At 35.3% G+C, this 66,496-nt stretch overlaps 2 protein-coding genes across 2 annotated transcripts; both read left to right on the top strand.

Moving 5' to 3' along the window:
* The first annotated feature begins 14,431 nt into the window (after positions 1–14,431).
* Positions 14,432–39,839, top strand: LOC147070739 (uncharacterized). The gene is made up of 16 exons (XM_085948779.1): positions 14,432–14,499; positions 17,756–17,925; positions 19,573–19,733; positions 20,547–20,950; positions 21,478–21,701; positions 24,084–24,186; positions 25,504–25,631; positions 26,830–27,120; positions 27,867–28,151; positions 29,389–29,879; positions 30,472–30,655; positions 30,894–31,089; positions 31,668–32,434; positions 33,943–34,135; positions 34,493–34,606; positions 39,705–39,839. The coding sequence occupies exons 1-16, from the start codon at positions 14,457–14,459 to the stop codon at positions 39,755–39,757; spliced, it is 3,807 nt and encodes a 1,268-aa protein (XP_085804905.1). The 5' UTR covers positions 14,432–14,456; the 3' UTR covers positions 39,758–39,839.
* Positions 39,840–44,002: 4,163 nt separating this feature from the next.
* Positions 44,003–64,491, top strand: LOC147070738 (uncharacterized). The gene is made up of 16 exons (XM_085948930.1): positions 44,003–44,219; positions 44,592–44,689; positions 45,053–45,231; positions 46,608–46,766; positions 48,502–48,635; positions 49,703–49,875; positions 50,491–50,678; positions 51,523–51,634; positions 52,975–53,226; positions 54,028–54,087; positions 55,275–55,475; positions 56,573–56,648; positions 59,792–59,870; positions 60,553–60,658; positions 60,782–60,868; positions 62,516–64,491. The coding sequence occupies exons 1-16, from the start codon at positions 44,121–44,123 to the stop codon at positions 63,288–63,290; spliced, it is 2,778 nt and encodes a 925-aa protein (XP_085805056.1). The 5' UTR covers positions 44,003–44,120; the 3' UTR covers positions 63,291–64,491.
* The last annotated feature ends 2,005 nt before the right edge of the window (positions 64,492–66,496 follow it).

The raw sequence follows: 66,496 nt of genomic DNA, 5'->3' as shown, positions 1-66,496 counted from the left end.
ATTTTACAAAAATTAATGTGTTAGATTTTTTGTTATATGACCTATCTAGCTCACACGGTCAAATTATTTTTTCCACGAGACGGAGCGATAATTTTACCGATTTCACGAACCGGAACGGCGCTCCGGTGCATTCCGATCCATTTCGAGCCCTGTATTAGAGTCATGAAAGGATGATTAAAAAATGGAGAGGCATTTTGACGCTGCCTAGGGGTGGCATTTTGTCAAGGGATGCCACTGCGATTATCACATTGAACGCCTTGATCAAATACACCCATCTGCTATGCGATCATCGTTTAAGCGAAATCACTACTGAATGCCTTATATGTACACAGAATGGTTCTGTAACATTTCGGAGTTATCTCAGACCAAGATAAATAACGATAAGATGTTAAGGAGCTAACTCGTTGGAATAGAACTATAGAAATCGCCTTGAAGTATCTTTTTTATAAAACAAATATTTAATACGAAACTCCTTAAGTATAATCAAACTCTTTGATTACATCATGTTATCAAATTGTTAAAAAAATATTATAATTGTGATTTAATCTAATGTTTAATTTTGGTCAAGGGGTTAGTATAACATTTTAACAACACCTACCTAGTTATTTAGTAAGTTTTATTTAGTATCAGTAATTTGACGCCTACTTGACGGCTTATAATGTCGTGGGTCCCAGGTTCGAATCCTGGGTCTGGAAAATACATATCTACATTGTTTTTTCAATTTGGTATGTTTCAATTGAGTCAGAGTATGGACCTAATATGTTAAGCAAGTGGCTAACATCCATTTCTCGTACGTTAATACAAGTAATAGAAAGTATTCAACAGTGTACAATAATGTTTATAAAACTGTTAGGTGCTAATATTATAAGACCCTTATTGCTTTATTTGTAATATATTTTTTTTAGAAATATAAATATATTATAATTGTAAACCAAGACACCATGCTTAACACTTTTATTTCAATGATAATAAAATCCCAATTATTGATAAAAACAGTTAATTATTGTAAGATTTATGTCATAGTGACAATAATATTTCTAAGAGCAATAAACCATTTGCAAAAAAATGATTCTTTTATTTTTCTGAAATCTATGGCATCCACGTCCTGAACCAGGAAGTTTTTTAGGCCCCCTACCTATCGTTGAGGTTAAGGGCAGTGTGATGTTCTACAGTAGTATTCGAAGCATTCCCCAAATCGATATCCAATCTATAGGAAAACAACTCAAAATTTCAAAATTTTGAGTTAATAATGCCATCCGATGTAGGAAGAAAGGTAATTCAACAAAAAAATAATCAAAAATTTCTTCAACGGGTCATACATCTACATTTCTTCATAACATAACACAGATCGTCAGATGTTCCATGGTTTGTACGCAATACCACTCTTCAAAGAGACTTGAACGTGGAAACCATTTACGACCACGTCTTGAATCTTTCTAAAAAATTCTACAGTTCTATGACAGCAGACTTCCCAAACCAGTCGGTCAAAGATCTAAACAATTGCGATCCTGCCATCCCCACAAAATTTTCGAGACCACGAGCAATACTGCTCTTAAAGTATTCTTAGTCTATATTTTATCCCTACAGTAGGAGACAAAAAAGAGACAATTTGGTTCCCTCTCCATCTACATAGATATAAAAAAAAATATTCCGCAGTGCCGACTCCGTCAATTTGATTCGAAGGACAAACAACTGTACATCCCCTATTTTTCCCAGTTATGTCTCATTGTTTTCCTTCAGACCCACGACGACCCACGTTCTTCGTTAATAAGTATACCTACTACAGATGTCGAGGATAAAAGGCCATTTGACCTTGGTGCCTCATAGGTATTATACCTATATATAATTGAATTGAAATCATAATGTAAATCATAATCTCTTGATAATGGCCTCTGCAACACGCCCGAAACGTCGAGGAAAGAAGGAAGAAGTACACGCGGTGGAAACCCAAGGATCTATTACGATAAAAAAACAATCGTGAAAGTCTCAAACATTATGTAGAAAATATTATTTTGTCTATGCCTACCAATTCACTTATAGTATAGTAGTTAAATTTATTTGGTGCGACCCGACAATCAGAAGCTTAACGATTTAATTCCTGCCTAGAGTGCTGACTGAAGTAGGTACCTAACACTATCTATAAATCAATACATTGTTTTTTATCTATTCAAATACAATTAATTACATACATGGTGTACGCATAAATACTAATTACACGTTCTAGATCCATGATAAAAATTGATAATGATAACATTGACAACCTACAGCTTTTCTTTATGTAAAACATTTATATATATGTTTTACATAAACAAAATCATGTATTTTCAATTGTACAATTAAATCTATAAATAAGATAAGGTGAAATAACAGAAGCCTTATCATTGGCGGCGATGCTTTTGAAAATGTAGATACATTAATTCGATACCTTAGTTCTATAGGGAAACAACTCATGTCAAGGTTTTGAGTTAATAATGACAATCAATGTAGAAAAGTCTTTTCTTTATAATTCAACAAAAAAAAATCTTTAGAGGGTCATAAAATCTGCATAAAGCATAATATTTATAAAATATCGGTAATGAATGCAAAGATAAACTGATGCAATGATACATATCGAAAAAAATCGGTACGCGCGTTAGAAGTTATACTTACTTCTTTGGCGTAACAAAACTTGTGATAAACTAGATTCTTTGACTAGCTCTTAATTATCTTGTTGAATTACACACTCAAGAAAAAGGACCGCTTATTGGAACGCCGTTGGTTTATTTCTATACACTTTAACTTATATTACTAAATTATATAATGGTTTCTCGTTGTTTTTATTTGTAAAGTACCAACTTTCAATCTGACGTTCAATCGTTTGCTTAGTACGTAAGGAATTGGAAATGGCCGACAAAAATAAATTCGCTGCCTAGGCAACGGAACAATTCTAAACTATAATATTGTACTGTATAATAGTCACGATTGCAGTATCATACTGTGGCGTAAAGGTAGTGCGTTCGGCTGATAACCGAACAATCGGTGGTTCGAATCCAATCGAGTTCGTTTTTTTCGTGTGAAAAAATAAATTATGTGTTACATGTCACACGCCAAAAATACACTCTGATCTGATTTCCCAAACGCGCCAAAAGAAGTATAACTTCAAAAATATTCTGTAAAGAATACTAATAAAAAGAATAGAAAAGTAGGTAGTTAAAACGGATATTGTGTGGTTGATAACTTCATTGTTATTGGGTTTGGTATTAAATTCTAGAATCTAGATTATAGTGTAAATAATTTTATTATGAACGAATAAATTTACATGATAATAATATATAGAGGGATTTTAAAACTAATATATGTAATATGAAAAATTAAGATTCTAGAATCTAGAATCTAGATGTTCATAAAGTACCCGCCCTGGTCTGTTATGATCACAGAACAGATAATAAATAGTATACCGATAGGCCATATTCAATACAGTGAAGCAGGATTTTGAATGTGTGAGTGTCCTACGAAAATGAAGCACGCATTATGCACGTGCAATAGTATGTGTAATACACCAACATTAAATGAGCGTAAATGCATAAACCGAGAGCAGTTTTCAGTATTAGACGTACAACGTATTCTTGACACGTGTGTAAGTTTAACCCGGATTCTTCCTTACCCGAGACGGTTACCGGCTATCGCCTTACCCGTTGGGTATTTCAGTTCCCATTATTTCTGAGTTCCCTGGTTATGATGATAATAGGCAATAGATAAACCTACCGTCTGTAAAGCTTGTGATTTCTCGAGGTTTGAAAATTCTCGTCTCGAATTCAAAAATATTTATTTTCTCATTTTAATTCGATATTCGTTCAACGATTTCGTGAGAACCTTCCAGCCAAAACCAAACTTCCAATTAAAATCGATTTCAAACATTAAACGATTAAAAACAATTTCTCGAATTCTCGTGAGCCTCATTGACGTTTTCTAGACATTCAACCATTTCTGATTATTTATCGATCATAAACCATGACCATGCGGTCCTTCATTCGAAAAAAACTATGATTCGGGTCACTAATGCAATAGTTATACAGGTACTACATTTTTAATTAGGTACCTACCTACCTACTGTACCTCAAAATAAATTTACGAAGTGCCTTCAAATGCCTTGACTGAATCCTGTTCATACCTGGATTATTAACACAAATTGCTAGTAGTTATATAATCCTTTTATTGCAGTAATCAAATTGTGATTGCGCGCGAAATATGTTTGTGTTAGTGATTGGCTCCAGCGGCGTACGAATTTTAAAAATGTATATCCCGTATATCCGCCTTTTCAATTCAATAAATAATGAACTTGCATAGTGAAAATGTGTCATCGATTGTCTAGATGTCTCGCGCACTAAATATTTAAATTCTTTCCCAGTACCGAACAGATAATAAATAGAATTCCGATAGGCTATATTCAATACGCTACATTTTGATGCAGGGTGTTGAATGTGTTATGCACGTGCAATAGTAGTGTGTGTAACAAACAAATATTAAATGAGCGTCAATGCATAAACTGAGAGCAGTTGTCAGTATTCGACGTAAGACGTATTCTTGACACGTGTTTAAGTTTATCCCGAATTCTTCCTTACTTGAGACTAGGTACCTACAATACGACCCAAAGAGGTCCGACCATGTCCGGTCCTAATAGGATCATATGGGCCTCCATAGAGTAGAGGTTTGTATTAACAGATTTTGTTTTTTACGAGAAATAGATGTCAGCCACTTGCTCAACCTATTAGGTCCATACCCTGACTCACACACAAATTGAAAAACAATATGTGTACTTGCCAGACCCAGGATTCGAACCTGAGACCCACGGCGTGATAGTCCAACGCTCAAGCCGCGTGACCACCGTCGGATGGTCTTTAATATACGACCAAATATTTCCGATACAGCATTTCACGGTGAAGCGTGATACGGTGAACTGCATACTTAGAAAATTCCGGACACGGGGTTTACCTTAGGGTTTAATGGATTGATAATTATTAATCCATTGCAGACAGAATTAATTTTTCAGGATCACTTAAAAAGGCACACTGGTTACTAAAATTGATATAACTCATAAATAAATCTTTTAAATATTTATAGGTTTTGAATTTTTCTATAAAGTATTTACATTTTAAGTAAACTTTGTGTATGAGTGTACAAAATGACATGGATAAAAAGTCCATGATAGAAGTAAATAATAAAAGGAAGATATATGTACTAAAACTGGAGCTAAATATAATACTCTTCAAGATATTTAGAAGATGGAGGGCCATGTTATGTTTATTACTGTCTCAAACACCTCATACCTAGCGAACTGATCATTATTTGACAAATTTAAATAAAAACAGATTTTATAAATCAAATATTTCTTAAAAAATATATTGGACTGTATATAACTAACATCATAAAATGCTACATATTATATTATTAAGTAATTTCAACTTTTAAAAAAAATCAAAATATGATTATTATTTTTTTTTTGATTTTCATCATGTCCTGCATCCTGTAATACCGGCGCCAAATTAAACGGGTTTGAAACTTGGCAAGAACCTTTAAAAAATAATTTATTGATATGGTGAAAAATCTTTCTCCTGATTACCATGACTTAAAAATCATTTATGGATATATGTAGGATCATTCATTGAACACGGCAAGCAAAATCACGCTTCTGGAAGTGTCGTCGATAGACGGGCGAGTAGGCATTATTTAATAACAGTGAACTCATTGCTTAGTTGCTGCGTGTCCGATATTTCGCTGGTAGAATGATGTCATCGTGAATATTAATTACAAGAACCGAGAAATTTAATAATATTTTTATTGCTTTGTTATGAGAGACGCTGATAATAATAATTATTTTGTGCTTCTTGTGCCCCTTATTACATAGGTGAAGGGTAATGCGCGGGTGAGAGGGGACCTACTTCGTAGTGAGCGCACAGAGCGCCGCTTTGGTGGGCTTTATGCCTTTGGTGGGCTTTATGCCTTTGGTGGGCTTTATGCCTTTGGTATGAATAATTCTCACGTGCGTAGGAGTGAGTAGATATGTTAGACATACCTACATAATTTTATACAAATTAGTCAAATATTAATAAACAACTCATTTGCTTGCATATTAATAATTTATTTATTTTTCTTAATAAAGCAAACTATTGTGAGAAGTAATGGTCGTCTTAAGTCTAAGTGATAACCAGGCCCGCCCCAAAGGATCTCAGGCGCCCCCGGGCGAAATCCCAAGAAGTCTCCCTTGAATCATTAAATACATTTTAGAAAGAAAATAGGTAGGTACTTAAAACAAATACAATATAATATTAAAACTATGTTCTCAAAAATTGTATGGATGGTATCGAGAAACTCATTGGCGTAATTAGAAAAATTGGGCCCTTATGTAAAAGATACGCGCAAAGATCTCCGATCTAATTGGAATTTCTGTCTATTTTTTTCTGTTCAAGATCAAAATTGAAAGCACAGAACAGATTATAAATAGAATTCCGATAAGCTATATTATAGTATATACTATATACCAAGGATGGCCACCCTTTTTTTTCTAGAATTGACTAGTTGAAAAAAATATTCAACATTTACAATAAGTGCTAATATGTATTTCGATACAAAACTACCGATAGCAGTCTTGTGTACTTGTATAATAGAATAGACGCGCTGGGGTACCTATGCAATGCACGTGTGCCATTTTGCGTGGGGGGTCGTGGTATGTCTGTTTTAATAATAATAATATTATCTCATTGTAAACTTAGAGCGGCATGCACAATCTAAGATTTCGATCCTAAGGATAAGTCGCCGAAAAGCATGACTTACCTATAGACAATCCTGAGTATAGAATTAAGGAATCCTTAACCATAGACTACTTTTGTTATGAACACGCCCCCTTCTGTATTACCATTTACCACTGACAGCTGCTGTCAAAATAAATTCGCATGTCTATAAAACAGTCCATACACTCAAATTCATTTAACAATGTCTCTCAATATGGATATTGATAGTGTTAATTCGTTTGGCATGTACTTGCAGAATATTATTTTACTTTTATACGCCAGCCCGCAGAAATACAAGATGCCAGGTGATAGAATGACACTTGACGCTAGTGTTACCATGTTAAATAAATATCTTGCGGTGCCTGTGGAATCACGTATAATGACTTATAACGGAAACATAAGAGTATTATAATTAAATATTAATATGTATTTATAGTTATTGCATTTATAAAATGCAGTTGTCATATTTTTGTCATCGTTTAACAATTATAAAATAATTTACCTAAACTATAGAAAGAGAATTTTTAAATATGGTATTATTTTCAATAGAAAAAACGAACATGATCTTAACTAAGGACAATGTTCCTGCATAGTGTTTTCTGCTAAGGAAATTTTAGTTATGACAAATGTTTCTGCATTCCGCTCTTAACAAATGAACTGTATGTATGTATCTACATACCAATACTACCAACATTTATAATAATAATATGTACCTACTGTGATTCACCGATATTACACCATTTATTATGCAACAGTAGCGGAACGTAAAATCTCTTTCCATAAAGATATTAACAGGGAACTCAAGGGAACTGAAATACCTAACAGGTAAGGAGAGGCAACCAACCGATCTAGAGTAAGGAAGAATGCGGGATAAATTTAAACACGTGACAAGAATACGTCATACGTAGAATACTGACAACTGCTCTGGGTTTATGCATTGACGCCCATTTAATATTGGTGTATTACACACACTACTGCACGTCTATAATGCGTGGTTCATTTTCGTATGTCACTTACACATTCAAAACCCTGCGTTAAAATTTACTATATTGGTATATATAGAATTATATTTATTACCAATCTGTTCTGTGGATCTAAATTGATCTAGCCGGAATAGTTTTACTTTGTGTAAAAAAACCATATTACTTATAACTCTTAAACCATTTAATTAATGTGCACATTTTCGAAGTTATACTTCTTTAGGCGCGTTTGGAAAATCAGATCAGAGTGTATTTTTGGCGTGTGGAATGTAACACATAATTTATTTCTTCACACAAAAATAAACGCACTCGATTGGATTTGAACCACCGATTGTTCGGTTATCAGCCGAACGCACTGCCTTTACGCCACAGTATGATACTACAATCTTGAAGATTAGGTATACAGTATAGTATTATAGTTTAGCATTGTTCCGTTGCCTAGGCCGCGAATTTATTATTGTCGGCCATTTGTAATTCCTTACGTAAACAAACATTAAACGTCATAGTGGCAGTTGTTACTTTAAATAAATACAAGATAAAAAGAACTTTTTATAGACAACGTTTTTAAATTTTCTGTTCAATTATTATGCTCAATATGCTCAAACTTATACTTGATATGAAGTAAATAAAAAACAAACAAAGAAACAAATATAGAATACTGAAATGTCATTTTGATTTCCATAGTAACGCACGTATATAATATTAATAATTTAGTTGCTAGGACCACCTCCTTAGCAACCAATAATAGTTTATTGGATTACGGATTTCTTCCGAAATAACTTTTCATACAAAACAGAATTAACTGAAAATGAATTCAATTGTACTTAAAGATGGCTAAAAGTATTAATAGAATGCATTGGCATCGTGTTATATATTTTAAAAGTTTCAAATGTCTAGCTAGTCGGGAAGTTAGTTAAAAATCGATTGCAAGATTTTTACTGGATTAACAACCACCGGACAAATAAGAATACGAGCTAATAAAAACGTTGTAAAATAAGAACAACGATAAATAATTAAGTACTTATATAATTTAGTTTAGTAATATGTATAAGTTAACGTGTATAGAAATAAACCAACGGCGTTCTAATAAGCGGTCCTTTTTCTTGAGTATGTAATTTAACAAGATAATTAAGAACTAGTCGAAGAATCTAGGTTATCACAAGTTTTGTTACGCCAAAGAAGTATAACTTCTAACGCGCGTACATAAGTACACACGCCGATTTTTTTTTATAAACAAACAAATTCAAGGAGAAAGATTCTTTAATAAATAAGTATTCGTTCTCCAAAATAATATACCTATATCCAAGTACGCCTTTGACAACAGTGAGTCCGCATTTTTATGATATTATTATTCAATTCAGACAAGATACCATAATCTAAATCACATGGATTCATCAACAAACAAAGCCACACACATTGTGGCAATCTTTTTTCCTTATCGTTCATCAACCAGCAATTGGAGTGATCAGCGCTTCTCAAAACTTCATGTATATTTGCAATCTCTTCTTCCACCCTCTCACGACCCAACATTGGGGCATAGGGCAAGCACAAGTTCGCGCCACTTCCCTCGGTCCATCGCCAACTCTTGCGCCTCCCACCATGTCAGACCCGCAGCACGTAGGTCGCTCTGACGACTGTCACTGACTGACGGTCGCTGTCGACGGAACCCTTGAGACTTTGCCACAAGGGTACGAAGTGTCGCACTCTTTGGCGGCATCCAGAATACGTGTGCCAGCCATGTAAAGTGTCTCTTCGCGATAACCTCAATCACTGAAGGCTACTGTGTCTGCTTACGAATTCGGATATTTGTAACGCGGTCGTACCAATATACCCCTAAGATTCGGCGGAGACATCGATTCTCAAAGCTCAAAAGCCGAGACTCTTGAAGCTTAGTAAGATGCCATGTCTCACAGCCATACAGGAGCACAGGTAGCACGCACACGTTAAACAAACGAGATTTGGTCCTCACAGAATACAGCCTTGACCTCCATGCGACTCCAAGTTGGTTGAATGCAGCCCGCCATACCCATGCGGATTCCAAGCTCACTAGAAATACCACCATCGTCGGCAACCGTGGCACCAAATTATTTGAACATGGTCACCAGCTCGACGGGCAGACCGGAAACCCGCAGAGGAGTGTCGGCGTCGATGCATGCAGCACTGCACATGGACTTGGTCTTGCAATAATACTTGCACTTGCAACAGTACATTATTAATTTATTGTCTAATCGAGTAACCGATGCCCTTGATTCGGTACTTATTAACTGAACACAGCCGTCTGTTAATCCATGGGACGTGGGTATAAATCACGAGTTTGTTAAATAACTAAAAATACCTAAATTTACATTTTTTTTTGTATTTGTGTGTCAAACAATATCTTGGTCCAAAGTCACACATAAACTCGAGTTGGATACCTACCAAATAAATATGTACCAACTGCATAATTGTAAGTAGGTACAATATGTTATTTACATTACCTTTTTAATAAAAAAAATAGGTAAGTAGGTACGCATAATATAATAATTATTCAGCTTTGTGTAGGCGTCTTGTTCAAAAAGAAAATATCCATTAAATACTGGTAGATTGGTACATATTAGTACCGAAATAACAGTAGCGAAGGGTGAAGGTAGGCTGTTAAGATCCGCCATAAATAGTGCACATTAAACTTTGTTTGTCATACGTATTTGTTTTTATTGAACTAAGACTACAATTATTTACAAATGGTGTTGGTCAGTTTTTAAAAATCAATTAAACCCTGCCTAAACCAAACCATAATAGTTTTGGTATACTCAGGGCGATACGACAACATTGTGCACACTTGTTCATTCATACTTATTTGTTTTCGTTGGATTAAGAATACAATATATTACAAATATTGTTGGTTCATTTTTTTAAAGCACTAAAGGACGATTTGGCACCGGACAACTGGACGCCACGGAATTCAAAAATAAATAGACATTAGGTACTTATAGGTACTTTAAAAAAAATATTCAATATTATTATTTATACTGTTATGATTTAATAGTTGGTAAGAATGTAAATATGCAGACGTAAACAATGATTTAATCGTACATGTGTTTAAGTTCCAACGAAAAAAGAGTTTTTTATTTAATATAAAGCCTTAGGCATGGTAATTCTCAATCCGCGATAATGAATACATTATGTTAAGAGTAAAATGAATTCAAACTACTAAGTAGTAGTAGATAGAAACTGATTAAAATACCTCGTCTATACGTGTCTACGACAGTGCGGCGTCCAATTGTCCGGAGGCCAGTCGTCCCATTCCCCTAAGGCCCTGCCTTACTAAACTATAGTAGATACAAAATATTATTCTATCTATAGAATATCTAAAGTTATGTATAATTTAATTGCATAATTTTAGGTGTTTTATAGATAGACGAGTATTTTTTGACCATTATCTATGTTGGCTTGGTTTTCGCAGCGTTTAATTGTATTTTAAAAACTAACCAACACAATCTGTAAATTCTAGTCTTATTTCAGTGAAAACAAATACGTATCGCTGACAAAGTTTAGTGTGCACTATTCATGGAGAATCTTAACAGCCTACCTCCATCCTTCGCCACTGCTAGATAATAGGTAGGTATGTAAGTGAATTATTATAAGTAATATTTAAAAATGTAGATACCTTCCTATGCAGGTTTTCATAAAATACTTATTCCAGATAATCTGAATTCAATTCGGCAATGTATTCCCACAATTTATTATTATACTGTGGTTGTTTTCGTCGGGCACTAACAAAATTTAAACTGCCCTTCCTTTATCGTAGATATTACCGATCAACACCTTTCAGAAAAGAAAATCATAAGATATATGTACAATTAATTGGCAGCTCAGAAAAGCTCAAAGAAAAAAGCTCGCACGTTATCATTGATTCATATAGATTTGATGCATACATATTTTCTGATAGTTATAAAACATACAGAGCCATTCATTGGTCGGCGTTTTGGTATATGGTATGCAGCAAATGAGGTATCGACCGATTAGCATGGAGTAGGGATTCCAATCCCGGGTTCCCGAACTATTTTCGATACCTATGAATCCCGGAATTGGTAAACATAATCCAGAAACATTCGGGATTGATTTTTTTTATCAATTTTTATGAAAATACAGTAAAAACGAAAATATAACAGAAAATATACTTTTAATAACAAATAAATACATTATAAATAAACTGATTTTGAATAAAGTTTGATTTATACACATGTGTAAGTTGCCGAATCATTTTATTTTTTCACATAAATTAATAAAAATGAGAAAGATTGGAAAAAAACAATGCTTCGCACTATTAAAAAAGTAATTCCACCATGATCTCATACGTTTTACGGCAGTTTCATATTTGGCTGACTAATTAGATTTATGAAGCGGAAAGGCCATAAGTACACCATGATTTGCTTTACTATTTTAAATCTCGCTAACCCATTCATTAAGTCTTTACTATCAGAAACAGCAATCTCATATTAAATTCACATTATTATGTATATTACAATATTATTTACTCCATTAAACTTGTGTATTTCCAAAATTGAACGTATACGATATTAACAATAAATGTCTTAAATAGTATAAATTATACTAGATTTATTTTGACCGATTTTATCAATGTTATTTGTAAATATAAAAATGTTATATTTGCAATGGAAAAAATGCCAATCCCGGGATTGTCAAATTGTAATCCCGAAATCCCGGTATCAGAATTTTGGCTCGGGACTGGATTCCCTAGTATGGAGTGCTTTTCAGCCAATGAGATTTTACACCGAGCTTGCCCAAACTGAAGGTGGACAATTTTAGTTTGAATGATGTATGAACATCTCTAAGAGCGCTGCGAAGAAATCAATCCCTCTTCAGACGGGGTTGATCCACTGCTGTATAAAGCCCTCCCCTAGCTCCCCTCCACACTTCTCAGCCCCTTGTTCTTTGCTGCCATGTACATCCACTGAACTTTATGAGTTCGTCTATCCAGCGGATTTTAGGGCATCCCTGTGGGCGTTTAGTGCCCCTTGGGTACCACTGTATGATGGCATTTTTTTAGCGGTTGACCACTCGCCGAGCGATAACGACCTCTACCACATTGAATACTATTACCTGCTTCCTTATCCATTTGTGTATTTTGTGATCGTCCACCGCAAGGTAGACCTAGAGGCCGCTAGATCGACGAAATGATAAAGTTATGCGGAAATACGTGGCAACGCAACGCACATGACCGAGAAAAGTGGAATCAGCTTGAAGAGGCCTTCATCTAGCAGTGGATAGATTCATGCTGATGATGATGATGACGTGTTATGCCCAACGTGCACCCTTCCATGCCACGTCACGCTACTCGTATTTTTTTGATATCTCTTGGGCACATTAAGAGCACATGTTCCACATGTATACGTGAACGTTAGTAGAACACATTGGTTGAACACTTTATGCTTAAGTCACAATGGGAGGTCACTTTTGAAGATACTATTCAGGCACCCACATGCACTCCATGTCAGTTATTTATTATGCATGGAAAATGATTGATTGGCAGCTCTATTCTGTACACAAGGCAAATAAATAAGTTAGCCGTCTAAACTTTCAAAACTGTCTATCTCGCTCTAAGGTTAACACAGCCAAGAGACGTGCTTTTAAAACATAGCACTTTTTGACAGTTCAGACGGTTAACTTATTATAACAATTAACCTTCTCAATACATAAATATACTACCCTCGATAGCAGCCTTGTGTATCGAATAGATGCTCTGGAGATAAAAAAATGACATTTTTTTTATTTGGCCACCTTTTTATCCGACCATGCTCGATCCTACGATCATAAATATTATGGGCCTCCACAGAGTGGAGGTTTGTATTAACAGATTTTGTCTTTACGAGAAATGGATGTCAGCCACTTGGTCAACCTAATCAGTTCATACTCTGACTCATGCACAAATTGGAAAACAATAGGTGTACTTGCGAGACACAGGATTCGAACCTGGGTCCCACGATGTCGGAACACATGGCGTCCGTGAAAAAAAATCTTTATACACAAAGGTGCCATGAAATAAAAAAGTTTCACAATAACTCCGCTCGTGTTTTTGTTTTTTTTTTTTTTTTATCGAAACTGACAATTTTCAACTTGCATCATATGCCTCAGGCCATCAACAGCTGTATGTATTGTACATTACTTCTAGTATAATATTGTATCATTTGTAAAACTTCGAGTAGGTAGTTCTGTGTCTTCTAAATAAATAACTACTGTGACCTCGACAAACCTCGATTACAAACTTACGCGTCGTCCGACGCCAGCGAGTGTTTATATTTTTTATTTTTCTACAATTATTATTTACCCACCTACCTACAACGGTAATGCAGTTATGACAACTTTGCACTCAATGCGAAAAGTGAACATCATTTTTAACTGACAGAAACAAATTCGATTTTCAAATTTTTATTCTAGGTACGTAGATATACAATAAATAAGTTGACATATTGAATTACATTTTATTTTACAATTGTGTTTATGTTTTGATTAGGCATTTCTTTAACGTATTATTAAATAATATTATTATAAAACTATTGGCTAAACTAAATGTTAAGTGCCTAGTGCTATTGTATAGTGAAGTGTTTAATGTTACCTACCTATCTAATTAAATATTTACATTTTCTCAATCGGAGGTTTGCTGTTTGTTGGATTTAAAATACATTTGCTATTTTGCAGTCCAACAAAGATGTCGTGCGTAAAGTTTAGCATAAATGGAAAGGAACACAATGGTAAGTTTGTTATATTATTTTTAATAACAATACCTATCAAATGAATTTAATAAATTAGAAATAATACTGATCGGATTCTTACAGGACTCATATTGTAAAATTTGACAGATCAGAATTTGTTTGTTGTTATTTTTCCTTATCGTAAGTTTTATCATCAGCTGTAGAATAACGAAACTGGAATTTTGTTATTCCTTTATTTATAATATAGACAGGAGCGTGGAGGCCCGACACACCGGCTAATTTTGAACCATGATAAAAAAAACAATAAATCACATCCTTTAAATAAAAATAATTATTATCGAGTAGGTGTGACAGTGACTGATGACTGGTGATAACACAATAATTATTATGTCATGAATCATGATGATATTGGTTTATAATTTTGTGTAGGTACAAGTAGGTAGGTACGTAGGCATCTGTTTGAGTAGGTAGTTATATTAGTATAGACGCATTTTTTCAAAACTATTTTGATATACCTACCTAGGTACTTAACTTATTTATTAATGTATGACCGGTTTGAACTGTTTCGAGACCCCTTTTATAGAAGTATTCTAATGTATCGATTGCGTCATATGCGAGCTTCAATATTGTGACAATACTAAAATTTCATTTGATATAAATATAAAAGATTTCAAGTTAACTAGGTATATCTACACATTTTCATTTTTTTTTTATAAAAATCAATAAAAACATCATTTTAACTATGAATTAAGTAAGTACATAGTCCTTTGACTTTAAATAAACAAATATTTTTCGCTTTAATGTTTGAGATACCTACGTACTTATTCATTAATTAAAATACTTTAAAATTTTAATTAATTAGGTATCGAAAAAATGTCTCAAATTCCAAGCTTCGTATATTTCTGCTAGATGCCTCTGGTAGGTGGAGTATTCAACTTAAACCAGCATTTTAAAGATAGAATTTATTATTTCGCAATTAATAATAAAATTGTACAATTAAAAAATAATGTAGGTACCTACTTAGGTACACCCCGACAAACTTATCTGAAGAACGGTCAAAAATGGAACTACGAACATCCATATGGACGCCATATTGAAAACGTCATTTGAATGTCAGATTCTGTCCAGTTGCGAGTCTTGATTGGGTAGTTTACGACTGTGGCTCCCCCATCGATTCTTCAGATAAGTTTGAAGGTCTGTAGAGAACTCAATTTATTTTTAGGTAAGATGTATAGTAAAAAAGCCCAGCATGTAGATTTCCATGCAAATCTGTTGTAATATTCTAGCTCATGTTTTAAGCATCTTTCAGTGACTAAAAATGCTAGAATAGTTAAAGCCATAAGCATAAAGTTAAAGCCATAAGATGTCAGATCATAGACTATAGATATACCTAGACGCCACCCGTTGCATTGCTAAATGTAGCTACGTGCCGTGCGTTTGGTTTGTGGGCGAGCGAAAGCATTCGTCTACAAATGTTCGAGACCATAGACCATTTCGCTAGTGCTCGCCCAAAGTGCTCGCACTAGACACTCAGAATTAAAATATAATTTTCTATTTTTTTACGTTATATAGTATTTTTAAGCGGTCAAAATGCATCCATTAGGTAAAGATATCCATAATTTAAGTTATTTTAAAGAAACACTAGGTCACTGATATTAAAATATATAATAATATACAAATAAATTATCACGAACATGTATCAACTTACCTATGAAACGTAATACCATCTTCTTGCTTATTCAGTACGGCTACCATATTTTAATACAACACACAGAACCATCTTGCCTACTTAATTAACTAAAAATATTTACCACTGACTTTATGTTTAACACAAAAAATAGCAATTTTAGCAACACGAGCTCGCATGTTATCGACGCTACGTGAAGAGATTCGCCAAGATTTGCCGGCGATACTTTTGGAAACTAACTCACACATATGTAGACCTTTTATCTTACTCTAGCGCGTGTCGCAGAGATTATAAGGGTGCCGAATACTTTCTCACTCGCACTCATGCATCGTTTTTGTTCAGGCCTTGTGTCAGATTCATATTTTACAAGTTTTTAAAAACATGTTAGATCTGGCAAGAAAAACGCTAAATTGGAAAGGCTGTATCGGAATGAGATTTAAGGCCTTTTGTCCGGCTGGGCCCCAATGCATTTTATACTATTGTAATGAGATAGCTACACCACTGGGTCTAACTAAGCAGTGAATTAGGACAGTATTGTTACTTTTTCGACATCCTTAAGCCTAGTTTTCATTGGTAGAGTAAACGGAAGAGTACTTACTTGACTAGATTGAATGGTGGAGAGTCGAGTCACCGAAGATCAAATTTCACTTTCTCTCTCTCTCAAGTGTAGGGGTGATGGGTATGAGTGAGATGATAATTGGCATACAATTATGTTTTGTTCGCATCCATCAACCCTACACTTGAGCGAGTCAGGAAAAGAAAATCAACTATTGTGACAGAGTGCTGGTAGGGCAAAGATCGATATTTTGTCTTATCTGATATTTTAGTCTAAAGATGAAGACAAAAATACTTATCTTAGTGGGGACGCCACATGCTAACATTTGTTACCTATATCATTCAGTATTTCTTATACTGATGAACTTAGTTCCAAATTCGAACACCAGACAATTATGTTGGTAAACGATGGCCGCGCGGCTTAAGTGTCAGCCTATAACTCCGTGGGTCCCAAGTACGAATTCTGGGTCTGGCACACACACATATTGTTTTTCAATTTGTGTTTGAGTCAGAGTATGAACCTAATAGGTTGAGAAAGTGGTTAACATCTATTTCTCGTAAAAACAGAAATCTGTTATAAATATATAAAAATACAAACCACCACTCTGTGGATGCATATCCAGAAACTTGTAAGTATGCAGTTCGCCGTATCACACTTCACCGTGAAATGTTGTATGGGAAATATATGGCTGTATATTAAAGACCGTCCAACCTCTTTGGGTCGTATAGTACCTACCGACATAAAATTCATGTCTAAATAAAACATGGTTCTTGTCAGTTTACACTTGACAGGAAGCCAGCAGCAAACAAATTTTGAAAATAGCCGATTTACTGTATTATTTGTTAGGTTAGGTTTTCATTCTTGAATTCATGAATTTTGTCAAAATCAGCCATGAAAATCGAATTAATGTTCATATTGACTCTAATAAAATTGGAGACCGTATAGTATAGGTACGGTCATCTCTTTCTGATAAGAAAGCTCTATTAGAATCGGACATGGTCAGTAAATCTACTATATAAATAATGTAAGATTGTTTACCTCCATTATTTCAGTTTCCGATACCGTCACTGTGAACACGTCGCTGAACGAATATTTGAGGTACCATGCAAACCTACGAGGAACCAAGGCCATGTGCCACGAAGGGGGGTGCGGGGCGTGCATCGTTTCAGTCTCCGCTCTGCATCCCGTTTCCAAAAAACCTGAATCTTTCTCAGTCAACTCGGTGAGCATTCTTCGTTAATATAATAATTTGAAGACGTGAGCAGAAAGCAACTATGCTGGTATTCTAATTTTTAAATACACTATTTATACTAAAAACAAAAGACAGATAAGCTTCTCTACCATAAGAAGGGTATGCATAGATCAGTAGGTATGCAAGAAAACGCCTAATAAAGGGTTTATTAGATGCAAATGATTTTGCATTGCGGATTCTTTTGTAACTATCTTCACAACTATTGTTATTGTAATAAATCATTTCTTTTATTCAACGAATAATTCACAAGATTTTGAGAATGTAACATTCCATATATTGAACATGCATAACATAAAAACATCTCAGATATATATACCCACTAGAATTGTTAGCAAGTTCAAGTAGACGTTATAACTAAAATATTTGGCGAGAGCCGGGCGTTGATTAGTAATTAAAGTAATTAATATTCCTTGATTTAATATACAAACTCTGATAGCCAACAATAACGCAATTTTATAAGCATTTCATGTATGACCTACTAGTTTAAATTGTCGCGATTAGATAAGAGGCTCATAGCATAATTGGTTAATGCACAGTTGGCGCGATACCAGTGGTTATACGGGTTGAAATCCTGTCGAGCATCGTATTTTTTTCAAATATGATTTTTTCTAGTGGGTATATATATATCTGACGTGTTTTAAAGATATGTATGTTTATTATTATTGTTTTTACTTAGTACATCAGATTTCTCAAAAATCGCAACCATTTCAATTCGTTATCTCAAATAGTCAATTCCATAGATAATTAAATATGCACCTATTGTCAACCTTGAAACGCATTTTGTTGTATAGATGGCATTGTTTAAAATATAATTAGGTACTACATACATTGACCATGATGATTGACACAGGAAACATGGTTGACTTATGTGTCGAAACCAAAATATTAACATTATATTCGAAATTTAGCTAGAACTGCCTATGAATGGGCAGAAACCATATCAATTATTATACATTGACAGACAGCTAAATACACCGAATCATCATTATTTAGAATATTTATATGATCAATCACAAACATCGGAAATATTGTGATACATACATACATAATACTGAAACATCAACACAGCTCAAAATATGACAGCGATAAAGAATAGTGTATAGTCTATATAATTTGCATCAATGGTGGTTTAGTTGGTAGGTCAGTTGTCTCTGAAGGCGTAGCTTGTTCGTTGGTTGCCGCAGCTGGTCAAAAAATGCATGCTGTTTTTTTCAATTTGTGTTTATCCAGTCCAAGGGTTGGGCAAATGGCTGACAACCTTTCCTCAAAAAAGTCTGTTATTATAAGTATCACCCTTTGGAGATCCGTATGCTAAGTGTAAGGCCTCAGTGGCAGTCGTTTTTGGGAACGAGGCGTGCGCCGTGCATGTTAAACGAGTGTACACAATATACATGCAGCACACTCCGCACTGCAAAACACTGCCACTGGGGCCTTACGCTTAGAGCCAACATGGTTTTAAAAATGTTGCAATGCACCAACGTACAGAATTCGAAACACACTAAAGTGTTGTAGTTTCGTCATTAGCTATTGTCATATAGGACTTCCTCTAGTTATAGAGCAAAATCTTTGGTTGCCTTGCTTTCTTATCGCAAAGTATTAATTTTTCCAATTCTCCAGTGTCTGGTGTCGCTGCTAAGCTGTCATGGCTGGGCGATAACCACCATAGAAGGCCTCGGCAACAAGATGGATGGATACCATCCCATCCAGACCCGGCTCGCCGCTTTTAACGGTACCCAATGCGGATACTGCTCGCCTGGATGGGTCATGAACATGCACAGGTAGGTGGTTCTGATGATAACTTATTTGATTGGTTGAATTGAATTGCAAGTGAACGCAGTATCTGAAAAATATTAATACACATTACAATAATTGTGCAACAAAGAACCAAACCACAAAAATCTGCTTCTGAGATAAATGCCATTAAGTTTTATGTGTTGGTAAACAATGTAGTATTCATGAATCAACATTTCTTCTTCTTCTTTGGCCATATCTGCCCCTTAATTGGAGCATATGGACACCACGTGGCGCCTCCAAGAATCCCTGTCGCTCGCCAGTCTTCTTGCTTCGTTCCAAGTCAAACCAGCATCACGTAGTTCCACCGTATACACTCTGTAGATAGTATTTAGCGGCCTTCCAGGACTAATGAATATTATGGGAGTTCAAAAATATTGAAAGTAATTATTTAATTATATTGACTACCTACTTAACTTTTGCTGTATCTAATGAAAATAATAGATATAGAACATAACTAAAAATAAGAATAGAACAACGATAGATGGCAGTAACATTCACTTACATGCGTGGCATTTTTTTCCTAACAAATTTACTCTTATGGGAACCACATTATAGCACTAACTCATATTTTAACACGTTGATGGTTGGTTCCTTGTTGCATAATACTGGCGGTCATCACTGGCCTATTGTACTTATGTGGTTAAAAAATTGTAATAATGGTGCATATTGAAAATTGACATCTTTGACTTATTCAGCTAATTATTCCACCTCAATATAGATATTTTGTGTTCCTGTGTGAACACATTTCGGTACATTCTTATACTTTTGTAATAATCTGATTCGGTTTTATTTGACAGCCTCTCCGAAGGCCACAAAGGCGACCTGACGATGGCAGAAGTGGAGAACGGGTTCGCCGGCAACATCTGCCGATGCACCGGATACCGGCCCATCATCGACGCCTTCAAAACGCTCGCAAAAGACTGCGAACCGAAACTGCTGCAGAAGATAAAAGACATTGAAGAATTGTCCGACGTTAACATGTGCGCCAAGACGGGTCTGATTTGCACAAAGAGCTGCGATGATTATTCCGCTCAGAATGGGTCCTGCAATATTGACATGATGATGCCGTGTAGTGAAAGGATTGAATTGAATGTTGGCGGTTCCAAATGGTTCAAGGTTTACGAGGTTAAAGAGATCTTCGATATACTAGATAAAGAAGGGAGTGACTCGTATATGCTGGTCGCAGGAAACACTGCTCAGGGTATGTACTTATGGTAATATTGAAATTTCTATTATGCATATTATTATGTATCTCAAAGCTGTGAAGCAAACATTCTCTAGAAGATGGAGTCTAATTATATGAAAGCGAAGAGAAAATGAAACTACTATGTATGACAAGCTTTTTAATTAACTATAAGTCGTTTCGCATTGCAGATTAATTCGCATAATTCATGCATAGTCATATTGTTTTTTACAATGTGTATTTGATCCAGTGCACCCATTGGATTGGGCAAATAGCTAACAACTGTTCCTCGTAAAAAGTCTGTTAATAAAACCTACACTCTGTGAACGGCCATATTGTTCTTTTTTAGATTGTAATATATGGTAAATTTCTTTATTACTTTTAAAAAAATTGGGGAATCAATACCCATCTAGTTTCGTAATGCTAAATACATATAAGACTACCCCTAGTCATAGTTTAATCTCTTTGATACTTCTTCAAGCCTTTGATGCTTTGAGAACGAGATGTCTTTCTACTTCTATATAACATTTTCCTTTTATTTCCAGGAGTTTATCACATGAAGGACTTTCCGAAGGTGATGATCGACATAAGCAACGTAGCGGATCTGAGAAAGCGTGACATAGCTACGAATCTGATTCTCGGAGCCAACATGACGCTGAACGAAGTGATGGACGTTTTCCAGGAAATGTCCAAGAGCCACAAACAATTCAGCTATACGGCGCAGATGCGTCATCATATGGATTTGATTGCACACATCCCTGTTAGAAACGTGAGTTAGTTTCACAATACAAAAAATTTTAAAAACATTTTTTCACCTAGCAAACATTTTCATCCAGGAGAAAAAAAAGTCCATTTGATTGAAATATCCAAAATTACATAAAACCATTATAAAACCTAATAATATTTTTGTATCTAAGGACGAAACTGTTACATTTTTTGATTTTTGACTTATAAATTAGATCGCTGAGACGTAGATCGTGAGATTGCAATCTGATGGGACTATTTCCTTTCCGAGGAGCAATGCTTGTAGTTTTACGGAGAATTTGTCAATCGGGCTTCATCGAACGTAGAGGCAGGTTCATACCTACGCATTGCATTTCTTTCACTGTGTGTCGGTCAGTGACGAAGGGTGGAGGTAGGCTGTTAAAATTCGACATAAATAGTGCACACTAAACTTTGTCAGTCATACGTTTTTATTTTCGTTGAATTCAGAATATTATAAACTAACATGTTGTTGGTTAATTTTTTAAAATTCATTAAGCCCTACCTAACCAAACCATAATAGATAAAAAATATTCTTCTATGATTTAATGGCATAATTTTAGATATTTATAGAGAGACAAATATTTTTTGACTATTATCTTTTAATTATGCAGGGTTTAATTGAATTTTAAAAACTAACCAACACTATCTGCAATTTGTAGTCTTAGTTAAATGAAAACAAATATATATGACCAACAAAGTTTAGTGTGCACTATTTTTATATTGGATCTTAACAGCCTACCTCCACCCTTCGCTACTCGTATAACGTTTCATAGGTAAGTTAATAATAATAAAATTGAGGTTCTACAATTCCATCTTTCTTTAGTAGTATTGCTTTGAGATGTATGCTGTCTGTCTTAATCTATAAAATATAAACTGTTCTCTATCCAACTTGTTATTTATTGGATTCACCACTCCCCAGCACTGACAAGTCTTAGTGGTATCCAAACGGCATAAAATTACCACCTAAAACACGCTGGAATGTTGAAATCACCGAGTTCGACGGACCTAGGTACGTGACAGCAAAAACTAAGCACTGAAAACAGTGGATAAAGCATGATAAGTCCTTCATCCAGCAGTGGATTGAATCCGGCTGATATAATGATGATTTTTTATTACCTTGTCGCTAGATATAATTTTATCTTTACGAAGACACGTTTCAAAGTGCAAAATAAACATTGTACAAACTCGTATATAATAATAATACGTTCCCATTCTCGAGTGTGTATTACGTGAAAAATAATTAAACCGACCTCGAGTGTTGCAAATAGAATACAATCATGCCAATTATGTCACTATGATTCGCATGAGAATATTAATAATATACATCAAGTATGTAGCGTAGTTATCTACAGAGTTGTCAATAATAAATACATAATTGGTTACCTACTCTATAAATTCCAATGCCAGTGTCATTTTTAATTGAGGCTATTGGTTTTAAAAACAGTTATCTCCATTAAATGGATTAATCTACAAACCAGCTAACTCCACTATTGACCAAAAATGAGATTTTGATGTTTTTTTGTTATAAAGCATGTTTTCTATGGTTACATGTAAATTGTACATAAAACATTTCACCGTGAGCTTTCTTATCAGAAAGAGATAGGTACACTATACACTGTAGAGATAAGTCTCCAATTTTATTAGATTCAATATGAACATTAATTCAAGTTTTATAGCTGATTTTGGCAAAATTCATGAATTCATGAATGAAGACTTAACCTAATCTAAAAAATAGTCCAGTATATCGGCTATTTTCAAAATTTGTTTGCAGCTGGCTTCCTGTAAATTGTAAACCGTCAAGAACCGTGTTCTATTTATACATGAATTTTATGTCAGTACTATACGACCCAATGAGGTTGGACAGTTTTTAATATACGGCCATATATTTCCGATAAAACATTTCACGGTGAAGTGTGATACAGCAAACTGCATATGTACAAGTTTCCGGACACGGTTTTTTATACTCACACAAAACTCACGAACCTATATCAAACAATATTAAAATAGTTGCAAGTCATTTCGCATTGCAGATTCATGTGTAGCAAACTTTATGTACCTAACTATATCAACCACAAAAATTGCATAATATATTGTAATACATTGTATTACTGAAACATCTATTACTATGAACAATACTTATAAAATATTATTTTTTTGTGGCTACCAATTCTACCACACTAAAAACATTCCAGCGCATCTATTCTATACACAAGACTACTTTCGACCACTACGGTAGCTATCTAGGGTAGGTTTGTATCGAAGTATTAACACTTATTATAACAAATACAATAAGTTGGCCGTCTGAACTGTCAAAACTGTCTATCTCACTCTAAAATTTATCACAGCCATGAGAGGTGTTGTTAAAATATAGCACTTATTGTTGCAGATTGGCACCATCGCTGGAAATCTCTCGATGAAGCATCACCATCCCGAATTCCAGTCGGACGTCTTCGTAATCTTCGAAACTGTCGGCGCCACACTGGCCATCGGTAAATATTACTCCAATATCCTCCTTCTCGTACCGCATTCAACAATAGTCGTCAGAAATTTCACTGCTTCCTCGGTCTTATCAGCGTCTATAGCTACACTGAACATTTCTAAATCTGGCTTTCCATAATACTCAAATCACATGAGCAGACGCCATTAATGTCTGTCCCGATCAAGAAATTTCATTTTGAATCTTCCTTTCATGAGCAAATTATAAACATTTATATTTTAGTACGATATAAATTTGTGATTGGAGTGACAAAATGTGTTTAAATGCTTGCAGCTTTTGACAGAACGATTGCGGGCGATGACAGTGATAAGTAGGTATAATGAATCTGCAATATTAAATAACTTGCAGCTAATTTAATAGTAGAAGTAATTTTTACAGCTTCACTTTGTGCTTGGTGACGGTACAAGTATATTAATATATTGTCATAGTTAATTAGGTGCGATGACTTATCAGAAAGCCTTAATGTATAGAGATGTAGCCTAAACACATGAAAGTGAATGCAAAACATGACCACTGAAAACACTAATCGTCCTTAATTTTCCACAAATACGTATCTCAATTTTTATCAATTTTGAGTTATTTGATGTAATGAATTCAGAATTTGAATACACACATATTCCACTAACAAGTATCTCAAAATATACTTAATAACATAATAGATTTAAGAAATGACAAAAAATCGTATCACAATAAAAGACTTTTATAAATATTATAAACTCGTTTCTTGAGATACGTGTTTGTAAGTAGGTACATAGAATACTGAACTCCGACCAATGATTATACTGAAGTTTTTTCTCGCAAGTCAAGATACGTGTTTATTGCAGTAATATTGTGGAATGATTCACAGTGAAGTGGCAACGCATACTCGTATCTTCGACAATATGACTGATCGGTCAAAAGTGTAGTGCGATAGATTGAAAAAATATAACATTTTTTTCATGAAAATATCTGTAACTCACTAAATGGATATTTCATAGGAGAAAATTTATTTCTGAATTAAAAACTGAGTGAATAAAGCTGTTTTTTGCCTCTCGTGAAAAGTTGTGTTTTTTAAGATACGTGGTTGTAGAAAAGGCACGACGTAATTTTCTTGCACACTCTGAAAAGAATGGGTATGCATAATTATTTGCGTACAAAAGTTGCACTAAAGTCAAACTGAAATTGCCTTCAGTAATTTGTATAAGATATTGATATAGATATATCATAGAAATACATTTGAAAAAAATTTCAACATCTTTGGCTCTTTCATAAAACATATATCATTTTCAAAATCTTTATCCTACTCCAATTTGTACTCTTCTTCTTCCAGCTGAAAAGGGTGGTAAAATGACAAATGTCAGCCTCACGAAGTACCTATCGATGGATATGAAAGGCAAAGTCATTTTTTCCATCAGTATTCCACCACTGACTGATGACTACATCTTCCACAGCTATAAGGTAAACAGCGTTGACAACAATATTTGGTTTCTTATATTTTGTATAATTGTCATTCATTCATCCACTCGTATGGCGGCAGGGTGTTGACGACGGTATAAAGGTTTCAAACATCATTTCAAAGTGGCACATGAGTCTACTTTTACTGAAACTTTAACATTATCGGCTATAAAATATTTATTTTTTCTTTTACCATGTTCGATCGTAAGAAATGGATGTTAGCCACTTACTCACCCTATTAGCCGGCTCGCACATCAAAACTCGTCTCGTCTACAACGTGTCGAATATGTCGATGTGTACGACCCCAAAATGTCGCACTTCGTCATTCATTTTGGCTTGCCGTGTGACGTCACTGTCTTCGCATGGCTTTGCCTGTACGCACATAAGGAAGTTGCATGCAACATACTCAGTTTTTATTTATGACTATTATCAAGACGATTTTCAATGTGCGACTGGGCTTGGGCCCATACTCTGAGTCCATAGATACATTAAAAAACAATATCCTGGGGTTGCTACCCAAAAGTTGGTAAGTCAGTAATTTAGGTATTCAGAGCTAACAACGGATTATGTGTCTAGAAATCTAGGTATAGAAAAAAAATTCAGGGTCTTCTGATATATAGAACATGCACATAAAGCACAAAGAAATTAGCGTTATCCCTGATTTTAGAGGGCAAGTCAAACTAAAAATTGCAATTACTCCATAACATGATTTCGAGACTTACCAACTTTTGGCAGTAACCCCACATATTATGTGTATTTGCCAGACTCAGGATTCGAACCTGGGACCCACAACATTATAAGTCTGTCGCGTAACCGCTCGGCCATTGTGGGCGTAAAATAATGGGCACATGTAACTATAAGTGCCTGTGAAAGGACAGGTTGTCTTAATTATTTCACATAATTAGAAAATAGGTTGCAAATATGTACAGTAGGTGTTTAGAATATTTAAATGAACAATCATAAAAAATAGTCTACAACATAATAAAATGTACATTGCGACATCAATGCAACAACCAAAAATGGTATCAATACTCCAATAGTGAATATTATTTTTTCTATGGCTACCAATTCAACCACACTAAAAACATTCTAAAAATGTCATTATGTATTTTAATAGTACAAATACATAAGGTTACTTCTTGTTAGTCAAAATTTATTGATTCATAAATACTTCTATTATCAATTTCATTTTTCCTTCCAGATAATGCCCCGCGCTCAAAACTCCCACGCCCACGTCAATGCAGGTTTCCTGTTGAAATTTAACAAAACAAAGAGCGTGGTGGAGAAGGCGTCCATTGTATACGGAGGTATAAACCCCCAATTTGTCCATGCTATAGCCACTGAGAAGCTCATCGCCGGGAAGGATGTATTCAATAAAGACATACTGAAGAAGATTATCGAAAGCTTGACCAAAGAGATCTCCTGCGACGTTTCACCGCCTGAGCCTTCGCCAGAGTACAGGAATAAGCTGGCTGTCAATCTGTTTTATAAGGTTAGTAATACTCTGGTCTTCTTCTTTCTTTTTTGTCCATATCCGCTCATCAGTTGGAGCATATGGACAGCACACAGTGTTTCCAAAAATATCTCCCAGTGTTCAAACCACTTTTCAGGTCATGAAATACCAGTGGGTTCGTCGTATACAACCGATGATATTTAACCTTCCGTTTACGATGCTAATAAATTCCGTCTATTCCGGTGATATCACCTTGGGTTACCGTACGACAGTGGCGAAGGGCGGAAGTAGGCTGTTTAGATCCGCCATAAATAGTACACACTAAACTTTATCAGTCATATGTGTTTGTTTTCATTGAAATAAGCTACAATTTACAGATGGTGTTAGTTAGTTTTTAAAATTCAATTAAACCCTACGAAAACCAAGCCATAATAGAATAGATAATAGTCAAAAACTACTTGTCTATATAATAAAATTATATCTAAAATTTTGCAATTAAATCATACATAACTTTGGATATTTTATAGATAGAATAATATTTTTATCTATTATAGTTTAGTTAGGCAGGGTTTAATTGATTTTCAAAAATTAACCAATACCAATAAATTGCAGTCTTAATTCAATGAAAACAAATACATATAACTAACAAAGTGTAATGTGCACTACTTATGGCGGACCTTAACAGCCTACCTCCACCCTTCACTACTGCTTTGTAGATAGCTGGTTAGTGTTTCAATTTTCAATTTCCAACAGCTTAAATCGTCAATGTAATCCATATTTTTCAGTTCATCCTCCACATAAGCCCAGCCGGAGTCTTTCCACCTCAAGAGAAATCGGGGGGAGAGGAATTCGTGAGGCCGGTGTCGACGGCCAAGCAAGACTACGACACCAACAAAGAAATGTGGCCGCTGAACAAGCCCATCTCTAAGTTGGAGTCTCTGGTGCAGTGCTCGGGGGAAGCACGGTTTGTCAATGACCTCAACACGCAGGTCGGCGAGGTTTACGCTGCGTTTGTCTTGTCCACAGTGTACGGAGGTGTCATTGATAAGATTTACGAGGAAGACGCTAAGGTATTTAAACATTCTTTTTTGAATTCATTGATAGTTGGTACAGCTAACTAATATAAATAATCATATATTATACTAGACGAGATTACATTTTATTATTTTTAATTTAATAGTTACCATATCGTCTCTGTTCTAGCAGAACACACTAACTGGAGAATACTAGATTTCAGTAATTTGACTTTGAAGTTGTTAAAATGTTTGAAATAATGGTCTATCATGTGAGTTTATTAAGTAATCGTAAAAAGGATGACTTTAAAATAAAGACTGTTTATTTATTAAGAAGGTTTCCAGACGGTAAAGTTTGAAATAAGGAACATTTTGGTACTAACTCAATATGTAATTTTTTCGAATTAGTGTCTTCTGCCAGAACAGTGACGATATTATTATCAGCTACAATGACCATAAGCAAATATCTTCCAAGTCCATTTTTTGTATAAAATGAACTGTTAATGCCATCTTGTGGAGAATTTCTTAACGTATTTTTCTGTGTAAAAACATTTTCTGAAAAATAAATCTGTGTCCTATAGAAACGTGTTTCTAATAAAGGTGGTCAGGGAAAGATCATTCCATATGCATGAATACTGGGTATTTATTGTATTTTTGTCAATTGAGTAAAATTTTTAAATAAATGGTAATGTTTATTAATCATATTTGTATGTTAAATAATTATAAAAATCGTTTAAAAATTATAGTGAAAGATTAATTTATTGTAACGATTATTCAGAGCTTGAAACGTTAAAAATAGATTTACTCAAAATGATACAGATGTGACATAAAATGATATTTTCTTGTGGTCTTCTGTGTTTGCAAGATAGAACTTAGTATATAAGAAATTAGAATTTTGTCGTATTCAATGACAAATTTGGTGATGAAGTACTTATTATTTTTGCCCGCATGCGACCCACGGGCCGCGGTTTGTGGGTTTTGTATTGTGAGGAGGAGAAATAGAAAAGAAAGCTTTTAATTCCTCTTAATAGTGGCAGAGATAGAGTATCTGCCATGATGGCTGAACATGCAAAGATCACATAACTTAACCGCGCGAAACCTACATGATGTAACAGTGTCAGCACGTCATGCAGCGCTGTGACGTAAAAGAATTCATATAGATGTTGGTCTATAAAATTGATTTGCATGTCACTGAGCTCAAAGAATAAAAGAACTCATCTGTACAGTTAATGCGAGTTCAAATCCCACTCGGTCCAACTGTTTTCTACTTTTAAGAATAACATTATCATTTTAGTCTCTGGAAGGAGTCATTGCAATATTCACCGCCAAAGATATACCCGGCAAGAACACTTTCAGCGTATTCATGCCTACCACCGAAGAGATCTTGAGCAGTGGCAAAATATCCTACTACGGCCAGCCTCTCGCCCTCGTAGTGGCCGCGACGGAGAAACTCGCCAACGCAGCCGCTGCAAACGTCAAAGTAACATACAAAAACGTGCCGAAAACTCCACCATTACTGACAGCGAGAGAGGCGATGAAGTCCGACGATGTGACCGAAAGATTGTTCGCTGTGAAGACAACGGAACCCACAACTGAGAAAGGCAACAGTGTGACGAGAGTCATAAAGGGATCTTTTGATTTCTACGGGCAGTATCATTATACGATGGAAACGCAATCCTGCGTGTGCGTCCCAATTGAGGATGGGCTGGACGTTTATCCTGCGTCACAATGGATGGACTTGGTGCATTGTACTCTTTCTCAGGTGTTGAATATACCGGAAAACAGGTGATAGACAACATTCATCATATTGAACATACATAATTTGAAAACATCTCATGCATATACAGATACACACTAGAAAAAATCATTTTGTAGAAAAAAATATGACACCCGACGGGACTTGAACCTGTATCTGCTGGATTCGCGCCAGTATGCTTTTCCAATTAAACTACGGGCACCTTACTAAATTTTGACGATTAAACTAACTAAAACCGATAGCCAACATTATAATGCAATTCGATAAGCATTTCATGTAACAACTACTAGTTTAAATCGTCGTAATTTAGTAAGATGCCTGTAGCTTAATTGGAAGAGCATACTGGCGCGAATCCAGCAGATACAGATATATACAGTAGAAGTGTGAAGTTCTCTTCAAGTGAAGATAGAATGTGAAGTCACTTGCAGCTAACTTAATCAGTAGACCAGAGATTATTTTTTTTATTCAATTTCGTACATTTAGACTCCATCTCAATAGAAGAAGGTTTATTTCAACATCTTTGCCTAATACCATTTTTTGTGTGTAAACCAATAATTTGTTCTCAACCCAAGATCCCAAGTAAGTGTTGCATGGCATACTGATAGGTTTATGATCTTTCAGGATCAACATCCATGTGAGACGTCTTGGAGGAGGCTACGGGGGGAAGATAACGCGAGCGACACTAATCGCGGCCGCCTGTGGCTTGGCCGCTGTGAAGCTCAATAGGCCAGTCAGGCTTGTGATGTCCATGGAAACCAATATGACCGCAATCGGCAAGAGGAATTCGTACGCTAGTGATTATGAAGTGAGTCGTCTTGAAAAGAAATTGACCGAATGGCTAACTTCCAGTATTAGTATGTAATTTAAAATATCACTATGATACTATGACGGCTTAATGTAATTACATTTGTAAACGTTTTTCGATATCATCAAATTGTTAGATGTATAATTGACAAGCAAATGTATCGAAAATAGGCGCACACAGAATCCATTTTCTCTTTCAATCTCATTCTCAAGATCTCTTGATCTCTTTATCGTTTTAGGTGGGAGTGAATGACGATGGCAAGATTCAATATTTGGTGAATAAATTCTATGGCGATGCAGGATATAATAAAAACGACAGCATGTCAGACCACGTGCTGTCCACGTTCCCCAATTGCTACGACAGCCAAACGTGGAATGTTCAAGGATTCGACATTCTCACCGATAAAGCCGCTAATACTGCCTGCAGAGCTCCTTGTAAGATCTTAATTTTGACTATCAATTTTTTTATCATTTAGCAACTTTACTTTTATACAGTACACTCTCAGTAATCCGCCGCTCGATTATCCGACAACTACTATAATCCGCCGTTATTTTTACTAGAAGATACACAATTTAATTTACTAGAAGAAGCACAAAATCAAGCTCTAGAATTCGCCGGTATTCAATTGTCAAATTCAGTAGTCCTCCACGTACAAATATACAACTTGAATGAAGCTTTTGGTCATAGGGAAAGCCAGGAATCCTAAGCCATTCAAGAATATCTGCCTCACTGATCAACTGGTTGTGTCAAGTGATTTACTGTTTAATATTTAGTTATTACATGATTTTGATTATAAATAAAACCGTAATTTGCTAGTACAAATTTCTTGAAAAAACTATTTTTACGAAATACCCGTTTTAATTTTTACCATATTTTGTATGTATGCACTATAACCTGCCGCTTTCACTAATTGGACACTTGTTTTCTGGTCTTTGGGGTGGCGGATTACTGAGAGAGTACTTTATTTAGCGAAATCATTTAATTTTTCCACATAATCTGTCGTATGTTTCAGTGACAACAGAAGGTGTTGCCATGATCGAAAACATAATGGAACACATTGCAACGGAAACTGGAAAAGACCCGTATCAAGTGCGTTTAACAAACATGAACCTGCAAGACAACCCTCTGCCAGATCTAATCAAAGATTTCAAACAGTCTTCCGAATTCGAAAAGCGGGCCAAAGACATCGCCATGTTCAACACCAATAACCGGTGGAAAAAACGAGGCATCAGCATCGTACCGCTCAAATATAACGCTGGATATTTTGGTAACTTTGCGGCATACGTTGCGGTTTATTACGGCGATGGTACAGTAGCCGTATCGCATGGTGGTATCGAAATGGGGCAAGGAATTAATACGAAGGTTGCCCAGGTGTGCGCGCACGCTTTAGGCATATCCATCGATAAGGTTTCGATTAAGCCGAGTAACAATTTGACGGCTCCAAATGCTATGGTCACCGGGGGCAGTATTGCCAGTGAATCGTGCTGCTATGCAACCCTGAAAGCCTGCGAGATGATCATAGATAAGCTGGCTCCTATCAAGAAAGATATGGAGAAGCCTACATGGGAAACGTTATTGCAGAAAGCACACATGGCCGGTGTTGATTTATCCGCTCATCATATGTTTACTGTGAATGATGGAGTCAAACCATACGTCATCTGGGGATGTACTATTGCTGAAGTGGAAGTCGATATACTGACGGGAACTCATCAGGTGCTCCGTGTTGATATCTTGGAGGATACTGGGGAGAGTTTGAGTCCAGAAATTGATGTCGGGCAGGTAGTTTTCTTCTTTATTTATGCCAACATGGAAAATATTAATATTTTTGTATTTCAAGATACACAAGATTTTAAAATGTAGCATTCCTTTTATTAGTTTGGAATAGTCTTAGAAACCTTGAACCAAAAAGGATTTTCGGGTGATACTCATTGTTAAGCTAGCACCTCCAAGTCTTCTTAATTCTTAATAACCACGCTATCTGTGGGTCTATTCTATACACAAGGCGGCTATCGACGGCTAAAGTGATAAATATCACTTTTTTCATATTTATGTATTGAGGCGGTTAATTGTATTCTATACACAAGGCTGCTATCGGCGGCTCTCGAGGGTAGTTTATCATATTTATCTATTGAAGTATTATAATTGTTACAATAAGTTAACCGTGTAAACTGTCAAAACTGTCTATCTCACTCTAAAAGTTAACACAGCCTTGAGAGGAGCTGTTAAAACAGCACTTTTTGACAGGTTAGGCGTTTAACTTATTGTAACAATTAACTTCTTAATACATAAATATAATAAACTACTGTCGATAGCCACCTTGTTTATAAAATAGTTTTGCTGAAATGGTACATCGATTATTACAAAGACGTCAAAACTAAAATTTGGATTACGCTGATGCTATTTCTAAGACCAATTATATTACGTTGATTTAAATTGTGAAAATGATGTCCATTTCTTGGTGGAATTGGTGCAGCTATTAAGAATTATTTGCAAGAAGGAAAATTTTATAATTTTAATGGTATGCTGTGACCAGTGGCGGCCGGTGGTCTTCAAAATAGCATTATCTTGTAGTGCGCAATGGTTTACCTTCTATAAAGAGAAAATCTTCTTCTTTCACGAACCAGCATTGGAGCATAGGGCAAGCACAAGTTCGTGCCATAAAGTCGCCGATCATAAAGTGTGTAAAAAATGCTACACAAAACGCTACTACAGGAACATTGCACCACGGTTTAAGAAGTATACAATGACCTCATTGTAATCCTGTGCAAACTGAAAATCTATTTGGATCGCAATCGCTTTGCGCCCATGAACGTTTTATTGTTCATAATATTGCTTCATGTTCTACTTCGCGAAGTGAGTGATACACCTATGAATAACAATGAAAAGTTGAGCGATGTCTTCAAAAATGCAGGCAGTGCGTAGCACTTGCATGGTATTAGAGGAGCCGCCGCTGGCTGTGACATACAATAAAATATTGAGGAGCACCGTAGACAATAGAAACCCGTTTATTGTTCATAATATTGCTTCATGTTCTACTTCGCGAAGTGAGTGATACACCTATGAATAACAATGAAAAGTTGAGCGATGTCTTCAAAAATGCAGGCAGTGCGTAGCACTTGCATGGTATTAGAGGAGCCGCCGCTGGCTGTGACATACAATAAAATATTGAGGAGCACCGTAGACAATAGAAACCCGTTTCATTACGCATCAGCGGCCCACTGCTATTTCCTGCTGTAGATATTAATGCTGGTTAAAATCATTGAATCACGATGTCTTAATATCTATAGGTTGAAGGTGCTTTCATAATGGGTCTCGGATATTGGACATCAGAAAAATTGGTATATGACAAAGACACCGGCGCTCTCTTGACTAACCGGACGTGGAATTATAAACCGCCGGGAATTAAGGATATACCGATCGACTTCAGAGTGTCTTTCAGAAGGAATGCTCCCAATCCATGTGGAGTTTTACGCTCTAAGGGTAAGCTTTTTATCGTTTCTTTGACTAACTTTTTAAACTTGTCGAAAGATGTCTGGCAAGATTTCTCACAGAACAAAAGTGGGTCGTCAAAAAAGTATTGAAACTTTGAAGTATCGAATCATTTGATACTTTTTCCGTAGTTGGAATATTTGAATGCTGAATTTGCACATTTGGGTGCATGGTGACCTTAGTCTTGGGTAACTGCTACAGAGACATTCCCAGTCATAAAAAAAATGAGGCTTCACACCAAACGTAGGGTCCCATGATACGCTCGATTAAGACCGGATGTAGTGTGGGGCGGGTGTGGTTTGGTGGAGCCATTAACTTCAATGATCTAAATATATTTTTGTTTTATAGCTACCGGGGAGCCACCGTTGAACATGGCGATATCAATACCTATTGCAATTAAAAATGCCATCACATCTGCCAAAGTTGATAATGGTTTCAAGAGGAATACATGGTATAATATAGGTATGCTCAATTCATTTACAAATAATAACATTATTATTATCTTTTACTAGCTGAAGTACCCGGCTTCGGTTATATTTATCTTAGATATTTAAAAAATAATAAGAGGTAATTATTTTTTTAATATTAAAATATCTGTGTAATACAATATATCAATATGAAAATAATTATAATAGGAGTAAAGGTCAAACAAATGAACACTAAATTAAAATCGAATCCAAAATATGCAAACGTTATTAATGTTATTAATATGCAGTAACAAACCAAAATTGGATGGAACAAACTTTGTATTTTATATAATACTAATTTAGAAACCTTCGCAGGTTTGCGCACAACTTACAAAAATTTCATCGCAATCAGATGAATGGTATAAGAACGCATATGAATAGAAGAAGATAGAATAGATGAAAAAGAAGAAGAAATGGTTGTCTCAATTTAGAAACCTTTGCGGGCGTGAGCACAACACTTGATCAAAATTTCATTGCAATCGGATGAATGGTATAGGAACACATACGAATAGAAGAAGAAGAAGACGATTGTACTAATTCAGAAACCTTCGCGGGTGTTGGCACAATTACTGAAGAAAGTTTTATTGCAATCGGATGAGTGGAATAGGAACTCATACAATTAATAGAAGAAGAAGATGGTCGTACTAATTCAGAAACCTTTGCGGGTGTTACCACAACAACTGACGAAGGTTTCATCGCAATCGGATGAATGGTATAGGAACCATACGAATAAAAGAAGATATAATGAAGAAGACGAAGAAGATGTTTGTACAAATTCATAAACCTTTGCGGGTGTTGGCACAACCACTGACGAAAGTTTCATCGCAATCGGATGAATGATATAGGGACCATACGAATAAAAGAAGATAGAATGAAGAAAAAGAAGAAGATGGTTGTACTAATTCAGAAACCTTTACGGGTGTTACCACAACAACTGATGAAAATTTCATCGCAATTGAATGAATGGTATAGGAACAATACGAATAAAAGAAGATAGAATGAAGAAGAAGAAGAAGATGATGATTTTTCTAATTCAGAAACCTTCATGGGTGTGCATACAACCACTTACCAAAATTTCATCGTAATCGGATGAATGGTATAGGAACCATATGAATAAAAGAAAATAGAATGAAGAAGAAGAAGAAGATGATGATTTTTCTAATTCAGAAACCTTCATGGGTGTGCATACAACCACTTACCAAAATTTCATCGTAATCGGATGAATGGTATAGGAACCATATGAATAAAAGAAAATAGAATGAAGAAGAAGAAGATGATGATTTTTCTAATTCAGAAACCTTCATGGGTGTGCATACAACCACTTACCAAAATTTCATTGCAATCGGATGAATGGTATAGGAACGCATACGGGACAGACACACCGACAGACAGACATACAGACAGACAGACATTCATTTTTATATATTAGTATAGCCTATACTCTTCGCGAAAGTGCAAGCAATAAGTTGACAAAGTTTTATCGCAATCGGATGAACGGTATGGCAGTGCATTCAATACGAACAAACAAACACACAAACAAATATTATTTTTTATATATTACTAGCTGAAGTACCCGGCTTCGCACAGGGTCACTTCGTGGTTATATTTATCTTAGATACATATTTGAAAAATAATAAGAGTTAATTATTTTTTTAATATTAAAATATCTGTGTAATACAATATGGCAATATGAAAATAATTCTAATAGGAGTAAAGGTCAAACATAAGAACACTAAATTAAAATCGAATCCAAAATATGAAAACGTTATTAATGTTATTAATATGTAGTAAAAAAAAAATCAAAATTGGATGGAACAAACAAACAACAAACTTTGTATTTTATATAATAATAATTTAGAAACCTTCGCAAGTGTGCGCACAACAACTGACAAAAGTTTCATCGCAATCGGATAAATGGTATAGGAACGCATACGAATATTAGAAGAAGGTGATTTTCTAAATCAGAAATCTTCGTGGGCATGCGCATGACAACTCACCAAAGTTTCATTGCAATCGGATTAATGGTATACGAATAGAAGAAGAAGAAGATGGTTGTACTAATTCAAAAACCTTCGCGGGCGTGCGCACAACAACTGGTCAAAATTTCATCACAATCGGATGAATGGCATAAGAACGCATACAAATAGAAGAAGAAAAAGATGATTGTACTAATTCAGAAACCTTTGCGGGCAAGGGCACAACACTTGATCAAAATGTCATTGCAATCGGATGAATGGTATAGGAACGCATAAGAATAGAAGTAAAAGATGATTTTCTAATTCAGAAATCTTCGTGGGCATGCGCACGACAACTCACCAAAGTTTCATTGCAATCGGATGAATGTGTGTAGGTACGCATTCGAATAGAAGAAGAAGATGATGGTTTTACTAATTCAGAAACCTTCGCAGGCGTACGCACGACAACTCACCAAAGTTTCATTGCAATCGGATGAATGGTATAGGAACGCATACGAATAGAAGAAGATGGTTGTACTAATTCAGAAACCTTCGCGGGCTTGCGCACAACAACTGGTCAAATTTTCATCGCAATTGGATGAATGTTATAAGAACGCATACGAATAGAAGAAGATAGAATGAAGAAGAGGAAGAAGATGATGATTTTTCTAATTCAGACACCTCATGGATGAGCATACAACCACTTACCAAAATTTCATTGCAATCGGATGAATGGTATAGGAATCAAGGAAGAAGAAGAAGATAGTTGTACTAATTCAAAAACCATTACGGGTGTTACCACAATAACTGACGAAGGTTTCATTGCAATTGGATGAATGGTATAGGGACCATACGAATAAAAGAAGATAGAATGAAGAAGAAGAAGAAGAAGAAGAAGATGGTTGTACTAATTCAGAAACCTTCGCGGGTGTTGGCACAATTATTGACGAAAATTTTATTGCAATCGGATGAATGGAATAGGAACGCATACGAATAGAAGAAAAAGAAGAAGAAGAAGATGGTTGTACTAATTCAAAAACCATTGCGGGTGTTACCACAACAACTGACGAAAGTTTTATTGCAATCGGATGAATGGTATAGGGACCATACGAATAAAAGAAGATAAAATGAAGAAGAAGAAGAAGAAGATGGTTGTACTATTTCAGAAACCTTTGCGGGTGTTAACACAACAACTGACGAAGGTTTTATTGCAATCGGATGAATAGTATAGGGACCATACGAATAAAAGAAGATAAAATGAAGAAGAAGAAGAAGATAGTTGTACTATTTCAGAAACCTTTGCGGGTGTTAACACAACAACTGACGAAGGTTTCATCGCAATCGGATGAATGGTATAGGAACCATACGAATAAAAGAAGATAGAATGAAGAAGAAGAAGAAGATGATAATTTTTCTAATTCAAAAACCTTTATGGATGTGCATACAACCACTTACCAAAATTTCATTGCAATCGGATGAATGGTATAGGGACCATACGAATAAAAGAAAATAGAATGAAGAAGAAGAAGAAGATGAGGATTTTTCTAATTCAGAAACCTTCATGGGTGTGCATACAACCACTTACCAAAATTTCATTGCAATCGGATGAATGATATAGGAACGCATACGGGACAGACACACAGACAGACAGACATACAGACAGACAGACATTCATTTTTATATATTAGTATAGCCTATACTCTTCCCGCAAGTGCAAGCAATAAGTTTACAAAGTTTTATCGCAATCGGATGAACGGTATGGCTGCGCATTAAATACGAACAAACAAACACACAAATACACAAACACACAAATATTAATTTTTATATATTAGATTAGATAGAAGATATCATGTGTAGTAGCATTTCTTTTTATATTACCATGTTCGATCCTAATAGGATCAAATGGGCCTCCACAGAGTGGAGGTTGTATTAATAGACTTTTGTTTTTTACGAGAAACGGATTTTTACGTCTTGCTCAACCTATTATGTTCATACTCTGGGTCCAAACACACATTGAAAAATGACATGTGAATTTGCTAGACCCCGGGACCCACGGCATTATAAGTCGACACATTATCGTTCGGTAATTGTGGCGTATGTCTTATAGATATAAGATATTACTAGTATCTAGTGTGGGAACACAATAGGGGAAGATCAGATGCTACACATTATCTCTGTTGGTATTCTTCTTCATCTTTTCTGGCAACGCCTCCACTTCTCCAGTTGATAACTCCTGACATTTGTAGGTGTCTTCGTGGGGCGTTAAGCCAGCAAAGTTGTGGACGTTTTGGACCAATAAATATATGATCCTTTGTTGATACATGCGTGTCACATAGCTGACTCATCACAGGCATAAATTTTTTATAAAACTTACGTCAGTCTCATCAAACATCTTGTAGAGCTAATGATTATAGCAATGTCGTCAGATACCATCATCACAGATTAAGACAAGATCTTTCGCAAGATTCTGCGCTCAAACATCTGAGTATCACTGATAGTCAATATCCATGTTACTGATCCATAGCATAATACTGGCCTGGTCTATATTGTTCTATGAATCCTAAATATTGACGAGGGATCTCGAGCCCACTACGATTGTCAGCCGCTGAAACACAATACAACAGCTGGTGTGCGGGCTTAACCACAAGATATTTCGATACACAGTGAAGCCCTTTTACCCCCGTGCAACCTCATGTACACCTCACCTCATCTTATTATTTCCACAGCGGTACCCCCGCTTCTTCTCTCTTCATAACCGGACAATATGCACTCTATGCGGACTGTGTGTAGTTATTTCAGTTTTGCAGAGTTTTAAAGGAATAATCTATTAGAAGACAGGAGGCTTTCGAGATGTAACTATATCTAAGTACGATAGCAATTTCCTGGGCTGATCAGATCTCAGAAGAGGACTTATAGCTACCATCAATTATGAGACATTTGAAGTGGAGGGCAGCTAAGAAGTAGATCGAAAGAAATTCTCTTGCCACACAGCCTCCATAAATGGTTCAATGTCGGAGGTGTCGATGATCTGATGGGCCTGATCGATGATAGAAAGATGTTTCGATAGAAGAATCCACCGAAAGCAAAACCATTTCATTAAATTGATTGTTTGAACATTTTAATGTCTTTTTTTTCCAGAAATGCCGTGCACTGCGGAAAATATTTTGCTTGCTGCCAACATCACAATTTGAAAACTTTTTCTTCGTACTATACTGTATTATTTAGTGTTTATTACCAACGATAGAAGTTAGTGCAATATTATAAAATATAATTGTTGAATTCAAGTTTTAATAAGTACTGGTAAACTTTTCTATTGTTTTGGTCATAAGAAATATCTTTGTTTTTGTGTTGTATCCGTTACTGAGAATTGATGATAGTTTTGTCCGGATTTTTGAACCAGGACATAATCTTCTGCCTTTGTTTATCTGAAATTTTCTCTTAAATAATGTATTTTTCTAAACATTTATACACACCGAAATTTTAATTTTAATTTTTTAAAAATATCTTTATTATAGATTAAATTATCTTATTATTAATTATTTTGGAAAATTATGTTATGCACAAAGGTTTTAGGCTTCATCTCTCGAGCCTACCGTGTTGCATACATTACGGTCGACAGGACTGAGGTCCGTGAGGTAAGTCCATACAAAAAAAATCTGACATTCATCGCACGATAATCCGTTACATACAATAGTTGAAGAGAGATAGCGCTGTTGCATTTTTTAATCTTTGCAGATGGTTCTGTATATATTTATAATCATACATTAGTAATGAAAATAAAATTATTTTTGTAGAATATAAAATAATCAAGTTATTATTTAAATACGTTAATATGCAATTAAAAATTATTTTTCATAAGAAGGTAGACTTTAAAATAAATAATAGCCGAGTATGGAGTATTCACCACTGCTACCTACATAGTTAGTATAAAAAATAATGTGATTTTAGACAATATAAATTATATTTTCTGTGTTATTTTATCTGTGGTATCTATTTGAAATATTATTAGGATTAAAATTATTAACACAATAATTAATATAGCCAGCTGTAGAGCAACCATACAATAATAATTATTAATGCATAATTTATATGATTACATAATATTAGACTCAGTACAAATTAATAAGACGGTTTTGTGTAGCTTTTTGTGCTCAAAAATAATAGTTTAAACTAAAAGATTATAGGTATTATACAATAAAATGTAATTAAAATAACTTATAATACTGACTATTTATATTGGCCAATGGGTAGCCATATAAAGCAAATTCTATCGGATAACAAAAATTATGTTGGTGTTATTGACCGTCTTAAATATTAAATTCACCTCTACCTAATATTATGTATGTTTTAAAACTGCGCATCTTGAATGGTAAAATGGGTAGGCAGTTTAATGCATAGTCAGTACTCTGTTTTTATAAAAGAGCAGTCAGATGCTATTTATAGTTTATTTTAAGGGATTCTATCTACGGTCTGGTCCAAACTTCTGAATGTGTGATGATGGTCCAATGTGGCAATCTTCACTATCCTGCTTGTCCACATAATGTCCATCATCCCAGATCGTTGTTTGTATAAGCAGCATATTATAATTTAAATTTAGTGTAAAGGCTAACCATCATCTCGGATCATGGCTTCAGATGTTCAGGTTGGACCATAAACAAATTAATGGTCTAATGTTTACTGTTTTATGTTTACAATAAAAGTGTGAAACATGATATATTTTTTTTTGTCTATGTTGTTTTCTTTACTCAATTTACCTTTACCATTAAATCAAATGATAATTTAATTGTGGGTGATGAGCTTCAGTGACGTCCCGTGGGGGTAGGCAAGCCATGTGTTGCACGGGGGTGGCACATAATAGAGGAACGAGAACTTTCATGAATTAGACAATGCGGTCTCTTAATTAGAAAGTATTGACATCTCAGTTTAAAACATATTGTTATGGTGGTTGATCACACAGGCTAAAATTTCAGAAGTGTGCCTCCAAAACCGACAGCGCCACAGCCCTCCACATACCTAAAACTACCACTGTTTGAGAGTAGATTTCATGGAGATTCTCAAATTCTCGGTACCTATATGGTATGTACCTATGTCAATTTAAGATTTTTTGAGTATTTGTCTAATTAAGATAGCTGTACATAAATAATAAAATAGGTAAGTAGGTAGGTACCTACCTAACAAATTTTCAGAAAATATGAAACAAAAAATTAAGGAATACTGCATTCTAAGTCTACTTAAGGGCAGCACTGATGAATGCATTAAAAACACCGCAGGCCGAGAAAATAAGATTAGCAAAAATGGGGCCTGTTTGGGCACATAAAGCTTTTCATTAGGGGCCCACATGGGTCAAAATGGAGATTTTATGGTATTTTCAGAGCATTAGCCTGGACATTCCTTAAACGTTGTAGATAATCTATTTATATAATTTCGAAGCCTTATTATCATTTATGTTTATTTTAAACATTAAATTTGAAGACTGCATAAAGTATTTTTACAACATTTTTATTAGCTCGTATTCTTGTTTGTCCGGTGGTTGTTTGTCCAGTACAAATGTTGCAATCGTTTTTTAACTAACTTCCCGAGTAGCTTGACATTTGAAACTTTCAGAATATATCAGAACACGATGCCAATGCATTCTTTTAATAATTTTAGCCATCTTTAAGCAGAATTGAATTCATTTTCAGTTAATTCTGTTTTGTATGGAAAGTTATATCAGAAAAATCTGTAAAAAGTAAAAGACTATTATTGGTTGCTAAGATGGTGGTCTTAGGAACTAAATTGTTAATATATACGTGCATTACTATGGAAATCAAAATGACATTTCAGTATTCTATATTGTTTGTTTTTTATTTACTTCATATCAAGTACAAGTTTGAGCATATTGAGCATAATAATTCAACATAAAATTTAAAAACGTATATAAAAAGTTTTTTTTATCTTGTAATTATTATTACATAAAATCAAAGAGATTAGACTGTGCACCATGCAATGTCTTTGCATAAAATAGTATTCTTTTAAGCCTTTCGATCTAATGTTTTAGAATATAGTCATATTTCAGTACATCCATGTGCAGTGGTGTTAAGATTTTTTAGGTTTATCAATTAATTATATCAGGTAGTATTTTTTTGAAATACACCATTTCTATTGGCATTTTTCTTTCCCAGTGGTTAAGCTACAGACCTACAAACTTATCTGGAGAATAGCAAATAATGGAACTACGAACTACCATAGGACGCCATATTGAAAAACGTCATTCGAATGTCAGATTTTGCCAGTTACGAGATTGGGTGATTGGGTAGTTTTCGACAGTGGCTCTCCCATCTTATTCTCCAGATAAGAAGTAGGGAGTAAGATCATGTTAATGCGGGTGTTTGAACATGTACCCCACCGCAGTGACATTCCGAGACAAATTGCCGCCCCATTTTTTATACAGTATTTTTTATCATGCTTTCATGACACTAATATCTAAGAAATGTGTTGTATGGATACATTACTAACAAGATATAGGTACTTATCAATAAAACATACATAATTAAATTTAGATATGAAAAGCTGAAGAAAAGAATTCACAAGTGTCTGAGGTTCCATTTTTGGTTGATACTTCTGACCCATTTGGTTTGTACCATTTAGCAATAGATACACGAGTACACATTATTTTCACACAATTTTGACTATACTATTATTGTACAACAGGTAAATAAAATAATTTTAGCGGTACAGTTCGGTTATGAGGAATACAGCGGCAAACACATTTTGAAAATAGCCAATATACTGGATTATTTGTTAGGTTAACCTAAACTAACCCAACCTAATAAATAATCCAGTATATTGGGTATTTTCAAAATGTGTTTTCCGCTGTATTCCTCATAACCGAATTGTACCATTTTAGCTATTTTTATATTATATACCAAATGATTTTCCTCAATTTGCCGCCCTTCGAGTAACTGCCGCTCCCAACCGACGCTCAATCTGCTTACCCCCACGGGACATCACTGCCTAACCGAAAAAAACGATTTTTTTCGGTTCGGTATGAATATGCAAACCGAATTTCAAATAATAGGTACCTAATTCAAAAGTAAGTTCACAGAGGTTTGGTGAGTGACATCCTGTGTAGTTATTATATTTAAGATTACTATGGTAGGTGACGACATTTTCAGTTTGAATATGGGTGGCATTAAATTTAGCCTAGGGACGCCACTAGTTTTTTATAAAATATTAAATTGCGCATATTATTGTGTGCCTATCTAAAATTTTAGAACTGGATACACCATTATTTTTTAAACTGACATTTTAAAAATAATTTGACAAATTCTATGGCTTTGATATAAAATTTAAAAAAAATAGATTAAAATAATAAATTATTCTCAAGGAATGATTTTATATTTAAACGATGGGCACATTAATTATTTAAACGCGTCACTTGGCAACACCACCACCGCCATTTTCATTTAATAGGAAAATGTCAACGAGTTGATCTTGGAACTTGCTAAAAACTAGAAATTTTAATCATTTATATTTTATGCATAGTATTGTAGGATAATTATAAATACTTCCAAGATGTGGCACGAAGCTAAAAAGCAAGAAAAGCTCATTAGGGGAATGATAGTGGATTATCGCAGGAGAGCGGAGAGGCGGCGAGATTTCTATGAGAAAATTGTCAGTTTTTATATTTTACCAAGTCGGACGAGGCAGTGTTTTAAAGTTTCTAATACAACTGTATTTATAACGTAATTCGTTATTTAGTTCTTTTAAATGTAAATTCGACAATTCATTAAACAAATGCGCTATTAATGATTGAAGCTATCAACAAAACGCGGTCTAATATAAATTAAAAATGCGTTTGACGTTTCCTCATAAATTACAAGAAGCTAAAAGATTATTGTTGTTTTTACTGTTGAATATTCCTGTAATTACCGCAGAATTTGCTGTTTTGACATGGAACAGTGTTAAATGTATTCATCTCTTTTGGGTTTGAGTGTTTTAAATAATGAGGTTAACGGTTGTTGAGTTTTGAATGTTTATTTTTAGAAAGCGGATCCCACTCAATTTTTGCAGCTACACGGAAGACCGTGTAAAATACATTTGGATCCAGCTATTGCTGCCGCTGGAGATAGTGCTGCTATAATGTAAGATAAGCTGTAAATTATAACATATTTAGTTTGTAGCAATCATGCATCATCAAATGAGTGACACACTTTAATATTATGTATGTTTTGTTGTCAAAACAAAACAATAGAGCGATAATATGGTTAGCATTTCCTCAATCATAACTACCTAGATCAGTAGGGTCTGTTTTGATTTGTTAAACGCAACAATATCTTGTAATTTATGTACCTACTGCATTTGTATAAATTGGAAGGACAATACATGAATTCTCATTCAACTCATCAAGTCAGTCTGTGCGCTGTCCCCAAGTGAGTCACTGCTGTGTAACCAAAGTAAGGCGGTGAAGGTGGACTAACTGGTTCAAACACCTATTTCCATTATAGGATGCCATGGCAAGGTGATCATGAAAGCGTCATTGACAGATTCGACGTGCGAGCCCATTTAGACTACATTCCCGACATCAAAACTCCAGACCTGACTGCCGATGAGCTTAGCTACGAAGAGAGGAATTGTAATTACGAGCGTTACAGAATACTCGCTCAGAATATCTTCCTTGGTATTGGTATGTATCAATCATGGTTACATGTAAATTGTACGTAAAACATTTCACCGTGGCACAGTTGGTTGGTAAGTGATGAGCGAACACCACAGCTGTTGTGTCCTGATAGGGGGCCATTAGCTATAATTAGCATGTTATTTAAATGTGGTAATTGAAAAGTAATTAAAGGCTCCGCAGTGAATCGGTTAATTTTTTAAAGCCAAAAATAAGTCTAAATTGAAAATAAACATAGATATTGTCAATACCAATTCAATATTAAGTTATTTTAATAATAGCAATTAATGATGACTTCAGATAAAACATAAAAATAGTAGGTAAATAAAACAAGATGTTCTTTTATTTTACTTTTATTATCGCAAGCAATATGCTTATTATTAGCTATAGGTACAAATCGTAAATAAAAAGTACAAAAATATCAAGTTATTTTAATAATACTTCTTGCAGAGCCAAAGGTCGCCGATTATAGCGGTATGTCACTTCTAAAACCCGAAACGGCCACACACAAGTCCGATATGCACTACGTTCGCCACGTGAGTTACCTACAAGTAAACTCTTGTTTGATGGTTTTTAATATACGGCTATATATTTCCGATACAACATTTCACGGTGCAGTGTGATACGGCGAACTGCATACGTACAAGTTTCCGGGCACGATCAATCATTACGCTTTGTATAACAGTTAAAACAAAATAAGCATATTCATTCTACTGCTGACGATTTTAGATTTACAAAAATCCGACTTAGAAATCAGTCTTCCTTTTTTATCGCTATATCTGAGGATGGGATTCGGCCTCTTACAGAAGTGTTACCAGCTGCTATTCAAACAGTCGACCAACCTTTTTGCAGTCTGCCTAGAGGTCGCTTCCGTCGAGGTACCCACCTGGTTACCTACGGTGTCCTGTCGTTTGGCATCACATTCTCAGCGACACTAATGGTTTGCCATTCGACTGGGTTCTTATGGTTCATCTTTATTCTGGATTTTTGTAGTGAGGGTCCAAATATTTTACGTAATATTCTTCTCAAAGACTTCTCGTAAAATCATTATATACCGAATCATTGAACTGAATGCATCATGGCCATATGCTCCATTTTAGAGCAAATGTCTTACAGTCCTACAAACTTATATAAAGAACGGTCAAAAATGGAACTACGAACTACTATATGGACATTATTTTGAAAACGTCATTCAAATGTCAGATTCTGTCCAGTTGCGAGTCTTGATTGGGTAGTTTTCGACAGTGGCTTCTCCATCCATTCTTTAGATAAGTTTGTAGGTCTGTACTCACTTTGTGATGAATTATAATTCTATTGTTTATTATAGATAAAATTAACTGAATTTCTTTATTGTACCCAGTATCTAAATTTTATATTTTGAATAGGCGAGGAAAAATTCCTTCATCAGCTCTCGGTTGAGGAGCAATTTGGAGTGACCCTCGACGAAAAGGAGCTCCAGAAAGAGAGGCAAGGCGAAAAGAAGGGCAGCGGTGCCGCTATCGGTTACAATTATGACGAATCAGGACATTCTTCCAACACCCCAGGTAATTTATTTTTATCCTTGATTCGTTATTTTTAAAATTAAAGGCATGCTAGTACTTAAATATATTCCTATGTGAAGTTTATTGCCATCATGTTAGCTATGCAACCTTCGTAAGTGGCTCAATATCAAAGGTGTTGGGGATGTGATACGACTGGCCCAATTTATGGAGATGTGCTGTAAGCTAGCTACTACTACCAACCCTCGATAGAAGACAGCACCAAAACAAAAAGAAGTCGGCATTCAAATATGTATACCTTATGGGTAGTACTATATAGTTTACAGCACAGGTTCTCAAACTTATTTCGACCACCGCCCACTTAGAGATTTTAAAAAAATCTAGTGCCCCCCATATTTTTTAACTAAAACCTTAACTTCAACCAAAATGTCATTTTGGTCAACTTCCGAAGATGCCAGATTCATGAAATAAAAAGCGGGAACGAGACTAGTGCATGTGCAAGTGACTCTAGTTTTTTCGTCTATACGGGTCTCCAAGCATTCAAGCCTAAAATTGCATCTGAAGAATTTCAGATAGGGATGGGATCGCTGCGATCGACCAAAAATTTTTGTATGAAAAAAAATATCGGAAATCACAGACAATTTTATTTAGTTAGGTAACTTAACCATGAACTAAGTACATGAAACCTAAAGCTGCATCCTCATTATTACATGCATAAGCGACTCTAATTTAACCGTCTATACGGGACTCCAAGCATTCGAGTAGTTAAACGCATCTCAAATGGTGTTGTCTCTAGATTCCGTCGGATTTTTATAGATAGAATTTGTCTGCTGTCGCCCCTCTAGATTTCCTTAACGCCCCCTTATTTTCTTTGAGCCTTCTACTGCCCCTCTGAAAACCTTCAGCGCCCACAAGGGGGCGTTATCGCCCACTTTGAGAAAGACTGGTTTACAGTATCAAATTCAAAAGCGATGAAGAAATGCTTACTCAGGATCATAAATATAATATGAAAGTGAAGCTGAGGAAAGGACTCATAGACAAATATGTTCAAATAAGGCTGCTAGTCATGTCACATAACAGATTCATTTGTAGTATTGTCCGACAACGAGAAATCGGCGATAACAGGAAATTTCTGTGGTCTCATGTAAAAGACTTCTATTGACGTACCTGTCATAGCGGCAACATGTGCTAGGAGGCATATGTATAGGCGCTCCTTTTAGGTGTTACTCCTTTTCTTCTTCGCAATAAACCAATAATTTAGTAATAATAATTGTAACATCACTCGTTTTAAACATATTTTTATTATAAAAAGCTTCAAATTACGTAAATTGACAGATCCGTACACCATGAAAGCATATAATTATATGATAAATTTGCAGGCGTTCCTCATTTGAAAACGGAAATGCGAATGGCTACGCTGAAATTCACAGTTTTGACACGTGGGCAAGAAGTTCTTGTTTGACAGTAAACTTCAAACGATTTTCAGCCACATCTGTCCAAAACTGCACCATTTCAAACAAATTTTAAATTCACCTTCAGATTCAAATGGTTAATTATATTATTTTTATGCATATCATAAAGTTGCTGAATCCGTGTGATTGGCATAATACGAGGATACGTGGATTGTCTGAACGAACTGTTATCCGGCCTACTTTACTAATTTTATCTGTCAAAAGATAAATGGTCAATTCACATACACATTAGGCGTACAAGTTCATGGATTTGGCTCCCTCACTTTGATTCACTCACACTCACACTTTGATTCTAATACTTTTTTTAGATGTGGCGAGTACGAGTTCCACCAAAGCAGCTGCACCGACGGATGAAGACAAGGATGATTCTGACGAGGAATCTGATTTGGAAATGATTGACGTTGATCTTAGTATCGATGTCAACAAAGTCGAGCCGGCTCAGGTAATTATCACTTCCATTCTCTTAACAATGTGGTAATTAAATAGTAATTAACAGGTCCATGAGTCAACTCATTCACTGCGGACCTGTTAATTACTATGAGTACGACTCCTTGGGCACCTAGACATGTTCAGATTATGTCACAACACTAAAAAACCATAATAAATCAGTCATAATGTCAAAAATATCCAACAAATAAATTCTATACAATCACTTGCCACTTTTAACAGATCGACCATTTTGCCTTTATGTATATAGAGCACTGCAAGGTGCACGTTTTTCGTCACGCTCTTGTATGCCTCGGAAGTATAGAACACTTCACAAGTGGTAATAAATTAATCACACACGGACCGGTGGTCCGTGAGAGAATTTTGGTGGTTCGCTGAGTAATTTGAATATATTTACAATTTTTGTATTTATTAAAAAGTTTTAGAATATACTTATATTTTTTTTTGCAATTTTAGCATTATTACTTCGTCAGTCCATATTCAATGTGTTAAAGAAGAAATAAATTTAATAAAGTTTGCTGTTTGGGATAAAAATAAAATGCAAATATCGACACACTGATATTATTATTTTGTAATTCTTGACTCTCCATGTTGCAATAACGTCATTGGAACCAAGAATCCAACAGCTTGTTTCAAACAAGCAGCAACATTGTTTACACTGGTTATGTTTCTGTTACCTGTAATTAATCTTTTATACACCTCTATGTTGACGTAAATTTCATATTAATTTAATAATTGTATTGATTCTTTTTAAATAAAATGAAATTTCAAATGTTTTTTTTTTCCATTTTTCGTAATGAATATCTGTGTTAATAAGTTTATTTATTATAATTCTTTTGTCATTATATTGACATATCGAATTTTTAATAAGTGAAAAAATACGTGATAGTGGTTCGTGGGATTCAAGATTTTGAGTTTACTGGTCCGCGAGGTCCAAAAGGTTGGGGACCGCTGCTCTAAAAGGCCGGTAGTCTGAAAAAATTTGAAAAACTCAAGAATTTAAACCTTTCTTTAATTTTACACATTTTTAATATTTTTCTAAGTGTGAAATCATTATTGCAGGCTCACGCTATGAATACTTGCGGCGCCAATTTCGGCATGCAAGGAACGGACTTGTTCTCTTTCCTGACGGGCGACGCGCAAGACGCAGAGAATCAGAAGCAATTACTCCGAGAAGAAAAGGAGAAAGCATTATTCTCCGGGAGGAAAAGCCGCAGGGAAAGAAGAGCACACAGGTTATAATGATTGCTTGTTTCACTGACCAAGCATTGAATGGTATGATTTAATCACCATGTTAATTGGAATGCGCTGTCACTTGGTGTTTAAGTTTGTAACTATATATTTAATTGGTAACAACGTCTGTGAGTATATAAATCTCCACCGAATGTTACGATAATATTATCATCTTAGTGACTCTCGATCCACTGCCAGCAGAAGGCTTCTCCTTTCTGTCTCCTCCACTCTTCTCAATCAATCAATAATTTCAAGTCTTTGCCTTTTGTGTTATGATACTTTCGTTTACTCTCTTCTTGGTTATAATTATACCACTATTATTGTACACTATGTAGTTATCTTCTACCTTGGTTCTCACCACCACCCGTCATGTATGTATAGCCGTGGATATGCACGGCCGCCTTCCATGACGCTATAAATGTGTTTGAAAGAAGTGATTTTAAGTGCTCATTCCGTCCCGAGATGGAGCCGCACGGGATTGATGCTGCAACCATACACCGTAGTGCTTAAAGAAGAAAGAAAAATTTGGACCGGCTCTGCTGTCCGCAGATGTTAAGTACCCTGTGGTAACTATGTAGTTATCAGTAAATAATGATTGCATCATTTTTGATCTACAGAGACAAGAAGCTAGCACTACGAGTCGTGAGTCCGCCCCACTACGCCGCTCAGGCGTCGCCTCTAGGTAAGAGAAGGCACTCTCCATCTATGTCGCCCACTCGCTCCGTCTCTCCTGTGGAGACATTCTCCAATTCAATCACTTTCATCACTAGCTTCGGAGGGGAAGATGAAGCAGCTATTGATACAGGTATTTAAAAATAATCAGTTTCATCATCGACAACTCTCCACCTGTTCCTATCCGCAGTAATCGCTTTTCAGTTTCCATGTATATGGTATATCACCGTGTCTTGAAATTTGTATGTATGCAGTTTGCCGTATCACACTTCACCGTGAAATGTTGTATTAGAAATATATGGTCATATATTAAAGACAGTCCAACCTCTTTGGGTCGTATAGTACTGAAATAAAATTCATGTCTAAATAAAACACGGTTCTAGGCGGTTTATAGGAAGCCAGCGGCAAACAAATTTTGAAAATAGCCGATGTACCGGATTATTTGTTAGGTTAGGTTAGCTTAGGTTTTCATTCTTGAATTTTGCCAAAATCGCCTATGAAAATTGGCACAGTTCCTGCCTGGCTTCCTGTAAACCGACATGTACCTAAAACACTTATTACGTAATAAAAACTACTATGTAATTAAATTAGTCAATGGACGTCCTGTCATATCACATCTCACAAGTCTATAGACGTCATGTCCGCGAATATGTTAAATAAATTTGCACATTCGTGTGTTATTTTACTTTTCGACGTCCTATTGAATTGTTTCATAAAATTATACAAACTCGTCCACTAGCCTAATCCCTAGAATTAAATATTCAGGATATTGAGATAGATAAGTTTTGCATTATCTCCATATAAAATTGGTTTAATTTCCGGCTCCGAGACCCCTACCAAAATGAGGGCATTGGGCTATAGCCCCTTCGGCCCTATGGTAAATGCGTCCATGTGCCCCCCCATATTGGTTTTTCCAATACGATACCAGAGACGACAGTCTGATGTTTATTGATTGTAATAATATACATTTTTTTTAGATAAACCTGTGGCGAAAGCGTCATATGCTGATAAAGCGAGGATGAACGCCACTTCCAAAGAGAAAACTTATGCGACTGTTGTCAGAGATGGAAGCAGGCGACGTACTAAGCGGTAAGCATATCAATCTATGTCAATATTCACAATGACCAGAGACTTATATCAATTTACACGAAACATTTGTCGTTTTGAACCTGTTTCAACAGTGACACAAAAAAGAATAATTTCTATTATTGCCAGACCTGACTTAATGACAATGGTCAAAGACTGACTGCTAATGCGCATGAACCATGCGTTGACCAAGAGTTGACGGCAGAACCAGTATGGTGGCACATATTTTGTAGTGCGATCTTATAGTCTCAGGGCTCACTGCGACAAAGTTTTTATTAGTAGTGTCATCTCCCGTCAAGTCAAGATGCGTTCTCTTTCTTCGCTCAGTATGCTGATTTTTGCCAGTTATCATCTGTCATTTGGGACTTGGGAGTGAACAAATAAACACCTCGAAATGGTTGAAAACGGCTATTTTTATTTGACTTTTTACAGCTACATTTTTATACAATTTTTCTAATTTTTGCGGAGGACGAGTTTGACACTTTATAGTTTGGATGTCTAGAAGTGTCTGCCGCCTAAACTTTTGCTTTCGATAACGCTTTCAGCGAGAAGCGCTTTTATAGTGCAAGCGATTTCCTCTTCGGGAAATCAGATCGGAGTGTATTTTTGGAGTGTTATCAGCCGAACGCACTACCTCTACGCCACAGTATGATACTGCAATCGTGACGATTATACAGTATAGTATTATAGCTTAGAACTGTTCCGTTGCCTAAGCAGCGAATTTATTATTATCGGCCATTTGCAATTCCTTACGTAAACAAACGATTAAACGTCAGATTGACATTTGGTACTTTAAAAATAAAAACAACGAGAAACCATTATATAATTTAGTAATATAAGTTAAAGTGTATAGAAATAAACCAACGGCGTTCCAATAAGCAGTCCTTTTTCTTATATAGATAAATAAGAGCTAGTCAAAGAATCTAGTTTATCACAAGTTTTGTTTTTGTTTTGTTACGCCAAAGAAGTATAACTTCTAACGTGCGCACATAAGTACTCACACTGTTTTTTTTTTATGGCGTATTAAAATAATATGGAAATTGACTTAATAATACACTATTTAATTAATTACCGACGCATTTTTTTCCTTGTAATCGACCATTACTATGAGTCAGCTCGAAAATGGTTCCGGCCCCTCTAGACCTCCAGAGGAGACATCCCTAAATGGGGACCATTCGGCGGTGTGACAGTATATATTTGGGGTTGCAGCTGGATCTCATCTTAATGATGACATCATACTAAATTTAATTGTAGTTTTGATTGTAAATAATTTAATTAAATCCATACAATCACATATCTATTGTTTATAAACCTAATTGTATACATTTCTGTTATCCACACAGGTCACCAAGCCCCAGGCGTTCGGACTGGTCTCCGCACCAGCGGCAGCGATCTCCTCCAAGCAGAGGCGGCGCCCGTCCGTCTACCCGGCCCGCAGCTCCCCGATCCAGGAGAAGGTCCCGCTCTTGGAGGTCCAGGTCGGCCGACAGTCGGTCAAGATCTCGCTCCAGATCCAGAGGCAGATCGTTCACCGCCGCCAAAGACAGACGACGGAGGTCTATGTCCAGTAAACGCTCGAGGAGAAGTGGATCAAGGTATTTAATCATACTTTTTACCCTATCACCATCATAATAATGTACAGCTTTTAAATGGATTTGTGCTTTGTATATTTGTATGCATGTTCTGTATATCAGAAGACCTTGATTTTTTAAAATCTAGAATACATATTTATATAATACAGTGAAACCCCGATTCTACGATTTTCAAGGGACCCTAAAAATAAACGATAAATGCGGTATATATAAAAAAAAAAAAATCTACGTCTTAAATTATTTTGAGTTTCTCAGCAAGAGTTCTAGTTTTCTTCATGGGGGGAATTTTAGTTGCGGCTTATAAAAATTCGTGATACGAGATGCGAGGCAACTGTCATGAATTCAAGAATGAAAACCTAACCTAACCTAACAAATAATCCAGTATATCGGCTATTTTCAAAAAAAATTTGCTGCTGGCTTCCTGTAAAGTGTAAACTGACAAGAACCATATTTTATATAGACATGAATTTTATGTCAGTACTATCAGTACCTATTTACTTTAAAATACGGCCATATATTTCCGATACAACATTTCACAGTGAAGTGTGATACGGCAAACGCATACGTACAAGTTTCCGGACATGACCAATTTTACTACACAAATTTAATATAGTTCCAGAAATGCTATCAAGTGCTCTAATGGTAGAAATACGGCACACTTTAGTATAATCTTGGCTCCCTGCATAATACTTAAAATTTTATCCGTCAATAAGGAAGATAGATAACCTATAACTAAAGAAACTATTTTTTCTTCATATTATGTATAATTTTAATTAAATAAATAAATATTGTTTCCTTTTCCAGTTCATCTCGTTCATCGTATCGGTCAAGGAGTATGGACTCTCAATATTCTTCCGCCAGCAGGTGATGCATATTTTACAGTACCCACATAATTTTTTTATCTATCTATATTCCGAACTCTATTTTCCTTCTTGACCATTAAAATGTGAGATGCTTTGTCGTTGTTTTACCATCCATACATGTCAGGTGACCAGCCCATTATGTGTTGGGTTTAAGGTTACGATTGTAGCAACGTCATCAGATACCATCCATAGCCAGTTCTCACATCTGAACTCACCCGTTTGCAACGTGTCGAATACGTCGATATGACGTTATCTTTATTCACAAAACACACATTGCCAAATGGAGCTCCAAATGTCTATATGTTTCGAGGGTTACGTGCGACTGTCGCTAGGTAGATGTGCGCGGTCATAATATGCAACACCGGATCGGTGTTCTTGGAAGATTTATGGCTGTGCGGCAGACGAGGCGAGTTTAAATATGAGAGCCGGCTTAGAGATTGAGTCAAAGGTCTTTCGCAAAATTTTATTCTCGAAACACCTGCAGCTTCAATGAGGCTATTCTAACATATCACTTTATGTTTCAGGCAGTTAATTATCACAAGAAGTTAACTGTCAAGAGTGCTATCTTTTAACACCCCCTCTCTTGGCTGTGTTAATTTTTAGAGCGAGATAGAGTACGTCATATTGAAAATCGAGATGCGAGATGTGACCATTTTGAAAAATAATCTACATCACATGTCACGGCCGCTGCCTTAATTTATAGTTCCCCCGCTAGCTGTCAAATATCGAGTGGCGAGTAGTAACATAATTTTTTTTTAAAACTTATTGTAATGACATGGCTAATAAAATTGTAGGTTATGTTGATATGTTCAATACATGTTTGACGTTTCAATACAAAATTTCGGGGTTCGGGTGGAGAAACCATAGATACACTTGCACGAGCATACCCGAATTTAACCGAGTTTCGCAAATAAGAGACGTATTTCACATGACACGCATACTAACTTAAATTTTCGCCATGTTATGAATTATCAATTATGTTAGATAGCCGCCTTGTGTATGGAATTGCTTCCGTGTTAAATTGAATCAATAAAAAAAATGGAAGTGTTACCGTGTAACTCTTGACAGTAATGTCCACCAATGGACACCGCATCAGAATAATGAAAGCGTCCTCGTAAACCATTTTACTCATACAGATCTGCAATATTAGTTATGTAGAAAATATAATTTATTTATTTTTCTTTTTAGTGGCAGGAAGAGAAAGTATTCTCACACGGCTGGCAACAACAGCGGAAATAAAGAGTCAGGTGTCGGTACCAGCGGCAACAATCAGAATTCAACTTCAGACCGCATTCCAAAATACTACGGACGCAAAAGGGAGGGATGTCGATCGTCCTCCAGCGAGCTTTCCATTGATTCCAGTGACGGCCAATCCAACGGCACAGACAAGTTTGTTTCATTATGTCTAATTTTATATTAGTTTCGTTGAGAGTAAGCTACACTTGTAAGCGAAAAATTGCAGGGTTTCAAAAAGCATTTCATGTAACAAGTGCTAATTAAAATTGTCGAGATTCTATAAGATTCCCGTAGCTTAATTGGTAAAGTATTCTGGCGCGAATCCAGCAGATACAGGTTCAAGTCTTGTCGGGTGTCGTATTTTTTCTACAAAATGAATTTTTCTGGTCTGTATATGCATGAGATGTTTTCAAATTATGTTTATTCTGTACATAGAATGTTACATTCTGATATCCTGTGTCTTATTCGTTGAATAAGAGAAATAGTTCATTATTCTTTTTACTTGTACTGAAACGAAAACCAAAACGGAAAAAAATAAGAGTTTGAAACCCTGATTTTAGAATAATCGTACAGTCCTACAAACTTATCTAAAGAACTGTCAACAATGGAATTACGAACTACCATATGGACGCCATTTTGCAAACATCATTCGAATGTCAGATTCTGTCCAGTTGCGAGTCTTGAATGGGTAGTTTTTGACAGTGACTCCCCATCCAATCTTTAGATAAGTTGTAGGTCTGTACTGTTGTCTGATACAGTAGAACCTCGTTAATAAGAACACGGATATTTTGAAATTCGCCGTAATTAGAAATTTTCGCGAAAAAAAAAGTCCCTTGAACATTATTTTCATATAAAACCATACCTTTCATTCGAATTTCGTAATTCAAAATTATTTTAGAGTCCTGGCATATAAAAATATTCAATAAATCGTAATAAAGTACACTATTTCATGTGCCACTCATTGAAAATTGTGACAGACTTTTCGTAAAACATCATAAATTACTTATTTTAAGAAGGTAATAAAATTAATCCTGACATTTTATGACCTATTAACACACAAGGAACTGGAAATTTGGTAGGCACATCTATGATCGTAAACGATACTGATGAAATTTAAAAAATAATAATTTTAATATTTTTCTCTTCATAATTTCATTTCATAATTCGAATTTTTTTTCGATTTTCGGTCCTGTGGAATTTGTATTAACGAGGTTTTACTGTATGTATTTTGTTTTTTCTTTCTGTTTCAGAACAAATGACACTTTGGCTGGCAGTAAAACCAGCCAAGTCTCGAATCTAGTCCATAATTCTGGAGCAGCATCCAAAGTCAGTAAGAATCATTGCATTGGACCTCCCTCACACCAGTTTATCTCTATCAGACACTTATCTCAATTTACCTCCATTTGCAATAATAAATAACATTTAACGACTCCTTCTATTTGCTACAGTTAAAAATCCTTATGCCCTCGAGCAATTCTGTGGTGCGGTTACCGCCTTGCACCGCCGCTATAAACCGTAACTAATCACTTAGCCGGACATTGTTGAATATTTCTATTCAATAGCTGAACGAAGCATAGGGCCGTATGGACAGATGTAGTCGTTAAGTTAACCTGTCTTAGTTACGTTACACGATACTTAGCATGACAATGTCGATTTTTAACATGACTTAAAACAGAAACATTAAAACTGTACATTATAAATTATTGAATTATTATAAATATACAGTTAATATCCGTCTATGGCGTGAATATGTTGATAAGTCTAAAAACGTCAATTCTCAGCGGCTTTTTGTAAGGTTGGTATTCTGTGGTAAATCAGAAATGTTTTTAAATTTTAGTTTGTTGAGAATTTAAAATTCGTTACATCTAAATTCTACGTAAAACATTTCACCGTAGCACAGTTCGCCATAAGCTTTCTTATCGGAAAGAGATGACCGTATACTACACGGTCCCCAATTTTAATAAATTCAATATGGAACATTAATTCAATTTTGGCAAAATTCAAGAATGAAAACCTAACAAATAATCCAATATATTATTTTCAAAATTTGTTTGCTACTGGCTTCCTGTAAAGTGTAAACCGACAAGAACCGTGTTTTATTTAGACATGAATTTTATGTCAGTACTATACGACCCGGAGAGGTTGGACTGTCATTAATTATATGGCCATATATTTCCCATACAACATTTCACGGTGAAGTGTGATACGGCGAACTGCATAAATACAAGTTTCCGGACACGTTTAAAATCATCCAAAAACATATAATCTGATTTACCACAGAAAGCCAAACGTACCAAAAGCTGCCCTGGGAATTGGTGTTTTTAGACTTATCAACATAGTCATGCCGTTTTGTCAATGGCTTAATCAAATAAATGCACATAACGAGGATAGAGTATAACTCATGCATTTTTCAATGACAACACTATGTCAAATACGCTCACGTTGGTCATTCAATATTCACATTTACATTATCCGGTCGTCAAACGACATTTAAGTTGTGATTATATTGAGATGTATGTCGCGTACTGTCACGGCGACAAATTTAGTCTATGGTTTTGTCATTTTGCAGAATATTTTGAACGAACACGATCTCTGTATATTCAATGACGGAGTAATCTAGTAACAAGTCTCTGTAAATTCAATAATACTTTGAACGGAACCCAACCCGCAGACCATAGATAATAGACAACATTCTTATAGAAAATACATAGTGCCAACCACTAAAAACAAAAAACACTATTTTGACATGATTCAAAAATGTGTAGGCATTTAGAAAATGATAAAAGAGTCATGCGGGTGTCGATGCAGTGTGGTACGTGTGAGGTGACCTCATTGTTCTGGTGATTTCGGCAGATTCTGCTAACTAACAATGTTCGTTTAAAGGTTCAAAATGTGCTACGGTATGGGAGCATCAGTCTGATAACATTATAAACACCAAGAAAAACGACATTACAAACTTTTTTCCCGTACAGGCAGCTTTCAGTGACGTCATATGATAGTACGCAACTTGCATCTCAATATAATCATAACTTTAGGAGCGGTCACAATGTGTTCTGTAGTTTTATTTTCACATTCAACATAGCCCAGAGCCATACGTGGCACGACGGTCAGCCCACAAATATCTAAACAATTAATTCTCTCTATGTACGTATCCAGTAAGTACTTTTAATCACAAGTTATATGGTCGATAATCATTATAACATACGTAGTAGCATTATAGAGTTTTTTTTTTTTGTAAATGTAATAATTTAAAATGAATATATTCAGTGCCTATTTTCAAAAATCGATAAGTCCGCAATGCAATATTGTGTTCAACGACGTTTTTTTGTGTGTTGGTTGGTTTTTACATAACTTTCTTGATTTTTCCTTCATAATTAATATATTTTCAAATTAGAACGATATGGCCTTTTAACCCTTTATTAAAATACATATAAACAGAATAAAATTGGACATATCAATATTTATTTGCATCATTTTAAATAAGATAATAATTGAAGTAAACATTTAAAAAAATAAATGCATTTATGCGATTTTAAAAATTATTTATAATTTGGTCATAATATGAGGACTTATTAATTTTTGAAATCTAATTAATATACAATTATATAATATTAGTCATTTGGTATCATACATGGAATTATCCCATATATGTGTAGGATAGTTCTTGCTTTGTTTGGTATCAAACCAAGAACTATCCTACATAATATAATATATTATTATGGGATAATTCCTTATTTGGTTGTTTGTTATCAAAGTGTGAACTATCCCATATTTATGTCGGATCTTAACAGCCTCCTGCACCCTTCGCCACTATATAATAATGCTAAGGGCATACAAACATTTTTTTATTTTAATTGTATATAATATACGTTCCATAATATGTGCCGACGTAGTTACCGTTTTTGACAATTCTCACGGATACAACTTTTAGCTATTGTAACTGATCTTCACAAATGTCGCGTTTAGTACCTGTAGTTTTTGCATTACGGGCGACTGAAATTGACAGACTGATGCAATTCGGGCTTATCTTACACCCTCTCCCTATGTGCCCTGTTATTCGCATTCGCGCGCACGCCTGCTGTATCCTCTTGATAACTCTGGACCTTTGGCTTTACAGTGGAATAACACTTATCGTTATTCACCGACTTCTTGCTTAGCTATAACTGTTGAAGAATACTACCAGTTTCGTAACACCCTAACCTCAGAATGGCACCGAATTCAAAGACGTATTCTATGTCAAAATAATAAGTTTATCTTTGGCAATAGAACAACAATTCTATTTTATTTTTTCTTTACCACTTAACTATTTGGTCAGATAATCAAGATAACTGAGTTATCATCGGATCAGTTTTTCATTGGTAACAAAAAGGTTTTAGATGGTCTCCTAGTTTTAGATGATGTCACTCTGTGTTAGTCACTTTTCTATTTATCTTATGCTTTTCTCTCTTCTAATTTATCTCTGTTTTCAGCTGTCCAAGTCTGCGCAAGAGAAACTGTCCATAAAAGAGCGTCTCCGAAAGAAAATGCAGGCCCAATTATCAAGGCAACGTGAGTTTATAACAAAACTTATTAGTTTGATACATCTCCTTCTTTCCGCGTGATGCCTCTTATAGGTCACCATAAAAGTCTACAAATCTTGATTTTGTTGCCTGTGAGCTCGCCAAGTTGCTCGTAGACTTGTCACAGGGCTACCTAAAACCACCCGGATTGTCATATTCTTATGATTGATGGCAGTAGAAAATTCATATTGTAATTTTAACTCTATATTTTTGAAATTGGATAAAGGCCCTGTCCACATGGCTCGTTTTGACTCGCGTCCATTCCAGGTACATATAACTTCATTGAGCCGTCCACAAGCACTCGCATCGTAACGACTGTCATGCGCGGTCGAGGTACAGGTGACCTCATTGAGGTGTACACATTCACTCGTGGCAAGACACGCGCCATGTGGACGAGGGCTAAGTTATAAGACGTCCGGTATAATAAAAGTTCATTATATTGACTGCCTCATGGAATAACACACCAACTGGCAAGCGTGATAGGGATTCTTGTAGGCTTAGAGACGCCACGCTGCATGGTGTCCATATGCTCCAAATAAGAGGGATATGGCCAAAAAAAGAGTTATTCCACGAGGCAGTCGATATAACACTTGTTTTGTTTACTTTGGAAACATTGTCAAGTGTGAGTAAACACTATTCATAGTTAAATTATTATTATCTTACATTTCCAGTGCGGGCTGACAAGAAAGCGGAAGCTGAACGTGTCGAAAGAGAGCAGCAACTTTTGCAAGAGAGAGACGACGAGATGAGAGAACTGGCCATCAGACTCAGGAGAAGGTATTTGTTTACTTTCACTCTTCCATTTCTGATCAAATAAACTTAATTAAAAAACTTGTCACCTTTTTAATTTGGAGTGACCAAAATGTATTTTGGTGATTTTGAATATTTGACTATTTTCAGGCAACGGGAAATGAGGCACCAACGCAGGGCTTCTGAAAGTTCTGCCGACAGAGACAGCTCATCGTCACATTCTCCAAGAAATAACAGGTATGTATGCTCCAAGCAGGGTGCAGTTATTAAATGAAACCAATTTTCATTATAAATGCCAAATAAGCCTAGGTTTCATCCGTATTTGGGTCGTAGACAAAAACTAGAAAGGGGAGGTCGTCCTAAAAGCTTAGGAGTTGAATTTAGACAAAATATTCAATATGTAGGTATTTGATACAGTAAAACCTCGTTAATAATTCAAAATTTGAAATTTTCGCGAAAAAAAAGTCCCTTGAACATTATTTTAATATAAAACCATAACCTTTAATTCGAATTTCGTAATTCAAAATTATTTCAGTGGCCTGGCATATAAAAATATTCAATAAATCGTAATAAAGTACACTATTTCATGAGCCAGTCATTGAAAATTATGACAGACTTTTCTTAAAACATCATAAATCACTTATTTTAATTTTATTATTATTTAAATTTTAATTTTATGACCCATTAACACACAGAACCGGGACAGCACAGCGCTAATCGTAAACGATATTAATGAAAAAAATAAATTTCAATATTTATTATAATATTTTATTAATATTCGAATTTTTTTTCGATTTTCGGACCCGTGGAATTCGTATTAACGAGGTTTTACTGTACCTACATTCGACATAATTACAAACATCAAATCTATATTCCTAGAGAAGGGTTTGAATGTAAACTCATCATATAGACTCTATGCGAAGCTATTCTATACACATGGCAGCTATCGACGGTAGTTTATTATATTTATATATTGAGGCAGTTAATTGTTACAATAAGTAACCATCTAAATCAGGGCTTCACAAAGTGTGTCCCGCGTGACTTTTTGATGTGTCCCGCGAGATTTATGCTAAATCTTGAATATTAAAAATTACATTTAAAATTAAATATCCTCTGGCAAGAATGAATGATCAGACACTTTGATATTTGTGTATGCGGATGTATCTTATCGTTATAAGAATTTAATTGAATTCTACAAAGGACTTTCCACTTGAGTTACATATTATATCCAAATATAGTTAAACATGCTCATCAAATGTCTTCTTTATTTGGAAGTACCTATATTTGTCAAAAAACATTTTCTACAATGAGCATTAATAAATCAAAATTAATAGACAAACCATATAGCATCTGTTTTGCATATATTCACACCACAAAATTTGAGCTTAGATTGCAGAATTTAGTTTCAAACAAACAATTGCATAAATCACATGGTGAAAAAATAAATTTTATTTTTTAGTATGTTAATAAGAGTAATAATAATGTAAGTATATTTAGTTAAAAATATAAGTTTACACAATGAAATAATTTATAATATTTTTGCCTTATGTTTTTAAAAAACAAAATATTTACAAAAAGGGCAGCCCGCCAAATATTTTTGATTTCAAAATTGTCCCTCTGACAAATGTGAACGCCTGGTCTAAACTGTTAAAAAGTGCTATCGTTTAACACGCCCTCTCTTGACGGTGTTAACTTTTAGAGCGAGATTGACAGTTGTGACGGTTAACTTATTGAACAATTAACCGCCTCAATACATAAATATGATAAAATGATATTATTTACCACTTTGGCCATCGATAGCCGCCTTGTTTATAGAATAGACCCACTGGACTCCTTTTCGTAGGACAAAAACCAAAAATATAATATAAAATTTGTCTTCCACAGGAGTAGATCTCCGCCGTTACCTCCTGAAATGAACAGCGGAGACACGGCAACTCAGCAAGAAGGCGGCGGATCCCAGCAGAGAACAGATAAATCCAAGACGTCCCCATGGGAGCAATCCCCCGACCAATCCAAAGGCAACGCAAACCAAGCAGAGAGAACCAGCCCGAGAGACGCTGACACGCAACGATTCAGCGACGCCAACCGATACAACAGACCTCCGCCATTTGTTATTCGGAACTCGTTCAATCCTGCCAATCCGCCGGACACTAGGGGCTCATTCACCAATACCAGATACCCTAATGATGTGAATAAAAATACGGAGTTCGCACCCAGAGGAAGGAGTGACGATGGCAACAGGAACAATTTCAGTCAAGGTTATAATGATAATTCGAATTATAGATCCGATTCCAATCGAAATTACAGAGACAATATGGACCCTCGTTTTAATGATAATAGATTTGGAAATAATCGTGATTCAAGTTATTATAACAGAAATTCGGGTTACAATAACAATAATAATAGGGGTTCGTATACGAATAGCCGATACTCCATTGACAACAGAGACAGGGGTTTTAATAACAATATTGGGAATAGAAATTACGATAATAAGTATCAGGACAACAGGAAATACGGTGATAGTAACGATTCACAGGATAAGTACAAGAGAGATAATAGTCAAAGTGGAGACCAGCGTCGTAGGGACGGTAATTCGGATTCGCAGGGTCCAGGAACAAGCTCTTCCGCTAAACCTTTCAAACGATTGGTTGATTATTGATTTTATGTTTGCATAATTTATAAAAACCTCGATTTATACATACCGATAGTGTGTTAATAAAATCCTGAACCAATGCGAGACTCCAACACATGGCTTTCCGGGGGAGCGATTTAATCAATTGATACTTCTGCAGAGTTCAGATTTTGAGGTGTCGCTTATCAATCGATTTGTACATGCCGATAGTGTTTTTAAAACCCAAAATATTTAGATCTTCGGTTACTCACTGTTTTTATATCATAGTTTATGATACTCAATTTTTGTATGTTATGTTTTACTAGATCTAATATTAAGGGCAATGTTTATATTACATACAATTATTAAATAATATTCTATTAGGAAATCTTTGTACATTAAATTTATCTTAATGACATATGCGTAGAATGTGTTTCTCGCAAATAGTGACCCTGTATTTTTGATTACATGTAAATTGTACGTAAAACATTTTACCGTGCCACAGTTCGCTGTGAGCTTTCTTATCGGAAAGAGGGTGACCTTATACTATACGGTCTCCAATTTTATTAGATTCAATATGAACATTAATTCAATTTTCGTAGCTGATTTTGTCAAAATACATCAATTCGAATGAAAACCTAACCTAACCTAACAAATAATTCAGTATATCGGCTATTTTCAAAATTTATTTGCTGCTGGCTTCCTGTAAAGTGTAAACCAACAAGAACCGTGTTTTATTTAGACATAAATTTTATGTCAGTACTACACGACCCAAAGATGTTGGACGGTCTTTAATATACGGCCATATATTTCGTATACAAAATTTCACTGTGAAGTGTGATACGGCGAACTGCATACGTACAAGTTTCCGGACACGGTATATTTTATTGAAATGGGTCAGTGCGCAGATATTGTTTGTCCAATTTTGTATAATTTGATTTAAATCACAGAATATTTTCTCAAATACCGTATTTGGACGTACAATATTTTTACAGCACTAAGTTCTGTTGCAAGTTACGGGGTTTTGTGTATAATGACTCTAATTCAACCTGACATATATTTGAACTAACCCTTTGATTAGTAGTTTATGAAAAGAGTCACAAGATGTAAGGGAGAGAAAAATGATTTAATTAATTTACTTTATCTACCATTTCTTTACCCCCTGTTCAACTTTGATAATGAAATATATTTTCTTTTAAAAAAAAGTTTAGTGTAATGAAATTAAACTTGGATCCCTTTAATTGTTGATAAAAAAAAAAACAGATTTGGAGCTTATTTGACAACTGAGACACTCTCTTATGCTGTGTCCCACACAGGCTACAAGTTGCTGGCAACCTCGTTAGACTTCATGATAATTATCGTAAAATTTAATGAGGTTGCCAGTGTGGTCACGGTCATTAAGATCCTTTTAGACGTCAGTTCCGTTGTCCGTTCGGTGTAGCTTTCCGTTTTGGTCTGTCTGTTCAGTTTTGAAACGGCAGTGTATTTAGACGATCAGTTCAGTTGTTTCTTTCAGTCTCAGTTGACAGCTCAATTGGGAAACGGTGATGTATATTTACGTATTTTTTATTATTTTTATTCTAACTTTCTTAAGTTGGTATAATACAGTATCTAGATTTCAAGAAATGATAATATTTCAATCGGACGTTAGAAAAGTAATATGAAAAATATACCAACATAGTAATTTACATGTCAATTTAACTGGCAACTCTGAATACGATAACTGATAGAAAACACTGTCACGTCTCCGTTTCGGTTTCAGTCGGCCGCTTCAGTTTTGCATTTACACGTCAGTTTAACTGACAGGTCGACTGAAATGGACAGCAAAACTGATTGTTTAAAAGCACCTTTATATAGAAAATCTCAACAAGTTTTCACTTAAGCAAAATACATTAAAGACATAAATGCGAATTTGCAATTATCACTCTTATGTGGAGTTATGCACTGCACAATACAAATGTAAACACCCGCAGACACGTTAGCATAATAGAATGACAATGTTGCCAAGACACGAATGCGATACTTATTGCAGTAGTCACCTTTATCGCAATTACTGTTATTAAAGTAGACACGTTGGCAGAGTAAGTCAAAAGACACGGAATGCATATTATTTGCAATTTATGCACCCTTATTGCAATGTATAAGAATTTATTTTTCAACCACATCCAATATAATATACCGTATAAGTTTTATAATGTGCTACTATTGAAGTGGACACGTTGGGCAGAATGTGACAATAACACTATTAATTATTATGTTAACGAATGAGTGAAGTTTGTACAAAAAAACTCAGATGTCTTTGGGCAGGGCCTTTTTATTCTAAGACGCTGCGACCTTTGGTAAACAATCCAATAGTTCTTAGCCTAAATCTGCTCAAGAGTCCTAGTGCAGGAGTAATTAATTTTAGCCCAGCAAATTTTGAATTCTTGAGATATTATGAAACATCCTGCGCATCTATTCTATACACAGGCTACTATCGAGGGTAGTTTTATCATATTTATGTATTGATGCGGTTAATTGTTAAAATAAATTTCCATCTCCACCCGCCATGTATATGCAGACGCGGTTTGAGCACGGCCACTTTTCATGACTCTATAAACGTGTCAGAATGAAAAGATTTTAGTGCCACACTTCCATGTCTCGAAGCGATGCTGCACGGGACTGTTGTAGCAACCATGCACCTTAGTGCTTCAAGAAAAAGTTTTAGAAAATAAAAATAATGTTGACTTGCTCTGCCGTCATTTATCTTTATTGACATGAAGTGTCCTCTGTACCCGTGTACCTACTGAAACTCTGCTGAAACAGAGAAGTCAGGAGTTGAAAGTGATGAATCTAAGGAGGGATCGGAATTATTCCGTCCTCCAAATGACACGGAAATTTTTTCAAATGCCTCAAAAGTTGGCCTTGATTGATATCAAGTCGGCGTGGCCAATCGGGCCCGTGTGTGGACGGACCCTGGCAAACGGTTCTCCGCATATGCATTCCGGCACAATACAATAAGTTAACCGTCTGAACTGTCAAAAAGTGCTATGTTTTAACAGCACCTCTCTTGGTTGAGTTAACTTTTAGAGTGAGATAGACAGATTAGACGGCCAACTTATTGTAACAATTATAGTCAATTCAACCTCAATACATAAATATGGTAAATTACCCTCGATAGCAGCCTTGTGTATAGAATAGATGCGCAGATATTGTTATCGTTTACTCCTTAGCTTCCAGAAATACTATTAATTTGTATAGTAACCAACCTCTCA

This window comes from Rhyacophila brunnea, unplaced genomic scaffold (genome assembly GCF_057557595.1).
Source record: "Rhyacophila brunnea isolate RB1 unplaced genomic scaffold, BYU_Rbru_1.0 scaffold_21, whole genome shotgun sequence".
Lineage (NCBI taxonomy): Eukaryota > Metazoa > Arthropoda > Insecta > Trichoptera > Rhyacophilidae > Rhyacophila > Rhyacophila brunnea.
The sequence above is the reverse complement of the archived record's forward strand: the minus strand, read 5'-3'. Positions and strand labels throughout refer to the sequence as shown.

Coding starts and splice junctions, on each gene's coding strand:
- LOC147070739 (XM_085948779.1), top strand. CDS start 14,457: ATGTCGTGCGTAAAGTTTAGCATAAATGGAAAGGAACACAATG. Junction 25,632..26,829: donor ACATCTTCCACAGCTATAAG/GTAAACAGCGTT, acceptor TTTTCCTTCCAG/ATAATGCCCCGCGCTCAAAA. Junction 28,152..29,388: donor TTTACGAGGAAGACGCTAAG/GTATTTAAACAT, acceptor TTATCATTTTAG/TCTCTGGAAGGAGTCATTGC.
- LOC147070738 (XM_085948930.1), top strand. CDS start 44,121: ATGTGGCACGAAGCTAAAAAGCAAGAAAAGCTCATTAGGGGAATGATA. Junction 54,088..55,274: donor CAATATTCTTCCGCCAGCAG/GTGATGCATATT, acceptor TTTTCTTTTTAG/TGGCAGGAAGAGAAAGTATT. Junction 60,659..60,781: donor GCCATCAGACTCAGGAGAAG/GTATTTGTTTAC, acceptor GACTATTTTCAG/GCAACGGGAAATGAGGCACC.